At 37.7% G+C, this 72,089-nt stretch overlaps 2 protein-coding genes across 5 annotated transcripts in view; one reads left to right on the top strand and one right to left on the bottom strand.

Annotated features, from left to right (window-relative positions):
* LOC149800399 (uncharacterized) overlaps positions 1-6,425 on the top strand; it is a 191,989-nt gene extending 185,564 nt beyond the window's left edge. For all 4 annotated transcript variants that reach the window (XM_089960036.1, XM_089960034.1, XM_089960035.1 and 1 more), the window contains 4 exons: positions 1,414-1,496; positions 4,473-4,586; positions 4,944-5,087; positions 5,749-6,425. In XM_089960036.1, coding sequence (XP_089816162.1) covers positions 1,414-1,496; positions 4,473-4,586; positions 4,944-5,087; positions 5,749-5,889 — 482 coding nt within the window. In that variant the 3' untranslated portion in view covers positions 5,890-6,425. The remainder of the gene's footprint in view (positions 1-1,413; positions 1,497-4,472; positions 4,587-4,943; positions 5,088-5,748) is intronic.
* A 12,263-nt stretch (positions 6,426-18,688) lies between these two features.
* On the bottom strand, positions 18,689-33,460 carry LOC149800400 (uncharacterized). Its single transcript, XM_089957241.1, has 2 exons — positions 32,033-33,460; positions 18,689-20,157 (listed from the first exon to the last, which is right to left on the bottom strand). Exons 1-2 carry the CDS (start codon positions 33,076-33,078, stop codon positions 19,980-19,982), a joined length of 1,224 nt encoding a protein of 407 aa, XP_089813367.1. The 5' UTR covers positions 33,079-33,460; the 3' UTR covers positions 18,689-19,979.
* Between the last annotated feature and the right edge of the window lie 38,629 nt (positions 33,461-72,089).

Raw genomic sequence — 72,089 nt, forward strand, 5'->3', positions numbered from 1 at the left:
TTCTTCAGAAAGGAAAGTAATCTGATATTCTGTTCCGATATTGAGGGCCTCATGAATGCTTTAAAAATCACTCATGACCCACAAGAATGGAGACTATTTGTGGACTCTTCGAAACTGAGTCTCAAGGCTGTGCTTTTGCACAATGGAAACATTCTTCCATCTATTCCAGTAGCATATGCTGTCCACATGAAAGAGACATACGATAACTTAAGGCAGCTACTGAATTCCATTGAGTATAACAAGTACAGCTGGCACCTCTGTGGTGATTTGAAGGTAGTTGCCCTTTTAATGGGACTGCAGCAAGGATATACAAAATACATGTGTTTCTTATGCGAGTGGGATAGCCGAGCAAGGGAAATGCACTACATGAGGAAGGAATGGACTCACAGGCAGAATGTAGCCATTGGAGAGAAGAATATCCAACACCCAGCTCTGGTTGAGGCTCAGAAAATCTTGCTACCACCCCTTCACATCAAACTAGGTTTGATGAAGAACTTCGTGAAAGCCATTGACCGGACTTTGCCAGCATTCCGATACCTGCATGAAAAATTCCCTCGACTCAGCGAAGCAAAGATTAAAGAGGGAGTTTTTGTGGGTCCTCAGATTCGAGAGCTTTTCAAAGATGACCGGTTCAACAACTTGCTGGAAGGTGACGCGAAACAAGCATGGAATGCTTTTCGCCTAGTTTCTACAAACTTCCTCGGAAATGTTAGGGCAGAAAACTATAAGGAACTAGTAGAAGACATGTTGATGAAGTATAAGAAACTTGGCTGCAATATGTCTCTAAAGATTCACTTCCTTCATTCCCATTTGGATTTCTTTCCTAGCAACTGTGGTATTGTTAGTGATGAACACGGCGAACGTTTTCATCAAGATATCGCAACAATGGAACAAAGATACCAGGGAAAATGGTCCACTACAATGCTGGCTGACTACTGCTGGACACTCCTCAGAGATGCTCCCGAACAGCTGTACAAGAGACAGGCGAAGAAATCTAAGATGTAGTCAATGACTTGATTTTTTATAGGTAGGCTATTACAGTTGACCTTTTACTATTGGAATGCATTTCGTTATGTCAACATTAATTTCTTGCAGATTACAAAAAAACTAGAGCCAATTTTGCAATTTGACTGTCATATTCGTGTTCAGCACATAAAAATTGATAAGAATTGACTAATTTTATTTCAGTAACATGACTTTTGTAAAAATTTGTTGTCCAGTGTTAGCATCAAGGCTTGCGGCAGCAAAATTGGCAGATTATTTCAAGATGGGGCCATAATAACCTATTGATATTAGGGACATTTCGTCTAATCATATTTCTGTCTACAAAGAAGCCTGTTGGCGGTTGTGTTCTTGCTACAGCAATATTTTGGGGCTATGTCTTGCCATATTATTGTGTTTTATTTTCAACAGTACTATTCTCGGCAACTGAACACAAAAGGATTTTAGAAGAGGAATTTAAAAAGAGGCATATGGAGAAAATTGTATTGAAAAAGGTAAGCTGAATGATTAGTCTCTTGCGTGTATTTAGTCATTGTAAATATCAGGATAACGCATATTTTGCAAGGAAATACGACCATATCATTGACACTTTTACAAAGAGATGTAAAACAAATTATATCAAATAACAAAACGTGTGTTTCGTACCCTTGTAGACATAGATGACATCGTAGCGTTTTATAGGAGACATATACAAGCAGACCATCCAGCGAGAATCTTACACCCTAGCTTTTCTTTTGACTGGGAATGTTAATTGTTAGCTTAGTCTTGAAAATAATGTAATGCAAATTAGAGTGCATGAACACAGGTTGGAGTGCATGAACATAGGTTAGAGTGCATAAACACAAATTAGAGTGCATGAACACAAATTAGAGTACATGAATACAAATTAGAGTGCATGAACACAGGTTAGAGTACATTAACACAGGTTAGAGTGCATGAACACAAATTAGAGTGCATGAATACAAATTACAAATTAGAATGCATGAACACAAATTAGAATGCATGAACGCAAATTAGAGAGCATGAACACAGGTTAGAGTGCATGAACACAGGTTACAGTACATGAACACAAATTAGAGTGCATTAACACAGGTTAGAGTGCATGAACACAGGTAAGAGTACATTAACACAGGTTAGAGTGCATGAACACAAATTAGAGTGCATGAACACAAATTAGAGTGCATGAACACAAATTAGAGTGCATGAACACAGGTTAGAGTACATTAACACAGGTTAGAGTGCATGAACACAAATTAGAGTGCATGAATACAAATTACAAATTAGAATGCATGAACACAAATTAGAGAGCATGATCACAGGTTAGAGTGCATGAACACAGGTTACAGTACATGAACACAAATTAGAGTGCATTAACACAGGTTAGAGTGCATGAACACAGGTAAGAGTACATTAACACAGGTTAGAGTGCATGAACACAAATTAGAGTGCATGAAAACAAATTAGAGTGCATGAACACAGGTTAGAGTACATTAACACAGGTTAGAGTGCATGAACGCAAATTAGAGTGCATGAATACAAATTACAAATTAGAATGCATGAACACAAATTAGAGAGCATGATCACAGGTTAGAGTGCATGAACACAGGTTAGAGTACATGAACACAAATTAGAGTGCATTAACACAGGTTAGAGTGCATGAACACAGGTTATAGTACATTAACACAGGTTAAAGTGCATGAACACAAATTAGAGTGCATGAATACAAATTACAAATTAGAATGCATGAACACAAATTAGAGAGCATGATCACAGGTTAGAGTGCATGAACACAGGTTACAGTACATGAACACAAATTAGAGTGCATGAACACAGGTTAGAGTGCATGAACACAACCTAGAGTGCTTGACCACAAATTAGAGTGCATGAACACAGGTTATAGCGCACGAACACAGGGTAGAGTGCATGAACACAGGGTAGAGTGCATGAACACATGTTAGAGTGCAAAAACACAAATTAGAGTGCATGATAACAAATTAGAGTGCATGAACATAGGTTAAAGTGCACGAACACAAGTTAGAGTGCATATACACAAATTAGAGTGCATGAACACAAATTAGAGTGCATGAACACAGGTTATAGTGCATGAACACAAATTAGAGCGCTTGAGCACCAATTAAAGTGCATGAACACATGTTATATTGCATGAACATAAGTTAGAATGCAAGGACACAAATTAGAGTGCATGAACACAGGTTAGATTACAAGAACACAGGTAAAAGTACATGAACACAAGTTAGAGTACATGAACAAAGGTTGGAGTAAATGAACTCAGGGTAGAGTGCATGAAAGCTGGTTATAGTACAAGAACACAGGTAAGAGTACATGAACACAGGTTATAGTGCATGAACACAAACTAGAGTGCACGAACACAGGTTAGAGTGCATGAACTTAGGTTAGAGTGCAAGAACACAAATTAGAGTGCATGAACACAGGTTAGAGTGCATAAACACAAATTAGAGTAAATTAACATAGGTTAGAGTGCATTAACATAGGTTAGAGTGCATTAACATAGGTTAGAGTGCATGAACACACATTAGAGTGCATGAAAACTGCCGTCTAGTCTATACCATGCATGGCTCTAACTGCAATTCACGTCAAGTGCACGGAATGAAATTGATTCTTCTCCCTCAAGGATAAAACTCGGTGGTTGCACCGATTAAAGCCATCAATGGCAAGTAGGTTGTTGATGATTTTCAAGTGCCAGCTTTTCTTGAAGTGGATATCATGAGTTTAATTTGTTAATCTTTGCCTTGTTATGTGGTTTAGGTTTGTGTTAAATTTAATAGCATTTTTAATGTGTGTGTGTGTGTGTGTGTGTGTGTGTGTGTGTGTGTGTGTGTCTGTGTGTGTGCGTGTAGCACTTTCCGTTCTGTCTGGTGTATATTTATTTTTCTCTATAATTAATTCAATATACCTTGATTTCTTTCATAGGAATCCGGAATGACTGTGTATATACATGAAAATTAATTACCATTGGTCATGCGAGTGTGTCTGCTACACACGAGTGCATATAACACCGGTTGAGTAACATCATTTTGGGGTGATGTATGCTTAGTCGTGAGGGAATATGGGCTCGTGTGTGCATGTAAGGCGATGGGTGCCGTTTACCCGGGGACCTGGGTTTGAATCTTCGTAGAGTACGAATTAAAAAATTTCTAACCTGTATGATAGTATTATTTGTATTCAAATATTGATTCTGCCTACAGTTATCAAGCATTCATCTTTAGGAATTCAGGGACAGCACTTTCCGTTCTGTCTGGTGTGTGCACACACACACACACACACACACACACACACATATATATATATATATATATATATATATATATATATATATATATATATATATATATATATATATATATATATATATATATATATATACTGCCTTTAAAGTGGGCACCTTTATATTATTATCAATTACCAATTAACACATTTTGTAAATCAAGGTAACAATACGGGATCCGAATGACGAGAATCAGGAACAAACGAATATGCCAAAGAAGCGGAAGTTAGACAAGGTATTCGTACAGATACAGAAACTGGGTCCAAAGGATACTTTTGTAAGTAACATGTAGTACAAATGGATGTAATATTTGTACGATGTATGTCGTTCTAAATACGACAGGCTAACACATTTTTGTACACCTCTAAATTGAGTCAAACTTTACAATCATGATTCCTATCCTTAAAATAAAAGAAAGAAAATAATCAATAATTTGAACATATGTCAGGATCGAATTGATTGTAAACGTAAAATATGTACTCGTGCGTTGTTATCATGTAACGCCTTACATTTCTTTTCAGATTCCAATCAATACTAATACAACCATCTTATTGTTATTCCAACATTAATTGAAACTAAAAAGCACAAAAGAATAGCGATTGATGCTCACGTGTCTTTTCATCCATATGATCAGGGTTTGGAGCATGCTGCCTTCAGTGTGATGGGACGTACAACGGGATGCAGCCTAGTGTCGGACGGAGCAGAATGTGTCCTCATCAACAAATCTTTCTTCCTTCAGCACCTGACGGATGACATCGCCAAACGAATCAGACGAACGGTATTAGACAACATTTCTTCTAACTGTCTTGTCATAGTCATTTACACTATTGTTGCAACTAGTAGAATGTTTGTTTTTATCATATCATCTTTCAATATTTACACTACATTGAGTCGTTGTTTCGAGGTGTAAAAATTGTACTTCATTATTAGGGTCATATAGCACTAACCTGGGTGGAAACTCTAAATACTTGTGTAGCTAGAGAAAAGATATGACGTGGAATCCATCCACCGACCAACCAAAGAATGAACTTTTTCTCCTCATATAATATACTTGAAGTTCCCTAATACCGAACCATGGCATACTTTTACTTGCCTAATACAGGACCAAGGCATACTTCCACTTGCCTACTGCAGGACCAAGGCATACTTCTACCTGCCTACTACATCCATCTTGTCATCACAAATGCAAGTTGTGTTTTTCGTTCTGGAATTATTCCACGTCCAATCATTAGTGAAACATTAGGAAAAATATCTAGTTTAATATCCGCCCTTTTCTAAACCTTATCATAAATAAAATGCAGAAAAAAAATTCGTTTGACTGACCTTTTCCAGCACGTACATCAATTTCTAACGTCATCTAGACGCCCAGGTGGTACAGTGGGTCACATGCATTGAGACGAAACACGTTTCGTTCTAAACAGCTATTATTTTCGTTTCAGATACAACCGATTCCTACGGAGGAGAGTCTGCAACAAAAGCTTCAGGACAAGACAAACTGGGAAGCCTTTAAGTCAAAGACAGTTGCACAATACTTCATGTACAAGAGACAATTACAGGATTACGATTCGCTGTTTTATTGAATCGCAACAATATTCTCCCACGTTTTCATCTTGTATGATGTAATTATATATGCTTATCCTTCATATTACGGCATAAACATCACATACGTATCAATATAATCAGTGATGTATAGGCAGTAGAGCCTCGAAGTGATCTCATCAATTGACGTATTCAACTTGAACTCCACAACCCAGAAGCAAAAATAAAGTATCATTCTTAGGCGCGTTTGTGCGCTCTTGAATCATCCAAAGTTCTAAAACCTTTTTTGTTTAATCGCCAGGATTTGAATTAAAAATAAATCGTTATTGAATATTTCTTTTGAAATATAGTACTTCTTCGCAAATTTAAAAATATTCCTCCTTTTGATATGTGAACCAGTAACATCCGAACAGGATCAATGCAATAGGCTCAGAAATTTAAATGTGCCTTTGAAAAGTTAGGACACGGCATGTTGTCATGACGCAAGTCATATGAGAGAATGAATGCGTCGATATGTCACATACATAACGACATGTCAGATGCAATACGAAATAAACATATTCCATAAAAGAAAAAATGAACTGTTTAAGATTTATTTCACAATCATTTGCTATATCTACTGTATAGTGCTTGTTTCTAATTTTCTATTATTTGTAAGTAGCTTGTGCGTGCATTAAAAAAGACATATTTGTCGAAATTCTCTGCAAATAAGCAAGCTGCTGTCTGCCAATCGGTCGTATGGAAAATATTTACATCTTTGAGGAAAGCAAGCAGTACCGTGATATATGTGGCTTTAAAAGTTTCCAGTGTGTTATGATTGTTCTTAATTAATCTCTTATACTTCATGTTACGCATTATTATAATTGCTTTTGTCATGCAACGTTCATGCATGGAGTTTCACAATAGAACGTTTAAGCCCTGTAATTCGTTACAACCAAACAGTTGTCTTTGAAAATGGCTAAACTTCAATCTATTTGTTAAATTAGACTTTAAAAATTTGTGAATGTCGTATGTTATTCGAGAAACGAATATCGTCCATATGTACGAGAGAAGTAAACGAAAAAATCAGTTTTAATAAGAGAGAAAGACATATATAGACAGAATATTAAATTTAATGGTGGCTGGAAGAAACTTGGAAAGCTGGACCATTGTAGATAACACTGAAGAACTCCAAATCAAGACTTTTAGGAAGGAGAGAGAAATGTTTCACGGGTTTCGCATGAAAATAGAAATAAAGCAAGAGATAATGCTTATATGTTATAAGCTTTAAATTGGATACAAACTTAGTTAAAGCTAGCCATGTTGCAAAACCTATTAAAGAGAATAAAAATGTTGATTTATGAGATTAAAATATAAAATAAAAGCCTTTAGAAAGGATGCCGATTTACAAATTAAATTTAATAAGGATAACACTGACAAAAGCAGCATCAGCGATGACAGTAAGATGGTATAAGGATAGCATTGAAAAACAGCATCAGCGATGATAGTAAGATGGTAAAAGGATAACACTGAAAAAGCAGCATCAACGATGACAGTAAGATGGTATAAGGATAACAATGAAAAAGCAGCATCAGCGATGATAGTAAGATGGTAAATGGATAACACTGAAAAAGCAGCATCAACGATGACAGTAAGATGGTATAAGGATAACACTGAAAAAGCAGCATCAGCGATGATAGTAAGATGGTAAAAGGATAACAATGAAAAAGCAGCATCAGCGATGATAGTAAGATGGTAAAAGGATAACACTGAAAATGCAGCATCAGCGATGATATTATGATGGTAAAAGCAGTACAGCAACAAGACGGGACAAGTTACTTATGTAATGTGATTAAATATACACTTTGTATTCCGGAATATTTACAGTAGTTTTAAAAATCCTGTGAACACTGCATAGTAAAACTATTATGATCTGAGAAAGAAACTAAGAAAAATGGAGGTATAGAGAAAAAAGTTGATTTAAAACAACACAGGAGGAATCTGTACAGGAGTAGCATAAATCTAAAACCAGTCTCACAGCTGCTAAACACACGCTGAAGGTTTTTGCTAAAGCTAGCTGAATTTGATCGCTTGATGGTTTACGACAGTCTGAGTCCTTTCTCCGATCATGTGCTGATCTAAGGACATATTTGCTATGATAGGTTTAACTACAGTCAAAGCGCCAAGGCGTTGAGGCAGGATTTTTGCATAGTTCCCAGATCGGCGTTGATTGTATTGAAAGCCGAGATGTCATTGCGGTCATTGGCTTCTCAGGAGAAGCATGTCACGAGCTCTATCGCACTTCATTGAGAATTTCGCATTCGAGTACACCTCTCCGGTGCAATCCAAATAGATTTCAAACGTTGTTTAGGTGTCTTATGTCACGTGTTTAGGCTCGAATAAACATTAACACAAGAAAGAGTGAAAACTACAAGCTTTGAAAAATACAATAATTTTTTTCCCTGGAAAAGTTCTGTAAAAATGAAAAAATATGAACTTACGGTTTTATAGAATGAAATCCAAAAATAAGCCAAGAGTAAACCACGAATAAAATTTTAGTAGTCCTTATAACAAAATGTTATACTGATTTCAAGTACGAATCCCGACGAAGAATCCAAGATCGAGACGATCAAGTAATGTGAAATATGTAGCGTTGAATTCTACAGATCCTTGTAGAAACAATAATTATCACTCCGATTTCTGATAGCTGAATAAATATTTTATACAAAACTGTCATTGTTCCACAATATTACATGAGTACACATAGTTCCCAGAAAAATAACAGAATTAATCCTTTTGAATCCAAGTAATTGAAATAACCCCAAACAACACAACATACAACTTCTAGTGTAAGAAGAAGGCCCAACTGCATTTGAGAATATTTCTCAAAAACAGAGGTTTTATGGTCTTGTAAATCGTAAACAAGGGGTCACGTGATCATCTTCTGGAAGTTTAAAGAAGCTAAATACTTGTTAAAGATCACGTCTACCCAGCGTGACGCTGACGAAAACCAATCATTTTACTCTAAGAAATAAAAAAGAAATTGTTTACATCTTAAAGACGAAGTCCCATCATGACCTCGACAACAACCAATCATTTTAAAATAAAAAAGAGCTTGTTTAAGATGGTTGCTACAAAGTTTGAAACAAGGTCAGGATTTAGATCAACACCTGGGGTTTATAAACTAAGAGCCAACGTCAAAAATGTTTCTGAAAAAAGTCTTTATCATCTCTAGTGAATAAATTACATTACAATATCATGCAATGAAAAATAAAGACAATTTAAAACTGACAAACAATTAAATTGAAATAAATGTATATTGAATCAGATATAATTAAATCAAATATACATAGCAAGGTGTACCATCTGTTTCGAGTCTATGCTCTTAAACAAGGTAACAGAAAAGAGTGAAGACAACGAGCCTTGTAAAATTTAATAATTTATTTCCCTACAATAAAAAGTGAAAGAAAGAAACTTATGGTATTGCGAATTAAATCCCCAAAAGATCCATGAATTAAAACACAAGTCCTGTCAATGAAAAGTAACTAAGTGAATCACATTTCAAATCACGATAAAAATCCAAAATGGAAGGCGATGAGGTCTGTAATATTCAGCTTTGTACTGACGTGCCAACAGGCTCTTGTTGAATCAACATATTATTCAGCGTTGTACTGACGTGCCAACAGTCTCTTGTTGAATCAACATATTATTCCAGTTTTTTAATTCGGTATAATATCTAGGGAAAATCATTGTCAAGAAATATCAGAGCACTCTTGTATTTCCAGGGAAAATAATCACTTGAATTTCAATAATTTGAAGAAGAAAAACAAACCTCAGCCCACAATGGACACAACATAAAACAACTTGACTTCTCAACTATTAAGGACCGACTGAAAGAATTGTTACCATAACATCAGTTATAAGACTAACTAAAACGCGAAACGATTTCACGGATGGGCGTCAAAAGTCCATCCTTCTAGAAGGAATAGAAGTTTTTTTAATGAATTAACACATGTTTGATGTCACGTAGACCAACTAAGACCTTGACTCAACTTAATGATTCTTACTCTGAGAAAGTATAAAAACAAAATAAAAAAAAACTGTTTACCAAAATTGTCACTAATTTTGGATCAAAGTCAGCAATTAGATACAATGTATCATTTATTAGTTGTTTACGTCGAAAATAAACAAATAAAAAATAACAACAGTCAAGACAAACAGAACTGAACTCTATTCTGGTAAATATCAAATACAGTAAACGATATTACATTGCAATGGGAAGTAATGGAATAAAAAAATTAAAACTAACAGACAAATAATTAAAATAAATCTACATAACACATGTATATTTATTTATTTTTTACGAGAAGAAAATCTCTAAACGGAAGATTGGACAGCTAAAACCTGGTGCATCACAATAAAACCTGACCCCGACCCTTTTATCTGTGTAAACAAGCTTATTATGTGCTCTGTTATTATTTACACCGGCAACAGATACGCCTTGGAATGAGTGTCCTCTCCACAAAAACGGCACAGATTGTGTTGAACGCATGTCCTCTGAAACATTACGTAAAAGGTAATGTTTATTACAAAACAAATTATCCGGCAAATATGTTTTAATCGAGTTAAATATCTGACAACTCTCCCACCTTAAACGCTTGCAAGTGTTTCGTACTTGAGTTGTGCTGGATACACTGCATTACAGGGCACCAAAAACAGAACAAATGCATTAATTCATCTCTTTTCAAACATTTTTTGTTCTGGGTACTTTCTATAAAATCTCGAAGACATGTAGGTGTAGAAAACAGAGACATATTTGTTCGTCAGAGACACGTTTTGCTGGATATAGAAAGATATTGTTTGTGTTTATGTGCAACAGCTGCCACGACTTGAATTTGGGTATGGAAAACAATAGTTTGGTTGATCAAATTCTGAGGACATAAGCAGGTAAAGCAACGGTAACCCCATGTGGCTTGCGATACTCGAATTCCTCCAGTTTTGGCGGGATTTCTAATTATGTTTGTTTCCGCACCAAAAGAGCTTGTGGGTGCAAAGGAAACTTGCAGGATTTTTCCCTCCCCCCTTCCCAGCCACCATCTCCCCACCCCTCCCAGCCCACGGCACTCAACGAAAATGGAACCTTAGACCTCTTGAACAAACGGTATCACTGAGTGCAATTATCTCTCTAGGTTCCTGGCCAGATAGTCTGAGCCAAAACCTAAAGGATGTATTTAACATATATTTACTTGTACCAATCCTAGTATTCCACAATGTATTACGTTTTTCGGTAACTTTGATTTTTGATTTTTAATTGGAATAAACGATCATATAAGTGGTCTAGTAATTTTTATTTTAACGTCTTCGTATCCCTTTACCGGACATAAGATATGAGTAATCGATCGAGTATTCTGAGTGGATCAACTATGAGAGTTGTTTGATTGATTGATATAATGACTGATTAAAAGACAGACAAATTAATTGATTGATTGATTGATGTAATGACTGATTAAAAGACAGATAAATTAATTGATTGATTGATATAATGATTTAATAAAAGACAGACAAATTAATTGATTGATTGATAGATGTAATAACTGATTAAAGGACAGACGAATTAATTGATTGATATAATGACTGATAAAAATACACAAATTAATTGATTGATTGATATAATGACTGATAAAAAGACAAACAAATGAATTGATTGATTGATTGATATAATGACTGATTAAAAGACAGATTAAGTGGACAATTATTGACAACAGTGATCGTTTAATCAGATATTTTGTTTCGCGGATTAGATAGATAGATAGATAGATAGACAGACAGACAGACAGACATACAGACAGACAAACAAATTAGATAACATAAGATGCTTATATGATAGTCGTGTTGTTCTATATCTACCTACATGCTTATGTGCCCTAACAGCTACATACCGGCCAATATCGAAGACTTAGCTGTCTTTTGGATACAGTAGGAAATTGTGTTTCTAAGCCTTAGACCTCGCTCAATGAAAGGCCTTTATACAAATTTTTCTGGGCTCCATCGGAAGCGTGAACTTATTTCCTGATATAGTAAATGTCTGTTAACGACAATAGGCAATCGTAAAACTAGAAGTTTAGCCCCTAAAGTGAAGAAACGTATTTTGAAGAATTAGCTTTCTTCTACTGGGAATGTCATCAACCTTTTTCTGTCGTATTCGTCAGACATAAATCCTTAACATAAAAGAGCATCGTTCATAAGTCGTGCAAATTATACTGTCCCAAGTCAGTGGTAGATTTTGCGTTATTATACCTTAATTTACGTCATAACGATTAGGTGATGTGTCATCACTAAGGAAACGTAAATAAAAGCCAGAAATTTAAAGATATTAAAAAAGAAGCATTTCTTAATATTTTTTCTCAATACAAATCATACAGAAATAACATCGAAAATTAAACGTGCCGGTATTTCACTGAGGACTGAGACATTGCTAAGTGTTATTTTCAGCACATATTTGATTCATATCAGAAAAATCACGAACATATGTCGAATGAATATTCTTTACTCACGTCGATTGTCAGTATGACAGTATACATTCTACAGCTTTTATCAAGTACTCAGCAGCATCATGTGATCTCTTAGGTGTAGAGAAAAGAAAAACCAAAAGGAAACCTTGAACATAGTCTCGTTCAAACAGGTTCCCGCGTGGCTAGAAACGATTTACGTTGAGCAAGGTTCTGGCGTAGGTCTAATCTCAAAAAGGAAGCACTGCAATAAGCTCGTCAAGCCGCAATATGGTTCAATCAATTCTCTAATTCAAACGGAAACCATATTGAAAGAAATTACATTTAAACTGGCCTGAACTGCCACGAGCCTGTGCATGTAACACCTCCGGAACCGAAAGCGGGATTACGTTGGTGAGAAATGCGTGCGTAACTATCTGACTATTCAGTTTTCATATGAAGAAACGTTTTGACAAACTCATAAAGTGAAGTGTCCCTTTCAAAAAAGCCACCAAAACTGAACATCCCAATCATTGATGAAGTACTATTACCGGCACCACATAGCTGATATATCATTCATTCAATTTACACAAGGTTTACTTGAGATAGCATATGTCCTGAAGCGCTCAAGTCAAACAGGAAGAAGAGGTATTGATGAGCATGCATACACTCAGGAGATACAGGCAGCTCAAAATGATAGAGTACTGTAACGACATCGAAATTTTTCGTGTCCTTGCTCTCCAAAGAAAACCCTTTATAATGTTGAATACAATCTTTTACACTTAGAGATATGGACTTCAAACGTTAGAGAAAGAACACCATTTATGTGGCTTTGTCCGTAAAGAGACCGATATTTACAACCAAAATTAAATTTCAAGAATAAAAGCTGTTTTATATGCTTTTAAAAATTAGCTCTGAATAGTTTGAAACTCTTAAAAAGTGAATTACAGATATGCTTTCAACTTACAAAATAAATTAAAATGACATTATTATGACTTTGTGTTATATTTTCCCCATATTAAAGCAAGGTTTACACTTGTGCGCAAGAAGATAAATCCTAAATTCTGCTCAAAAGAATTTTGTCACAAAATAGTAGAATTTAAAAGATAAATAACGAACGTTTTGGACTGCGCTTGACTTGAAATGTGTACTGTTTGAATGTGTACCCTGTACACATATTTAAAAATGCTGCTTTAATACTTAGTCTAATATGGTCTACTGAAAATTTCACCATGTTGAATATCGTTGTTAGATTATTTCAGTTGGTTTAATTATTGACGAGTCCGACTGAAGTTTTGAGATCGAGAAAGAAGAGAAAGGTGCTGTTCCATTTTGATTGCATATTTTGTCAAAACCATGTTGAGTTCATTTACCATTTTCTAGACAAATAACAATCGGAATTTCGGTGCTATGCTTTTTAATACTCAAAAGATAATACAGAAAAGATTTTACATTTGTCTTTTTGCAACATTTTGTTTTGTCTGATAGAACACTATGTTTAGCTTTATAACTAGTGTGTGGGTATTGCTTATCGAGCTGAGCTAAAACATGACTGCATGTCATTCGAACAAGACATTTACAGAGGATGTCGTTCTGCAGAGAGTTATACAAAGGAGTTCGTTCTGCAAAGAGGTATACAGAGGAGTTTGTTCTAGCTAAGAGTTATACAGAGGAAATCGTAATAGCCGAGTTATACAGAGAATGTTTTTTCATCGATAGTATTTAGTCCGTTGAAATAGATTTAAAGATGTGCAAACGGTTATATGATATTGATTATATTGATCCTGTCTTTGGTATGGGATGGGGGAGGGGGACATGGGGTTTATTTCAAAATGCACACACTGCTGATTTCCTATAGATATTTAAGTTCAGTGTCCAAATTCAACATAGTTAACTAGTGATTCATTCGGCGGAACTAATTCCAGTCTCCAAAGCTTACAACGACATATAATCATTGTTATCCATGGCTGGGAAACAACTTCACTGAGGTCATCCCGCTAAATCCCCGACTGTTATATACCTGTACTAATTACATCTTGACTGACTAGAGATAACTAGTAAATTTTCATATCATTTATCGCGACACCAAATTATCCAATAAAACCTGTGGGGACAAATTTTGAACTCACTCCAACCATAGCTAGCCCTAACTCCAAACCAGTGTGGACAAAAGTTCTGGCTATCGATGTTTGACTAACCCAAACCTAACCAAATACCGGTGTACCCAATCAGTTCTGGCTATCGATTTTGGACAAACCCAAACCCTAACCCAAACTCCATGTGGACAAATGAGTTCGCACCTTTGATGGTTGACTAATCCCAACTCTAGTTAGACCTAACCATAATCCAGAGTGGACATATGAGTTCGGGCGATCGATGTTTGACTAACCCTAACCCTAACCTAAAATCCATGTCGACAAATGAGTTCTGGCTATCGATGTTTGATTAATCCTAACCCATAACTGACCCAAACCCATAACCCGTGTTGACAAATGAGTAGGGCTATCGATGTTTGACTCAGTTGTGAAAGCACATCAGTAAATATAAGGAACACAACAGGGGGTGGGGGAGATTGCAACCTGTGGAGGTGGTGGGTAAGTGGGTGGCGTGGACCCATCTTGAAAAATAATAAGAATTATTCAGCTCAGTGATCGAGACCCCTGGGTAGGTTTTGAAGCCCCCATCGCAGACGGAAGCTTTGATTTTTAATACACTTGTCAGCAAGATATGACCTAGGCAAACAAGAAAACCACGGAAAATTGATTTGTGAATTAAGGTTGTCATCATGTGTTCTTTTGATGGTAACTAGCCCAAATTGGCAAGCCAATATCACAGGCAGGTAACTAGTAAAATCGGTTTTCGCCCAGTTGGTAAGTTAGTGACGTAATTTGCACTAAGTTAACTTCATTCTTTTTACGATTAGTTTGGAAACCTCGGCTGAAATGCAATGTTTAGCTGCTAGCTTCACATCGAGGTTGCTATCATGGGAAAAAAGAACGGAGATAGCGCACGTTATCTATCCACTAATCGTGGATGTCGGGTATTGTGTTTTCTGCGTTCTCATGAGCACCGGAAATGTCTGGCTCTTGCCAGCAAACAATTATCTTATCTCCGTGTATTTTGTCTACTTCATATCTGACTTTGTAAATTTGTATCCCGTATCAGACACAAAGAAAGGACCGCAATACAGAATTATTGTTGTAAAATATAATACCGCTTGACAAAGAACTTGAACTTTTAACCTTGCACGTGTATGTGTATGTGTGTGTGTTTGTGATTTGGATTTTTAACATAGATTTAACAATTTTGCAGTAATATCGCTACGATGTCTGTATTGTAGCAATTTTCAGTGATGTCTAGCAAGCTTCATATACCGAAATCCATATTCCTAAACGTTTTATATCCATAAATCCCTAATCTACGTTTTATAGGCAGAAATCTATATTCATCGACGCATTCTATACGTAAATCCATATTACTCTACGCTTTTATAGGTAAATCCATAATCATCTGCACTCTATTTACAGAAATTAATTTTCCTCTGCGTTTTATATACAAAAAACCATATTCCTAAACGTTTTAAGTACAGAAATCCATAGTCCTCTAAGTTTCATTTACAGTTATCCACTTTACGCTCTATATACAGAAATCCATGTTTCTCTAAATTTTATATACAGAAATCCATATTCCTAAACGTTTTAAATACAGAAATCCATATTCCTAAACGTTTTAAATACAGAAATCCATATTCCTCTAAGTTTCATATACAGGAATCCACTTTACTTTACGCTCTATATACAGAAATCCATGTTCCTCTAAATTTTATATACAGAAATCAATGTTCCTCTAAGCTTTATATACAGAAATCCATATTCCTCTACGCTTTTTATACATAAATCCATAGTCATCTACGCTGTACATTCATAATGTTTTATTCTTCTACGCTTTATATACAGAAATCCATATTCTTCTACGCTTTATAAATAGAAATCCATATTCCTTAAAGTTTTATATACAGCAATCCATGTTCCTCTATGCTTTATATACAGAAATCCATATTCCTCTACATTTTATATACAGAAATCCATATTCATAAACGTTTTATATACAGAAATTCATATCCCTCTACACTTTTTATACATAAATATATTTTCCTCCACGCGTTTTATACAGAAATCCATTTTCCTCTACGCTCTATATACAGAATTCCATATTCATCTATGCTCTAGATACAGAAATCCATATTCCTAAACGTTTTATGTACAGAAATCCACATTCCTCTACTCTTTACATAGTTAAGTCCATATTCCTCTACGCTTTATATACAGAAATCCCTAATCATCTACGCTCTATATACAGAAATCTTAAGTTCTCTACGCTTTAATACCAAATCAGCATTTTCAAAGTTTTAATATTATCTTACACTCAGTGAGCCTTTGTTAGTCCACACTATTTTCTGTTCTTTCGAAACGTCTGTCGAAGAAGAACCTTATGCTCTGGATCAAAGTAAAAGGGTTAATTTATATCCTTGACTTTACATACGGTATAATTAGACATTTATGTTTCGAACGTTTTGCAAAGTTTAGTAGATTTTCGATCGAAGTATAATATCAAATTCAGTGGATCATCACTGAAGTAAAATATTTCATTCAATGGATTTTCATACGAAGTATAATATCTCATTTAGTGGATTTTCACTCGAAGTATATCTCATTCATTGGATTTTCACTCGAAGTAAAGTATCTCTTTCAGTGGACTGTCATTCTAAATAAAACCTCTTTCAGTGGATTTTCACTCGAAGTAAAGTATCTCATTCAGTGGATTTTTCATTCAAAATAAAACATCTCTTTCAGTGGGTTTTCACTCGAGGTATTATACCTCATTCAGTCGATTTTCACTCGAAGTAAAGTATCTTTTTCAGTGGATCTTCAATCAAAATAAAACACCTCTTTCAGTGGATTTTCGCTCGAAGTAAAATATCTAATTCAGTGGATTTTTACTCAAAGTAAAATATCACTTTCAGTGGATTTTCACTTGAAGTATAATATCTCATTCAGTGGATCTTTACTCGAAGTAAAATATCTCTCAGTGGATTTTCACTCGAAGTAATGTTATGTATATTTTATTTAATTTATATCATACCTAATTGCTTGTAAGTTTTAAAATCTTTCTATTTTTTAATTTCATTATATGTCGAAATAATGTAGTTCTGTTTACTAGGAACTCATGCTATTTTCCAGAAAATAGTTTGACCTTGACTGTTATCTCAGTAAACATAAGGCTGATCTGGTTCCTGACCTTAATTCAAATTTAGTAACAGTCACGTCAACAAGTTCGTTATTTTATTTATTTTATTAATAAGAGTAAGATCGAAGCTGAATTTGATACGTGACCCCAGGCATGTAAATAGTTTTTAGTGAAGTAAACAAGTATTTTTTATTCTTAGAGTAAAATGATTGTTTTTTTAATCAAGGTCATGCTGGGGCTAGGTGACTTTTTTAAATGTAAATATGATCATGTGATCCTCTTTTCGTAATTCAGGCATTTCTGAAATTGCGCATTAATTAGTGTTAGTAAGTGATGCTTACAGAGAATTTAGTGAGTATGGGCTTAGAAACGCTTGATGTCAAGTCGTTTCCTTCTGCTGAAGCCAGTTTTCGAGTAATATGTTAATTTTTCTCCAGATTATTTGGATTCAAAAGGATTAATTCTTTTTTCCTGTAAATATACGTGTTTTCATATAGAATTCTTGAACAAAGACATTTCTCACAATTTTTATTTGGATTTCGCAAACCGGAGGATTATTTATTGTGTTTTACAAGGAACTGTAGACAACCACACTATACAGGATACAGCATACGTCATCGCCTTCCATCTTGGATTCTTCGTCCGGACTCGAACTTGAATTCATTAGAACATTTCAATATTAGGCCTTCTAACAAATTTATTTGTGGATTATTCTCCGATTATTTTTGGAAATGATTCTTAAAACCGTAAGTTCTTATCTTTTTCATTTTTGCATTATTTTTCCAGGGAAATAAATATTTTTTAAAATGTTTATAAGCTTGTTTTTTCACTCTTTCTTGTGTTGCTGTTTATTCAAGCCGTAACATAAGAACATAAGAGACTAATATCTCATTCGGGGGATTGAACTGAAAAGAAAATATCCCATTCAGTGGATTTTCACTTGAAGCAAAATATCTCTTTCAGCGGATTTTCACACGAACTAAAATATCCACTTCAGAAGTTTGGAGCTTAAGTAAAATTCTTTCCTTAAAATTTGTCGAGAACGCGGGGTTCTAATTACTATTTTTAGAGTAATTAAAATACAAACGACTAAAAGGATACTTTTTATTGACATTACATTCTGGGGAATAGTCTTTCTAATGTGAATTTAAATCAACATTTCAAGTCACTTTTGCTTTAAACTGCAACTATCCAGTTGATATAAAAAAAAACTTGATTTTCATGACAAAACTCATATTTTCCTCTCAAAAAGATGCCGTCTGTGGAAACGGGTCATTTCATTTTGAACATAATGGGTAAAATCTATATCTAAAACGTATCGGACAGATTGTGTGAAATTTACAAACGCCAATACACACACACACACACACACACATATATATATATATATATATATATATATATATATATATATATATATATATATATATATATATATGTCACATAATTCTGGCCATCAAACTGCATTTGTGAATAAACTATGCAAAGTTTACTTTACTCTACCCAGCTAAGTATAATAAGCACATTCCCGTCGATCCTGTATAGAAATAGAGAATCGTTCCAAAGGTATTCAAATAGTTTGTGCGTATAACATTAAGACGTTATGCAATTGAAAATGCATTGTTCATTTCATAAACTCTGTAATAGTTATAAAATAATTATCAAACCATCTACATAGCATGATCTTGTGTGTACAAGGGTCAAGACCATTTATGTATCAATCAATGCAGGTTGTTTGTATTATGAACATTGCACCAGTTTTTAACTGGTCCCTTAATTTGTCTTAATATAGAGTTCTTATTTTCTATTCCAGTTAGGTTTTCGAAAGAGTTATTACGAATTATCTTGGTCGAACTTTCACACAAGTATAAAATCAACATAGTAATATTACCAACTCTCATGCCAGAACAATTCTTATACAGAATTTGGAATCTCTGTTGTTTGTGTGTGTGTTTCTTTTTTTCACCAGTAAGAAGGTAGCTATTGCCGTACTTATCTCAATATGTATTCTTGGAAGGCATTAGTCGAACTTTCACGAATGTAACATTCAATCTAACGTCAGTGGAAGTGGTGAACAAAACTATGTCTCCCTCTCTTTGTTTCCCTGAAGGGAAAAGTTTATGGACACAACAAGAATTCAATTAGTGGCGTAAACAAAATGTAGCTGACAATGTTCTTCCCTCTGTGGGCTCTTTATTTTTTACATACTCTCTTTCTATAAGACTCTGTCTCGGATAACATATGCACATATAATCTAAACGCACATACACACGTGCTAGTACCCGTCGACCGTCCCAAACACATTCGGATGTTTACACATCCAACTGTGACGTATTCTTGTTGTATGCCAGATCTAACATCGGCCACGATCATAAAAATTTCTTTTGTTACTCAGTGCAGAAACAATTAAATACCCTCTATTCCATAGCGCTTTCAATCCCTGATGATGAAGCCTGAGTCTCGAATCCAGCTGAATTAAAGTCCGCCTCCACCACAGTGACCGACTCCACCTCTGACGTCCTCGTTCTGGATGAGGAATTGGGTGTTGATGTCCGTGAACCCATTGTGTATACAGAGATCTTTGAGCGTTGTATTCTGTCGTATCAAATAAAAATATACCTCAATAACGGGTGTAAAATAATTACATATATCTAAAAATATCGATGGTGGTTGATTATTATTTTAAATTATAGTGAATGAAGCTTTAGTCTGACCGATGACCTCGCCTGCGTAGCGAGTTTCTCCATAACGCATACATATGTGTATATATATATATATATACACAAAAACACACATATGGTATGCAAAATAATAGTCTACCAGCTTTAAAACATAAAAAATATTTGTGCATGGATCATTATGGAAAAGAACGAAGAAAGACTAGTAATGTTGGCAAACGTTCGTCAATGATTATTTTCTTGGACATGAGACTTGTTCATCATGGGACATGTTCATTGTGAGACTTGTTCATCATTAAAGCTCTCTAAGATTTGTACTCTAATACAGCCTAATTATCAACATAAGTTTCTTCGAACTTCTGAATATTAGTTTGCACGGGCAAAGAATGCACACGAGACAAAATGAATCAAATCAGCATGGCGTCATACTTGGTTCACGTATTTTATATCAGGAACTGGCGCTTTACAGGGGATCACGCTCTTTGGATAACTCGTATGTGTAAAACAAGGTATGGAAAGACTATATCACAAACCGTTTATAAAACGGTGATATTGGACGTGCCGATATTATTCATCAGTATCTTACGACACTTTACGCATGCGTCATTACGTATAGAGCATCTCAAGGAATTAAAATGTACATGTTGTATGCTAATTTAGACTTTCCCTGCCTAGTCCCTCTTTGATTTTCTCCAATCTATACTTAGATTGAAAACAATGGACAAATGCACACTAGTCATGGATACTTAAACACACACAAAGATAGAGAGATAGGAAGACAGATAAAATTGTATAAATTGCTAGCAGGTCCCTTTTAATACAACCTCATGTTTTATGACCTCTCTGGATATAATATATTTAAATAAAGAAACTAAAACATATTTTCCAGTGAATTATTTTGGTATATCTCCAAAATAACGAGACCAATGAACTACATATTTTTTGCGAATAAAGATTTTGTATGAAACTGTTTTCTATGGTCATCTAATATGTGTCCGGTTAGAAAATTTCGACTGTTATATTTCAACTGACCGACAAAAATTTGAAATATTTCAGAAATAAAGATGTACTGAATTTATTCTGTATTTAAAATCATACAATTTAAATCTAAGTTAAAAAGGCTTTATTCTTTTCTCAACAGAGGCATGTTTACTTATTGAATCTTTGAGGCGAGGCAAGTATCACTGTCGATTGGGTATAACATTAATGGCGGACATGTATACTCTAGAAGCCCGTCTCATACGTCCAGAACTGCATATATGAATTCATAAATTGTTAAGAATAGACATCTTTTATTTCAAGCGGACAGTACAAATAAATGAAAAGTTGTAATTTTAGAACGAAACGTATAACTGCAAACTGGGATGATCCAAAGGAAAGATGCGAAGCCGCGCCCTATCTATGAAGAGTCCGGCAATTCAACAACCACAACTGCTTTGACAGAAGAAAAAATAAGCAATGATGATGATGATGATGACGATGATGGTTATGAACGTCATATGTGTTTTCATCAGAAAAAGTAAGGGAGAAGGAAGGAACGGGTTAAACGGAAGAGAGATGTGAGGAGAGTAGATGTGGTGGAGTAGAACTAATTATATTGTTCATCATCATTTCGCCTTTTCTTCTTCTTCTTCTTCTTCTTCTTCTTCTTCTTATTATTATTATGATTATTATTATTATCATTTTCACCTAAAATTTTCGATTTTGCATAAAGTGTTGTGGCCCAATATTCTTCAAAGAAATTTCAGCTAGTACTTGCTGAGTCACAAGGTAAAACATTTTACACCGGTTCCATGTTTTACAATTTTAGTATTAGTGATACGGTGGGTAAAAGAGTTAACGTCTGCGTAATACGGTACGAAAATACTTAAATACAACAAATTTATAAAATCTGTATTATTTATAATCCAAACATTTCATTGTTGCCCTCAGAAGAAGGTGATAAAATGATTAGAGGTGATTTGTATTTCTTCGCGTTGGTGTTAATCAATACAGTCCTATTTGTCTTCCTGTTAGATGTCTGTTGTAAAATTAGCAAGGTGAAAATATTAGCCGCGTGAGCTGATTGGTTCGTCTCTGTGTTCTTTTCTTTTCCCATGTCCGCACCATTATACTGTGCGGCATGTGAGTTTAGTGCATAAAATAAATAAAATCCGGACAAATTTTGTAATAAGTCTACCTATAAAGGGCGCAACCTGCTTGTGGAATGTTAATTTTGTAGACAATTTCAATTTGTTTGTTATTTTAAATGCTATGAAAATCTAAGAAATATCGGTGAAATATTCATAGCTTTAAGTATTCATTAATCAGGGTATGTGCCTAATACTTTATGCAATTCGAACTTTATATCTTATTTGTAGTCTAACATTTACATTGAAGAAGTCTGGGTCTATTTAAAACAAGGATAACATATCTGAACCTTTATTCGATAGTCACACCATGTCCAGCCCTTTTCGAAGAAAGAATCATTTACCCCCACCTGTCGTACTCTCACTGCGTCATCACGAAATGTAAATCCTTCAAATTTTTAAATGTGGAATGGTCAGTATGAAAATGGCTGGGATGGTTATAGAACGGTTTCGGTGTGGATGAATACATTTATGGGATGGCTATGAACAATTTACTTTTCAGATTAGCGAGTCTCTTTACTGATTATTTAGATACATTCTTTTCTGACTTTTAAGGCAGATTTTGGAATCTTACTAATGGTGACGATAAATTCTTTGGCAACAACTAGCGTCTGGTTTACATTTCAAACAAGCGAATAATAAATATTTTGCTTATAATAACAATTAATGTAAGACTATAATGCTTAAAAACCCATCAAGTCTCATTAAAATGCACCTTTATTTATTAGATAAACATGTAATACGTTGCTTTATAATAGTACCTGATGCAGAAACTGACATCAACGGACTAGATACTTGTTTTAAAAGTTACCAAAAAAGAAGTAAACAACCTATACGATATTGTAGTCACTTTAAAAGAATCCACTACCGCGTCTTGTGCAAGCAATTAATAACACCATCATGTCCCGCGATTTTATGACACTGATATTGTCTAAGAAGTTTGTGCTATTTGATACTTTCAAGAGTGTGCAATCAATAAGAGTGCACGAGTACCTTATTTTCAAGTCTAATGTTGTTTACAGTAAAATGAACAAGAATCTCTCTTTCTCCAGGCCAATATGCATTAGTATTAATGGGTGTTTGTGGCTAAAGTAATCATAGTCGTTTTCTTGATTGCTATTATGGTTATTTTCAGAGTGGTGACTGACGTTGGACACAAACTTACCGTTGTTCCCGTTTGATGAGTATTTCAGGAAAGGATTGGGGAGAAGGTAACCGATGCAATAGGTCAGTAAAATGGTCCACAATTGTTTTTCTCCTTGTTTCAGAATAAAAATTGGCAATGGCAGCACCAATTACACAATACACAGCAAAGATTTGGCAGAAAAAGACGATTTGTGTTGTGGACACACCTTCTCCACACCAAACCCACAAGAGTTGCTTTTTTTAATTTTGCAGAGAAGAACTCGGTGAAGATGCGGTCGCTTCTGTGATAGCGGTTGAGGCTGTGTTGACGGGCTTGATGGTCTCTTCTTTTTATTGTCGCTGACTTGCAGAGCGTCGATTCAAGAATCAAAACTTGGAGTATATCCTTTCCAACGTACTTTTGAACTTATTAACACGGCGTTTTCCCATTTTACGGGTTCTACGTTCGAGGATGCATTCGATGTCATACACTTCGTCTTCTTATTTGATCACGCAGTGTAAGTCGGGCAGGAAAAACGTTCCTTTCACCACTTCACCGTTCAAGTCTTCCCATTTATAGATTGCAGGATGACCGCCATTCATCCGTCCAGTGACACGAAACAATTCGGTGGTCAAGTAGGGTAAGTAACCTTTGTCGAAAGTGCGTTTTGTTTTGCCTATGCGCACTCAATCTCCTACTGCCAACACTCCACCTTTCTCGGGGACATACTAACCAGGCGCTCAGAATCAGTTATTTTGATGTCGGGAATCACTTCTTGGGGTGTGGGGGGCACATTCGATGATTGGATGTTAAGTATGGTTGTACGCTAGGACAAGGTACAGTAAGATGCCGATTGACTTGAGAGTGTGTTGATGAGTAAAATATTTCCACATAAGTTCTTTCAAGGTTCGTGGAACCAAGTTCTTTCAAGGTGCGCTGAAAAGGTTCCACGATAATTGCTTTGGTTTTGCGATTATCGGTAGTGAGCAAATTAATGTATTGTTTCTTTAATTCCTTTTAGAAGGCTTGGTCCAGAAATTCAGTGCCTTTGTCAGTTTGCCATCGAAGAGAGAGGATGACTAACACTTTGCTTCCGCACCAGTACGAGGGCTTGCACTAACTCACCGCTCGATTTGGAAGTCAGCAATGATACGATCCAGGTAAGTTTGGAAAAGACGTCGATGACATAAAACAAATATTTGTAGCCACGATTGAAGGTGACCAAATGAAAGACATTGGCAAACTCGGCTTGCCGTTGATGATCGATGCCCTGCACTCGATTGCAACTCCTGGAAAATATTCGTCGAATGGGTTTGTGTAAAGTGTACATGGCTTGTTCTTTTAACCTCCGTTGCACTTGAGGTAAACATAGACTTTTCAGACGAGTTTTGTCAGTTTGGTCAGCAAGATACAATTTCTGAACTCTTCCGTAACATGTAGGATCGGATGGATCGTAGTAAATGCTGACTAACACCTTCTCCATTTTTAATAAGTCACCCAATCATAGCTGATTCTCTTCTGGATGGGACGAACGCGTGGTTTGGAAACTGCCTTACGTCTCCGATGTGCTATGGGATTAGAAGTCGAGAATATATGTTGCTCTGGTGGTGGTGACAATAGGATAGCTTTGGTCTTATTTTCTTGTTTGACTTTTGGTTTCCCTTCCTTATTTTTGACTTCTAGCGAAGTAGGAGTGGACATCATCTTTTTACCCCAATTTAAGTTCTAAAAATCTTGCTATGAATGGGAGCTGCTGACGGTATTTCAAAGACTTCTTGTACCTCTTATTTCTCCGGCATTTGTGGCATTGCGCCTGTCTTGACCGCTGGGGTGGTGGTGGCGATGAACGTTTCATCAGGGTCTTAACATCTGCCAGAATTGGCAGTCGTTGCAACAGTTGACCGTACCTTTGCGAATTTTATGGTTCAGTCAAATCGTTGCGATCCATCAAGGAGTTTAATTCGTGTTTTAACTGGAACATCTCGGTCAAATTAGGACTGAGAGGCAAATGCGGGTTCGTTGTTCTTGTAAGGCACGAGAGACAGTTTTCGTCCTTCCATCGGATATCAATGGTCACGTCTTAGATCTTTTGACTCCAGAAATCCCTTTTATGTTCTCCGTCCTTTATTTTGCTCCGATGAGTCTCCGCAGCATTGAGCCCAATGCCCCTTTCACCAAGGGTCTTAACAACATGGCGAAAAATCCTCCGCATTGTACCAACATGTGGTTCGTTTGACGGATGGGTATTTTCTTTTGGATCATTTGCCGAAGAACTTGTCGATGCTTTGCTACGCATTCTGTCTGATGTGGAGACAAAGGTATAGTGCCTTTTAAGACATTCATGCAACATTCACACACGGTATCAACAACGTCTTTGGAGGCTGTTTGAGTTGTTTTTGCATGGGTGAATGAGCTTTGGAAGGACAGACAACATGTTCCAATGTTTGGCTAAACGAGGAGGAAGTCCTTTCCTTTTTTATCCAGAGAGTGGTGTGTACTTCTCTTAGGGGAGATCTTCAAGCGTTCAGGATCACAACTAGATTACATTCATCTCACGTAGTAAAGGGGTTTGCATGGACAAAATCGGGACAGTTCTTGCTTGGACAAATCCAATAAACCCTGTAACAAGCTCGATCTCTCTTTGACTTTGATTTTGGGGCCAGTTAATTTGTAAGCAGCTGCCACTGGAGACGCGGGTTTCCATTGATTCGTCAAATGAGAATAACGGGTGTCAAGTTGGGCTTGGCTGGCATCACTAGCAATGGAGAATGGGAAGAATCTGAGGATACTGGAGACATGTTTACTGTCGCTGTGGGTTGTGGTCTCTTTCGGGAAGAAGCTGTTTCTAGGGTCTTTTCTGGGGGCTTTTCTATTTTTGTTTCTGTAGGCTTTTCTTTGTCTGTTGCTGTGACCTGGTCTTGACACCACCGCTCCTTTTCTTCATCTGGGTCTGTTTGGCTTTCTTGGGAGTGGCTTTTTTCTTGGGGAGGGCTTTTGGGACATTAGAGGGAAAGAATGATGACTCTTCCTAGAGAACGACTAACTCTAGGTTTAAAAATGATTTGCTTTTGGTTTCAGTGTCGATGCGAGGATCGGCCAGTTGCGTCAAGGCTACTTTGATTTTCTCAAAAACGCGTTTGGTTTGATGAGGAATGTGAATGATGCCTTGCAGTAATTGACGTGCTGTCGCCGTAAACCATCGTAAAACTTCTTTGAGACTGGCTTCTGAGACGCGAACACGTGTTTGTGAATTTGTTTCGTGACTGATGCCCTGCAAGGCACGAATCAATTTGACGGTAATACGAGACTGAAGGGACGTTGTGTTGACGCTGTGTGAGACAAACCTAGAGTGTCCGACCTTTTTTAGATTTTTTTGGTGTTGCTGTTGTTAAGTCGACGAAGGGCACGTGTACATGACAGCTTCTCCGTCTTGGCACCAGTGGTGAAACAAATGGGTACGAGATTGCAAATAATCTGGGACAGTAGGTTTTAAATCCACGAGTAAATCGGCGTGTGTGGCTTGAGTGGCATCGGCATACGCATGAGTCAGCCAAGGCGTTTCTAACTGTTTGGCTAAGACTTTCACTTGCGATTTACCTCCAGGACTTTTAAGCAAGACCATGTAATGAGCATTGAGACTGATGGTGCAATGGGTATTACTCTGTTGAAACAATTTTGTGTTATGTAATTGACAATGGCATTACGATGAAGTCATTTGCGTATAAACCAGTTTAATTTCTTCTTTGTTTTCTCCTAACGTGTCGTCGAAGACAACCAGCTGGTTTTGACTGGAGTCAGACACGATCCCGTCGTCTTCGCCAGGAATGGCTTCTACAATCACGATGTAATCGCCTTGACTTTTACTCAAGAGAATGTACACCGATTGCCACATTTTGTAACACCAAACGATCTCTTGAGGTGGACGATCGATCAAATGATGTTTATGTTCGATCAAACGTTTGACAAATTCGGTTTTGCCTGAACCGCTAGGTCCGGCAATTAACATGTTAATATGATGGCGACGATACAAAGCAACCAAATCTGCACAATCTAAATATTCGTCGATGACTTTGAATGTGGAGGAAGAGGAAGTAGAGACATCGGAGGTAGCCATAGTACAGGGAATGTCATTTTTGACACGAAGACAAATACGAAAATAGTTTTTATACTTTTATAAGTGTGTGTGTTTGTTTGTAAGAATTAGCGTACGTTTGTGTTGATAGTATATTGTATTTTTTCCCTTTCCTTCTGTGTGAATAGTAGAGTGTATGTTTGGATGCGTTCGCGTACGTTTGTGTGGATAGTAGATATTGTGGCTATTTTTTACCCTTTCCTTCTATGTCGACATTATATTGTGTGTTTGTATGCGTTCGCGTACGTTGGGTCTTCCCTCTGTGATGTGTGTGTGCAGGTGTGTGTGTATATTTGTGCGCGTGTGTGTTTATTTGTGTGATCGTATGGGTTGGCGTACGTTTGTGTGGATAGTAGATTTAGGGGTTTGTATGCGTGCGCGTACGTTTGTGTAGATAGTTGAATGTGTATTTGTAATCGGGCGCGTACGTGTGTGTGGATAGTAGATATTGGGGTTTGTGATTGTAAATATTGGGTATTTTTTATAGTAGATATTTGATTTTTTACTCTTCCCTTATGTTTGGACAGTAGAGTGTGTGTTTGTATGCGTTGGCATACCTTTGTGTGGATAGTAGATTTTGGGGTTTGTATGTGTGCGTATACGTTTGTGTGGATAGCCGAGTGTATTTTTGTATGCGTGAGCGTACATTTGTGTTGATAGTAGATACTGGGTTTTCAATGGTATGTAATGGGATATTTTTGATAGTAGATATTGGGTTTCATACCCTTCCTTTCTGTGTGGATATTAGAGTGTTTGTTTGTATGCGTTGCGTTCGCAAACGTTTGTGTAGATAGTTGAATATTTAAGACAATTTGTGCAAGAGCACGTTCAATACAATTGAAATTCAATCGGTACATTCATTACTTTGAACTTGTAACAGCCATTTGGGATTATTTGTGATTTAAATCACAATACTGTAAGTTTCTCTTAAATTTTCAATTTGTAACAGACTACTTGTTGATTTTACTAACTATAAACTTGTTTCTATTACATTGTTTATGACCTAGATTCTCATATATATATATATATATATATATATATATATATATATATATATATATATATATATATATATATATATATATATATATATATATATATATATGTATATATATATATATTGCTGTATAAATCATAGCCGTACCAATTAATGTGCTGTTTAAAAACTTAACTTGAAATACCCTTAGTCTTAAAGAATGTCTTGGAACATCACTTCTGAATATGAAATACCTCTTATGCCTAATTACTATACAGACTGATCCACAGTCTCTTAAATTTTGTGCATTTGTAGTTTCCGATTGTTTTCTTTCCTCGATAATATTTTCTTTCATTTATAGTTATTTTACTTTTCCGTATTAATCTCTACCCTCCACCATCTCTCCTTCTAAATTATTCGCTAGAAAATTAATTTACTTACGGTCAGTAACATGGGCTCCAAAAATATATGTTCTCTACAGCCATTTAAAAGCTATAAGCATGACCCCATTTTAAGAAAAAGTCCGAACATCGGGAGAAAAATACTACCATGTTAATTATCGAGGAGGAATTTCTGGGACTAAACAATTATTTTATCCTTCAGCATGTATTATTCAAGAAGAACAAACTATTCCCTGCTGTTTTGTCTCTCCGATCGATAGAAAGGTCAATATTTTTCAAAGGGATGAATTTAAGCAACCGATTATGTTATCTGTCTTTATCTGTAGTAAAATCGATCACCCATTACTTTCTCATTGTTAGGTATTATATAGTTGATAATTGGGCATAACACTATAATATACATTGCATACATACATGTTACATCTTAAGGTTTCTGTACACAACCCAGACACTGTTATGTATCCCCAAATGTCAATAATATACACAAAAGTATTCGTTACCCGGATTATTTTTCCATGATTGTCATATGAATCTTTAGAAAAGATGAGAATTTTCAGTCACATGATCCTGAATATGGCAACACAGAGACTGTATAACAACTACCTGAATATGGTAACACAAAGGCTGTATATAACAACTACCTGAATATGGTAACACAAAGGCTGTATAACAACTACCTGAATATGGTAACAAAAAGGCTGTATATAACAACTACCTGAATATGGTAACACAAAGGCTGTATATAACAACTACCTGAATATGGTAACACAAAGGCTGTATAACAACAACCTGAGTTTGGAGATACAGATACGGTATAACGAAAACCTGAGTATGGTGACACATAAACTGTATAACAACCTGAGTATGTTGACACAGATACTGAATAACAACAACTTGAGTATGGGGACACAGAGACTGTATATTAACAACTTGGGTATGGTGACACAGAGACTGTATAACAACTTGAGTATGGTCACATAGAGATTGTATACCAACAAGCTGAGTATTGTGACACAGAGACTGTATAACAACATCCTGAGTATGGTGACACAGATACTGTATAACAACAAGCTGTGTATGATGACACAGATACTGTATAACAACAACCTGAGTATGCTGACTCAGAGATTGTATAACAACAACCTGAGTATGCTGACACAGAGACTGTATACCAACAACCTGAATATGGTGACTCAGAGACTGTATAACCACAACCTGAGTATGGTGACTCAGAGACGGTATAACAATATCCTGAGTATGTTGACACAGATATTGTATAACAACAACCTGAGTATGGTGTCTCAGAGACTGTATAACAGTAGCCTGAGTATGGTGACACAGAGTCGGTATAACAACAACCGGAATATGGTGACTCAGAGACTGTATAACAATATCCTGAGTATGGTGACACATAGACTGTATAACAACAACCTGAGTATGGTAATACAGAGACTGTATAACAACAACATGGGCATGGTGACACAGAGAGTGTCTAACGTCAGTCTGAGTATGGTGACACAGAGTCGGTATAGCAACAACCTGAGTATGGTAATACAGAGACTGTATAACAACATGTGTATGGTGACACAGAAAGTTTTTAACAACATCCTAATTATGGTGACATATAGATTGTATAACAGCAACCTGAGTAAAGTGACAGACTGTATACAACAAACTGAGTCTTGTGACACAGAGACTGTATAACAGGAACCTGAGTCTAGTTACTCGGAGATTGTATACAATTAAACCATTTATGTCATTGATCATATTATATCAAAATTAACTAGTTCATATATGTTTGTAATTGCTAAATGAACGTATATGTGCCCTTGTGGGGATAAAAAAGGGACCGTGTCCCAATTGGAATATTTTGAAAAATATGTAGAATTTTCCACTTACATATCACATTCGAAATATTTAATTCTAATTGGTAAGTTTTTCTTCAAATTGATTGCACTACGCCCCATGCTTTAATAACCCTCGGAAAGCACCATCTCGCCTTTTGATATATTACTAGATTTATTGTGATCGTCATGTCAAAGATAAATCTCTCCACCGCCCAGGGAATGAATTTGCATTACTAGTGAGATTCACTTAAACAAGTGATCTGATAGGGGTAGGTGGTAGATAGGGTTAGATAGGGTTCTTTGGAAAATTTTATTAAGATATATGATATGTTAACGGGAAAGATTTTTGGAGAATAGATGAGAATTAGCTTTTTTGGATAAACAATATCCTTTATTTCCACGGGTCTCCTTTTCAAATAATAATAATAATAATAATAATAATAATTATTATTATTATTATTATTATTATTATTATTATTATTAGTAGTAGTAGTAGTAGTAGTAGTATTAAAAATGACAACAATATATAAAATGACGACAAAGAAAACAATGGTAAACATTATGCAATGCGTTATACTACCAAGACTTATCCAGCAGTAATGGTTTGTCCCATTATCATGCGTGGGTTTCGTTATTGTTGCTGCTATGGTTCTTTATTTTCCTTAAGGTTTTCTTGCGTTCAATACACATTTTTATTTTGTCTTTGTTTTGTTGTTGTTTCCTGCCTATATTTTGTGTTATTTTATTTGTTTTGATTACTATTATTTAATTAGTATTTTTAATTAGTATTATTTATTTAATATTATTTGCATCTTATCAACTAAAGCGTTGCGACTAAACGCAGATCTTATAAAATTCCACCTTCAACTTCCACCAGCACCACTACTAATATAAATGCCTATATCACTACTACTACTACTACTACTACTACTATTATTATTATTATTATTATTATTATTAAATTATTATTATTATTATTATTATTATTATTACGACTACTACTGCTACTACCAATACTACTACTACTACTAATTTTATTTTAACTTTAATTTATGAAATCCTTGAAAAGGTAATTGTCCACAAAATAAATGTGTGATGGACTGACTTACGGGACGGGACGTACGGACATGAGTAGAATAAGTGATATTTTATAAATATGGCTGAGGCATACACAAACTTACGCTTTTTGACATCCGCATATAATCTTCAGCTTCTTCCAGAAGTTTTCATTCACCATGGAGTACAGATAGAAATTGATGGCGTGGTTGGAAAATTGCATCAAGTAGGTTATTGTCTTCACTAAATCAAGTATGGCTATGCCATGTTTATCGCCAACTGCTCCGTATTGCTGCCCTTTATATGAGTCCATGATGAAACACACAGACACAGGGACAGTGGCAACGAGAAAATAAAATGTGCTTATCAATAGCATTTTAGTTAGTTTGACGCTGACGCGTTGCGTACGACGGAACATGACGTTATGCATCATACTTACACGGCCCCTTTGAATACGTCTCAAGGCTCGAACCAGAAAAACGTTACATATAAACATTATGACAAATGGTGCGGCTGATAAAAATGCAAAATCTATATACACGAACACAAAATCGTCAAAATATTCATATTGGAGTGTAAGGGAGTCACAACTTTCATTAGTGTAGTTATTTATACCATTTGTCCAAAAGAAATGGAGATCCACGCCCGACAGGACAAAAAATAAAATAATAAGAGACACATACACACGCGGATATGTTACGATACGTATGAACTGAAGTGGAAGATAGGTCTTGATAACACGTTCAATGCAAACACACACCAGTATCCATGATGAATACTGCATCGAGAGATAAAGAACAAATAAATTAATTTTGCATCCAAAGTCAGAAAGATTTCTTACATCCAGGTCAAATGTGTTTAGAATCCAGTACCTTGATAATCCTGTAACCAAGACCACACTGTCTGTAATTGCGAGAGCCAAAAGAAAACAGAGAGTAGGCCTTTTGGAAACTCCAATTTTCCTGAAAACCAGAATTGTAAGGAAATTCCCAGTCAGTCCGAAAACGAGAAAAACGACTGAAAATATCTTCCATAGCCATTTTCCAGCTTTATCCAAATCTTCATCTGATGAATCTATCTGGGAGTTATTTCTCACCTCCTTTGTAGAGAGTAACGTAGATAGAGTGGAGTCGTCAGAAGTTGAAGTTTTCCATAATGTGGTGTGATTCATATTCACACAATCTGTCTTGTAGGTTGCACTTTCGGCAACGTTTTCTTCCTTTACTAAAGAGAGCTGCTAGATCATGGTCCTAACTTTCTTTTAAGCATCGTAGGAGACTGTCACTGAATTCCAACTGTTCCCGCAACATCATATTGGTTATAAGTCCTTCAAAAGAGAGTCAAAATGTAATATCAGAGCCTCGTTTACTCACACTAGTTACGTACAGCTAATCAGATAATAGGAACAGTTGAAACGATTACAATTAGCTGATTCTTGTGTCCACTACACTTTATGTAAACTATGTGTTATTTAGGCATCGATCATTTAGAGCGTATGACAAACAACAGCAGACAGGGTAGTTTAACCCTATCGCACTTCCTCGAAGCCTCGTCAGTTGTTATCATCTTATGCACCTCGATACGATATCGTTATTTGCACGGCCGATAGATTATTGGGGACAAGTCACGAGTCCTGAATCACTATCGCGAATAAAACGAGCTGAAGTATAGGCATGAGAAAGTCATGTTTGTATTCGTGTACACTATTGCAATAGATCTTGTACTGGAAATGAAACTTCATTCCGTATCAAATCAAGTACAAACACGAACGCGCGCACACAAACAAAGAGAAATCACTTCACATGAATTAGAATGTTGTTAATAAAATACCATATCACTATATTTTCTTTATGTATTTGAAGATAGATATAGGGTGTAGGTGTGGGTGGGTGTGCGGGTGAGCATCATTATATAATTTTATATAAAAGTGTACTGCCTATGGTCTTCACTTTCAAAGATACTAAATCAAAGTTCAACGGTACTAATTAAAATTCATATACTTATTTAAGTATATATAATGCAATACCTATAAACAGCAGCTCTCACCTGACTAAATGGACTGCTTCTGTATCATATATGAAAATCACATAAACAAATATGTCAAGACAGAATTACATTTTTTCCAATCTAGCCCAATGGGTTTAATTTGATCACAAATCAGAGATGATAACCTATTCGTCGAATATAATGACCGAACTGAATAAAATTACACCTGCATTTATTGTACTTCAAGCTTTGCACACACACACACACACACACATACATACATACATACATACATATATATATATATATATATATATATATATATATATATATATATATATATATATATATATATACTGTTACATCCCCGTCATCTCCGAGTTGATAGGAAACAAAACTGTTAACAATCCATATGAAAGATTTTTTTCACCACACACACACACAGACACACCTACCCATACATGAATACATACATACATACATACATACATGCATACATACATACATACATACATTCATAGCGACTGAAAAACAGACAGACGAAGACATTAAAAATTTCAATCACATTCTTATTTGATACATTTAAAATCCTCGACTTAATCACTGCCAGACAGAGAGACGAACACACGGATAGATAGGTAGGCTGAACGAACAAGGTACCTGAAATACCATTAGATCATTACGTAATGGTGTGATAGATAGATAGATAGATAGATAGATAGATAGATAGATATACAAATATATATATATATATATATATATATATATATATATATATATATATATATATATATATATATATATATATATATATATATATATATAGATAGATAGATAGATAGATGGATGGATGGATGGATGGATGAATGGATGGATGGAGGGATGGATGGATGGATGGGTGGATGGATGGATGGATGGGTGGATGGATGGATGGATGGATGGATGGATGGATGGATGGATGGATAGATAACCACCTTCAATTTCCTCTCTTATCACATTCAGTATTTTTGCAACAGATCGTTAGATGGAACGCTCCATACCTAGATAAAACAGAATTCTTCGCTACAGTAATATTTACTCTTCAACCAAAGTATGATAATAGTGTGCTAGTATTACAATAAATTTAAAGGGGTTTTTCGTGTGCGGGGTGGGTGGGTTTGCATGTATGTGTGTATAATTTTAGCTCCCAAGTGCTAAAATGGACATACGTTTTCGACAAATAAGAATACGTTGAAACCGACAATGCTGACGATTATTTTGTACCTGAGAAGAAGCCAATCAATCGTCCGTAATTCAAAGGCTGTAAAACCAATCATTAGGAATTTAATTTACTCAGCTGAAATGACGAGAAAGTTGTTAATACTAGGTTTATGGACGTATTTTCTGGTATTGCTAATTCATGTTTAATGTCATCTTTACTTGTTAATTTTTAGAGGTAATATATATATTTACAAAGTATGGGTTGTCTGCTGATTTATTTCAAGATCACATTAACCTGCTGCTTTGATTAATGATTTTTAGACAAATAGTATTCACCTTCCTTTATCAAGTATCAAATAGTATTCACCGTCCTTTATCATGTATCAAATAGTATTCACCGTCCTTTATCAAGTATCAAAGGAGACAATATATTGCTCGAAAAAAGGAAATGAGATGGAATAATTAATATTAACAATTGTTATTTTCTGCTTTTTAATCATCTACTTTCTGAGAGCTGTAATATAGCCTTCCAGATTATGAAAGTGAAAATTCTAATCAATTATCCATTTTAAAGGAATAGAGAAGCAAAGAAGCAATCAATTAAAATATGAAAAAATAAAGCAGGAACCAGAATAATAAATAAACAGACAAACAAGTTTCGAGATGAAGTGAGCGTACATGTAAACACTCACCGTTTGACATATTCATTGCATTTTTAATATCTTTCATTTCAAGTTTGCGTTTCTCTTCTTGAATAATTTCCCAGTCATATCACTTTTTAAAGTTTTTTTTCTTTCTGTTATCTATTTTATTGTCAGCCATAGCATGGTGTAAAACATATTTCTTGCTTCGTTCCTAGCAAAGTTCTGCTGCTTACTAATTAGACTTCGTTAACTTTTACTATCATTCAAATTTTTTAAATGCAGAATTGCTTACTGTTTCGTTTATTCTATTCGGCATCTTTTAAAACACATTCAAAAAGAGACTTTTATTTAAAAAATATAATGCAAAATAAAGGAATAAAACAAAGCAAATGTAAAGTAAGAAGAATAGAACATGGCCAAAACTGAAGTAAAGTAATACAATTCTTTCATTTTCTTATGCTATTAATGACTCTGTTTATGCCCTATTGTTGGACTCTTCCATTTGCTTGACCAGGTCCGTAGAGAGTGATTACATGCGCTGGAGTAAGAAACACACGGGCTCTCTTAATACTTGTTCAAACAAAATATTTATTTTATAAAATTAAAAAGTGTTGTTCGGTCCGGGCTCCCTACTGATATATCCCTGCCCCCCCCCCCTTTTGTCGGCCCTGTGCTTGACTACTTTATTTCAATGTGCTGCAACTAACTTTTCTTATTATTATATTTTTATTGCTGAAATTACTCTCCCAAACTAGAAAATATTACTCCTAGCTATATATTTTCAGTCTGGTTATGTCTTTACAGATCAGAAACACTTGAGTAAATGCATCCCTAAGACCACATTGTAGGCTAACCATTTAAAGTGATTTTCATTTCTAAGGCCGCATTGTAGACTGACCATTCAAAGTGATTTAATCTCTAAGACCGCATTGTAGACTAACCATTGAAAGTGATTGTCATCTATAAGACCGCATTGTAGACTAACCATTCAAAGTGATTTTCATCTATAGGACCGCATTGTAGACTGACCATTCAAAGTGATTTAATCTCTAAGACCGCATTGTAGACTAACCATTCAAAGTGATTTTCATCTATAGGACCGCATTGTAGACTAACCATTCAAAGTGATTTTCATCTATAGGACCGCATTGTAGACTAACCATTCAAAGTGATTTTCATCTATAGGACCGCATTGTAGACTAACCATTCAAAGTGATTTTCATCTATAGGACCGCATTGTAGACTAACCATTCAAAGTGATTTTCATCTATAGGACCGCATTGTAGACTAACCATTCAAAGCGATTTTCATCTATAATACCGCATTGTAGACTAACCATTCAAAGCGATTTTCATCTATAATACCGCATTGTAGACTAACCATTCAAAGCGATTTTCATCTATAATACCGCATTGTAGACTAACCATTCAAAGCGATTTTCATCTCAAAGACCGCACTATAGACTAACCATTCAAAGTGATTTTCGTCTATAAGACCACATTGTAGACTAACCATTCAAAGTGATTTTCATCTCTAAGACTGCATTGTAGACTGAACAGTTAAAGTGATTTTCTTCTCTAAGACTGCATTGTAGACTAACCATTTAAAGTGATTTTCATCTTTAAGACTGCATTTTAGACTAACCATTCAAATTGGATAAACAAGATGACCGCTATCGCTTAACCGGCTTGAAGCAGCTGTTCCGTTTTTTATTGTCGTTTTCATGATATTTGTGCTTGTTGCCTGTTTCATCAACGTTATTGTGTTCATTATGTATTGGCTATTAAATTCGTATGTGTTTCTTCATCTCCTTATTTTGGAAATGAAAACAATTAGACTTTTTCTCAGCGGTCATGCTCCACTGTTTTTGAATAAACCGCCATCACGTGATACTCGCCACTTAACCCGTTTATGGTATGATGGATCCTCATGAATTGCTTTAAATGACCACTCCTTGGCTCTCCACACTACATTGTGTTCTAGACTAAATGAACTGGGACTACATTCATCATTACCTAAATGTAAACAGAAGCGAAAAAAGAAACGTTGTTTCAAAGCTGGCCGGCGTAGAACAGGAAGAAGAATTCCAGTTATCTCATTTATTTCGGCTCAACAATTTAAAAAAAAATCGACCGTTAATTTAGATAACCTAATTTAAATCCCTATTAATTCGTCAACCTTTGTGTCAACTATCCAGGAGATACCTCTGCGTATTGCATTATTCAATGCCCAGTCAGTAGGACCACCGGAAAAGCGCACAGAAAAAGTTAATTTTATCAACGACCAGAATATTGTCCTCTTTTTCCTGACATAAACATGGCTACAAACATCAGGCGATGAGCCCGAGTGTGCGGATCTAACATCCACTGGCTACTCCATCAAGTCGTTCCCCCGTAATTCTCGCGGAGGTGGAATTGCTGTCATGACAAAGAACTCCATGATAAAACGTCTTAACTACACCACAACATTCAATTTCGACCACACATCGTTTGAACTAGTCCAAACCACACTCACACTGGAGCAAAGGTCAGTCCATTTTTTCTGCCTATACCGTCCTCCTCCTAGTAGAAAAAACAAGCTGGCTGACTCTCTCTTTTTGGAGCAGTTTCCGAATCTCCTGGACTTTGGAAATTCGATAGGTGGTAACCTGGTTATTCTTGGAGATTTCAACTTTCACTTTGACCGTCCCGGAAACCCAAATCCATAAAAACTCATAGATTCCTTTAATGTTTACAACCTGAAAGAGTCAGTTAACCAACCCACCCATAAACGAGGTCACATTTTAGACTGGATTCTTCATAGACCTGATGATAACATTATACGGTCCTCCCTGGTATCCCATGACCTTGCATCAGATCACCTCTGCATTATATGCCATACTGACGTATCAGTCCCTAACCTTCCACCTTTATCTGCTACTAAGAGAAACCTCCGTATGATAAATAGAACCAAACTAATGCACGACATCCAAGCTAGCTTAGCAATTTGCTTACCTCCTACCGCAGAACAACTCGATAACTGCCTGCGTTCATTGCTTGTCAAACATACACCAGCTACCAAGTGCAGAATATCAATTCAAAAGTGTTCTCCATGGTATATCAGTGTTAGGGACCAGCTTCGCACTACTAAAAGAGACCGCCATAAAGCTGAGAGGCTTTGACTTTCCACCAGGCTCACTAATCATAAGCAAATCTATGAAGCCCCTAAGAAGAATGTCACAAATATAGTCCATGCAGCGAAATCAGCCCACTACACTACTAAGATCATGGAAAGTTCCAGCTGCAAAGAGCTCTTCGAGATTACTAACAAGATAATGTCAAGGAACAAATCTACACCACGTCCAACTACCTTCTCTCCAGTCGACCTTCCGGACATGTTTGCAAATTTTTTTCCGTGACAAAGCACAAATCATTAGAGATAAGCTTGACACCACAATTTCAACTGACTCGTCGTCACCATACAGTTGGGATACAGAATTTGAGCGGCAACCATTAGCAGCATTTGAACCTGTCTCTATGGATTTCGTACGTACAATCCTGATGAAGAGTGCACCACAGTCATGTGAACTTGATCCAATTCCAACATCACTGCTGCTTGAGTGCTTAGATCCAGTATTGCCTTCACTAACTGATGTTAGTAATACCTCTCTCTCATCCGGGGAATTCCCATCATTTTAAAAAATGCCATTGTAAAGCCTCTGCTGAAGAAACCATCACTAGACCATAATGATTTAAACAACTACCGCCCAGTTTCCAATATCCCACTCATATAAAAAATCTTAGAAAAGGTTGTTCTATCCCAGCTTGTATCTCATCTTAATTCAAACAGTCTTTTTAGCAATGTACAATCTGCATATCACCCTTGCCACAGTACTGAAACTACTCTTCTAAAAGTAGGTAATGACATTCTCTCTGTGTTAGATAGCGGAAAGATTACAGTCCTCACCCTCCGTGATTTGTCTGCAACATTTGACACAATTGACTATGATATATTACTTCACCGTCTCCAGTATGTATTTGGCATTCATGATACAGCCTTACTGTGGTTCAAGTCCTACTTGGTCAACGGGACACATATTTTATCTGCAAATGGAATACACTCCAGCCCAATTGATCTATGTTGTGGTGTTCCACAGGGGTCTGTTCCTGGACCTATTCTCTTCATTCTGTACACTCAATCGCTCTCAAGTGTCATATATCATCATCCAGTGTCTCACCAATCGTACGCTGATGACACCCAAATAAACAAATATAGCCATCCAACTGAAGCTGATGCTACAATCCAAGGTGTAGAGAGGTGCATTTCTGATGTGAACTCATGGATGAATTGTAACAAGCTGCAGATGAATGGTGATAAAACTGAGGCCATTCTTATCACAACATAAAGACTTTCTCATTCACATCCTTTACCTCAAACAAAACATATCAGCAGCACCAAAATTAAATTTACACAATCAGTACGAAACATAGGTGTTACTCTGGACAGTACTCTCACATTGCACCTACATGTCATGAACATATGTAAGTCTGCATATCTTGAGCTTAGACGCATCAGCTCAGTTCGCAAATATCTTTCAGTTGATGCCACTAAAACACTTGTGTATTCATTAGTACTTTCAAGACTGGACTATTGTAACTAAATTCTGTCTGGTTCATCTCAATATCTGCTCCATAATTTTCAAAACGTTCAAAACACAGCTGCTCGGATCATACTTAGAGTACCACGATCAGAACACACCTCCCCGCTGCTATGTACCCTACAATGGATATCCATTCGATCCAGAATCAAACACAACATTTGTTCTCTGTGCTACGTTTCACTGTCGGACTCTAGTCCAACATACCTATCCGACCTCACCCATGTGTACACACCAGCAAGATACTTACGCTCCTCTTCTGACAATCGTATACTCATTATTCCCACTATGAAAACAAAGTCATATGGACAGCGTTCTTTTGCATACCAGGGCCCAGCAACGTGGAATGAATTGCCCACTGAACTTAGACACAAAGACACAGTGATTCCATTCAAGAGTGCTCTCAAAACTCACTTATTTCGACTGCAAGAACAAACTTAAAGACCTAATAATGTTTCCTACCTTAAATACTCTCAGCATGTTTTTTAATGTTTTCTAATTGTATGGTGTTTGTTTTTGTAATCATATCATTATATATTTTTTATCTTATAGGTGTTGTCAAAGTCCTAATTATTATTATTATTATTATTATTATTATTTTCATCTCTAAGACTGCACTGTAGTCTATCCATTCAAAATGATTCTGCATTAGAAATCTTACGTACTGGATGTATCTTAAGATGGTATTAAAGGAAATCACTGATGTGACAAAACGATTATTTTAAAATGTACTCCAAGGTTTCCGCAACAAGGCGGTGATAATAACAGACATATCAAGTTTGGTCGACTAAACATAAAACAACAACAACTTATAACGAGTGAGATATTAACTGTACAATATGTACGTATAATAAAGTAACGGTCATACCTACTATCCAATGTTTCAGTGTCATTAGCGGCGATAAGATACAGATCGCAGAGATGGTTTATAGACGTTTCCAAGTCACTTCAGTTAAAGCCGACCTAAAAACAAATTGTATATCACACGTTGTTCAGTGTCATTAACCGATATAAATGCTAATACTAGATAGAAATAGTATTTTTAAAATATAGTCTCTTAGAGAGTCATTTAGTTACTGACATAATGAAGGTCGATGTACCAAGTTCAAGTACATATAATCACTTGGTTCAAATAGACCATGAGAGATGCAATTGAAGGTCCAATTAACACAAATGATCAAAATAGGACATTTCGATAAGATAAGATCAGATAAGAATATTTATTTCAGACTACATAATCCATACATCCAAATTAAAATATAGACATAAAGTAAAAACATTGTAAACATAAAAGAACATATATATCATTCGAACAATTATACAGATACACCTACCACAATTATCTACGCCCTGCGTTGTTATGAATGGAATTAAGTGGCACATTTAAAGAGTTATTTGTTCCATCTACTAATAATATGAGAATTTAAATGAATGTCATAGTTCCAAAGAGATTTCAATATACAGTTCTTACTATTAGATATTCTTGTCATCACTGAGAATGCATACTTTCTCATTACGTCATAAAAACGGAATACATTCTAATTTACAACACTTGTTGGCATGTTGGAGGCACTGTTCCATTTAGAAAGATATAACAGAAAACGAAGACTATTATTAAAACCAATAACTAGTTTTCTTTTCATACATTCACTAAAGTTTGTCAACAGGAAACACACTACATTGTGCTGCTAGCAATAATATTTGAATAATAATCTAAGTTTCAATAAACAATTCTTAAATTTACGTAGAAGCATGTTTGTTCGAGTACACAAATATCGGCAATGTCTCATCATATCTTCATTATCCGACAGATTGGCTTTTAAAAATATTACACAAATACGTATAAATGTTGTCATACGTAAGAGCATTACACAGGGAGGAGATGGTAATTTGAAATTAGCTGGCTGAAAGACCATTCAAACTGATATTTTTTTTTATAATAATTATAGATTATATTATTGGCTAATGCGTATTGTTTGCATATCTTTAATAATTTCCTTAAACCTGTGATAGAAGGACTTATCAATGACATATCATCAGCGAAACTAACATTACTATAAAACAATACATTTGGTGGCAGACGTAAATCCACGTAATACTGACCCAGCTTATGATTTAACTCGTCTATGTATATATTAAATAACAAAAGGGAAAGAATACCCGCCCCACCCCCCACCCCCCGCCTCAACCCATTGGTTACACGGAAAGCGATGGATTTTACACTTCCCCATCGCACATAATACAACTGTCTGCCATACCAGTTAACTAAAGTATGAACTATACGGACAGGTATTTTAATAGTAATCAACATTCTAAAGAGTTTCTAATGCTTGACGCTATCAAATGCCTTACTAGTGTCTAAAAAGCATGCAAACATTGGGCTGCCATGTCCAAAAAAATATGTGACAGTTTCCTTAAAGGCATATAGGCATAAATATGTTGATTGCTGCTTTTTAAAACTAAACTGACTTCACATCATAGCATTATGATGTATTCAAATATTGCTTGAAATAACAGTGGCAAGAGCTATAGGTCTATAGTTATTTTTGTCCGCCAGGTTACCAATTTTGCTCTTTAGTAGAAGTATAATTGTAACTTTTGTGAAATCGTATGGTATAAAGTTATGCACAAACATACAATTAAATAAAAACATCAATAGCACCTGAAGTCGAGTATATGAAAATTTACAATGTTCCACAAATAAAAATTATAATCCTGGACATTTACCACCCTTTTGTCTTGTTATTGCATTTTGGATCTCAGATAATATGATTACATCAGTATAAGTAGAATGGGTTAGGGTTTAGGGTTAGGGTTAGGGTTTAGGGTTAGGGTTTAGGGTTCAAAGCTGAAAGAATACGCGTCTTATTCGATTTGTTTGCAGCACCATTCAGTAAGTCTTCAAAATGATTTTTCCACATGTTGCATATATTCTTTTGACCATGGTTCCCATCAATGCAGATTGGTAGTTTATTGGAGGTTGTCGTAGTATTTTGTTTAATTTGCTTCTAGAACTCACTTTTTTCGACATTTTCAAATTATTGTTCTAGCGAGCCTGCTCTATGTTTTACTTCCTTCTTCTTACATAATCTAAGAGCATACTTAAATTGTGCTCTTGTTTGGCACATTTGGTTACTGAGATGGCCGTGACGAGGTTTACCGTTATCACGCCACATAAGGTAAACATTTCGTGCAAAGTCGTGTAGTTCTTTGACACTGTCATTCCAGCCTGGTATAACCCGGTGACCGCGTTTGGATTTACTAGTCAAGCTATTACCAGAATTCGACAAAGCTTTTGCTATATCAGTGTAAAATCCATTTATCTGTTTCACATGCATCTGATTAGATCAGCCGTGGTCATTACATATCGCAACACAATGTGGGATCTCAATATTGTTGAACAATAATGCAGATGTCTGAGTATAATTCAGTTTTTCGTCAGAAGTAAGGTCTGACTAATTGATGGATGTATTTCAAGTTATAGAGTTCGTTGGGGCAAGAATCAAATCTAGGAAGTAGATCAGTCTTGATAGTCATTAAAATAAGACCATGGTCGGACCCTGCTAGGGTGTGTAGTACTCTCATCTTACATATAGCAGAATGAGCAGATGGTATAGACACAATTATCCTACCGAGACACTGTATTGTGTGAATCACTGATGTAAGTAAAATTTGTTGTGTGGTCAACTATCAATTTTAAGTCTGGTATGATATAACCATATTCATCACGAAATAGGCGAAGATCATCTCCAAATGGATTGGATTCGAGCGTATTCGCATTTCAATCTCGTATTACATAAGCATTAAGTAGTGAAGAGTGGTCAAACGGCCCTACTTTGTCATTGGCTGAAATAAGAACAACAGTTGTTGATTTGTTCACTGTAAAAGTATTTCACACAATTAAATGATTCATTGAAAGAAACTATGGAGTTAGATACTTGGTCGTTAAATTGATCTACTTGTTTATATATAAGGAATATAATGTGTCATTCTTAAGAGTTGATATAAGTCTTGTGAGAAGTACTTTGAGAATATTGATTTGTTTATTGAAATTTATTACCGACGTTGGAATTAATGAGTTTGGAACAATTATTTTAAATAGACAATACTGTATACTAGATCATTTTGAAATTACGCGAAGACATGGATGTATTAATATCTTTCTATTTATCGTCAACATTCAATACAATTTTTGGGGGATTTAATATTCTTTGATTTACCTTGAATTACAGTAAAACCTTTTTGGATCATTAAATAGTGTTTATTTTGTGGTGCTAGCACATACGCACATTGGAATTCTCATTCAAAATACCTTCGAAGCATATCCATAAGCACATTGGAATTTTCATTCGGAATACCTCCGAAGCCTATCCATAATAAATGTAACTGGTAGAACATTTTAGAAGTTTTAGGATTTCATACCATACATAAGTTTTTTGTAATTCTTTTACTTTGTAATTTAGGGAAATAAATTTTTATTTTAAGTTATAGAATACTTGTTGGTTTTGCTCTTTCTTGATGTGTAGTCTATACCACTAGAGATCGTAACAACTCGCACATTATTAAATATTTTTTTTTATATGTGAAAATGTCGCTTGTCTATACAGGTGGCCCTTTGCAGTTTTGTAATGTGCATACATTTCAATATTTTAAAAGAAAATGAATTTCTTAGTTTTTTCTCACTGGTTGTCCTGGATATTTAAAACATACATTAAATAGGATACATATTCTTTTAAGGAACTTGTAATTTCTATTATTTTTGGTGCATGATTAATAAATGTATTTTGGGTTATAGAGTATACTGCTTGACCTCACTTCTGGTGTTCACCTATAAAACAACTGTGGCTCTACTTCGTCATTTTCTCTTCGTGTACTTAAAGGTAAATTGTAAAAACGAAACCCCAACATTTTTACTTGTTATAGATTTGTAACTCATTGATTGCACTTTAGGACGCTGACATTACCTACTATTGCCTTTTCCTATATTCCTACCTGGCATTACCTACTCTTGCCTTTTCCTATATTCCTACCTGGCACTACACACTCTTGCCTTTTCCTATATTCCTACCTGGCATTACATACTCTCGCCTTTTCCTGTATTCCTACCTGGCATTACATACTCTTGCCTTTGCCTATACTCCTACCTGGCATTACCTACCCTTGCCTTTTCCTATATTCCTACTTGGCATTACATACTCCTGCCTTTTCCTATATTCCTACCTGGCATTACATACTCTTGCCTTTTCCTATATTCCTACCTGGCATTACATACTCTTGCCTTTTCCTATATTCCTACCTATTAAAGCTAGAGTACTTTCGACTAGTTTAGACTGATGTTCGAGGAAAGGAGGCAGTCATTTGTTCCTATGTGTGCTTAGGTCATACATTATTTCCATAGCTACATCATTAATAGACATTTCAGCCACAGTACATGAAAGTCGTACAGAAGTATGCCATATTGATAAAGGCAAGGCTTGAGACCACTCGTCTACCTGGGACCCGGTCGCATGTAGAAAAAGCTCAGCAATCAGACAGTGGCAAATTAATTCCTTTACTGTTCTTTTTGTTAGTGACACAATAAAAACATTACTAATACCACTTGTTTGATCTAAGGCAGTCGTTATATCTAGTTCAATTTGAAGCATAGGTCATAATAATTTTACAAATATTTTTACTAGCAGGCGAAGCTGAGGAAAAGAAGTAAACACCAAACCATGTTGCTAATAAATTAGACTGGAGAAGGCATATTTAAGATAACACAGTGGAAAATATACAATAAAAACGAAATATCGTTGTGGTCATTCCTTCCGAATTGCTGGATAAGCTTGATCACAAGGTAACGACTGCTATACATAAAGTATTATTAAACTTTTGTATTATGTCACTAACAAACAGGAAAAAAAATGAATTTGTCACCGTTTGTTACCGAGATTTATTCATATCTGGCCATTATGTTATGATTATATGACTATATGGAGTGGATACAATGGAGTGGATTCAGAGAGCATCATATGAAGCGGGGAACCACAACATCCCTGAAACGCGATATAGTCAACAAGTGTGTGGAGACGGTCGTCTGGGGTTGTAATGTTCCCGTTTTGATATGCACAGATTATAACTGTCCCCTTTTAACATGTGCATATCATGCTAATCAAAATCCGAAAAGAGAAAATCGCGCTTTTCTTTAAGTGGTATTGCTGGAATGAGATACACTCTGTATTTAAAATATAACGCTAATTTAGGCTGACCGCACATGCTGACTTTCAAAAACTGTTTGTAACTTCGTTTGTGATCTTGTCATCAGATCATGCATACACACACTCCTTAGCAAAGAAGTGTCAAATTCGTGTTTTTTCAAAATAATTATTAATGGAACAAAAACGGCACAACGTTGATAAAGTTGTGCGTTTATTATCGTAGCTACGTTCCTTCAAATATAAGACATAAAGTAAATGAATATCAATTCGACGAAATATTGCTAGAGAAAACAAGGCTCTCTGATGAGCAAAGAGCTGAATTAGAACAGCTACTAGTGAATTTGTGTAAGGGTACAGACTTTGAAACGTTACATAAATGCTGATACAAAAGCACTCACAGATATGATGAGAAATTTTGTGTGTGTGTGTGTGTGTGTGTGTGTATGTGTGTGTGTGTTTATGTGTGATTGGCCTTTGTAATGTAGCTTTAACACATTTCCAGTCATTTCGATACGATATCTGCTGTGTGGCAGTTTATAGTGATGTCAAACATTGGAGCATCATGTAGCATCATGTCTCACACAGTTACATTATCCTGACACCAGACCTTCCAGTCCTAATACTAAGCTCTCAATGCTGAGCGCCTAGCAGGGCAGCCACTAGAGCCATTTTTATAAGTTTTTGGTATGACTCGACCGGGGTTAGAACCTGTTACTTCCCGCATCAGAGGCTGACACACTAACCAATCAGACCACAGGAGAGGTGTGTGATGGGATATAAACAAGTTTTCTTAAGCAAGACCATGAAACACTGCATTTTAGTAGATCCGTTTGCCATTTATACATCCAAAATATGCGTCACAAACATCAACATTTTGACTGAGGCAATTCTAGTGTGTTTCTTTTCAAGGACAAACTATATATCTGCGAGTGCAGACCGTGCTGTTAAATGTAGTTCTTGCGGCTCTGGTTTATATGAGATCAAATGTCCCCGAGTCGTACCAGATATTATCACTAGATAATATATCATAGTTTCAGCTGGATAACATATCACTGGATAACGAAAATATATTCAGCTGGATACCAGATCACTGCATAACGTACCCTACATTCAGCTTTATAACAGATCACTGGATAATGTACCATACATTTAGCTTGATTTCAATGCGCATCATAGTGTAAACCATTCTCACCCATATTTGTATCGTGTGCAAGGCCAAAAGTGTGTAATGAAAGGAGAGTATTGTGACTTGTTTGTTTTCATCATTCACGGTAATCTTACCATTCCGATACAATTTGAAAAACAATTTCGGTTCTTGCTAGGCTTGACATGTTTCGGAAGAAATTCATTGTGCAAGAACTCATGACCCAGTCAGTAGCATATGAAGAAAGCAACACACAAGTAGAATCCATACAAAGTCAGAAAGGAACATCAAGGGACAGCCGACTTTAGGCGGTAAATTTAAATAAGCCAGTACCAAAATCTTCTAAATTAACTCTATCCAAAACATTTTGTAAGACAGGGCTGGACGCGCAAGGAAACATATTAATGTATATGGAGTCTGCACAGAAGAATCTGTAGATGGACAATCAGACGTCTAAGAGGACACGTACGCAATCTGGGTAAATTTGAGATGTGCCAGAATAAATGCAGATAACCTGCCTACAGAGAATGACGAGTGGATTTGTATAAAATGCCAGTATACAAGGAGTAGTTAACGTTTGATATTACATTTCAAAATGGAAACATACCACTTCATCGTGTATCATGTATAATTCATTTTGTTAAATCATATCAAGAAAGCCTATTTCAGGATAAACTTTTGAAAAAAAATTAACGTAACTTGGCATCTGAAATAAAATCGAGTTTTTGACTTGAAAAGGCATTAGCATAATTTTTTCACTCGATATCTCAAACAGAATTATTACGTTCACGAAGCGTAAATATGTTGCACAAGTGTAAATATGTTTCACTGTAAAATACGAATGAAATAGTTTATCACCTGTTTATATGTTACTTGCACATTCAACTTAATACAACTACTACTACTAATATTACTACTACTAGTAGTATAGTGGGACGGTATAGCGTCAAGGGGACTTTAATGTTAAAATAGGGTATATCAAATATAGCGTCTATGTAAATTTAACATGGGAGCACAGGATATCAAATATAGCGTCAAGGGAAATTTAACATTGGAATATCGAGGGCTTGCATCGCGTCAAGGGAAATTTAGCATTGTAATATATTTTGGGCCTGTATAGCGTCAAGGGAAATTTAACATGGGAGATGGATATAACACAGACAACCGACAACAGACTAAACTCTGATACAACAAATTTAAAAAAAAAACTGTTGTTGAAGGGGTTAGGCATGAAAGTCAATTTCTTTTCGAGGCATATGCATGACCCTGAAAAGGGCCTTTGGGTTTATGTTAACCTTATTCCATGTTAACACAGAGGGCATCGCCTAGGTCTTCTTCTTTTCCTCAAACTGTGTCTCACTTCTGGACCGTAAATCAAAACCCTCTTTAAACAACCTTGTCCTTCTACGTAGATTCTTCTTTTCCAACAACTTGTATCCGTATCTTGACAATGTTCCATGATGATCGGGCATGCATGGGTAAGTCCGTACGAAACAGCACTGAAGAGACTAGAGTAGAAGATTCCACGTTGGTCCACATCTTGGTGACGAGAACAGGTGAAGGAATGCAGCGAACTGCGGTTATTTATAAGGGAAGGGATGATCGAAACGGATTGAGTTTATTGACCAATCCAAACACGCGTTACAAAATTCAGTCACCCCATCTCCAATCCGAAGAGAGCAGTCTGTGACGTCACATTTCCTATATAAAGGCGATAGCGTCTGTGCGCAGTCAGTCCATACGACAGTTTTCAATCATGACGGAAACTCAGAAGACAATGAATTGGGGTGCACCGGCGGTGGCAACGAAAAAGAATGGAATAGCATCGACTACCCAAGTGAACCCGGACTTACTTCCAGAAGAGGTGAATTTAAATTGGGATTTTGTGGATTTTCTTACCTCGCAAGAATTTGTTCCGGAACCAGTACATTCGCCACTTTCTCCTTCTTTACCACACGTAGAGAATTTTAAACAGAGACAGAAAGAAGAACTGGAGAAATTTATACAGCAGCAAAAGAAAGCAGAACAAGCTTTTCTCCTACAGCAACAGCAGCAAGAAGATAAGGTAAGAAAGAAACAAGAAGAAGAAGCAGCAAAGAAACAACAGGGTGAAAGTCAAACGGTCACGTTACTGTTGGAGATTTTAGCGGAGTTAAGAAGTCTGAAACAAATTTATCAGACTTCTTTATTACGACCGAAGCACCAAAAAGAGCCTCGTCCGAATTAACAACCCTCAAGACCAGATGTATTTAGCCCGTGCCATCGTGGTGGGACGAACGTATGCCAACAACAAAGACACGGTAGAATGTAAAAGAACCTGGAAAACTATTCAACAATCGGACGAGCCAAACAACGAAATGAAGCAGAACTCCTGTTACAACAAGCCGGCCTGTCCAAAGACACACCCTGTGGCATTCCTGAAATGCAAAAATTGCAAGATGCCCTAGCTCCGCGCTACACCTTGAAAGTACACCTTCAAGAAGTGCGCGGACCTCTGTTGTTTCGAGGCCAAGATTTTAAGGATAGAAAATAATTCACGTCTATCATCACGATAAACATTTCGATGCCATTACCACTATCATCGGATTCCTTGGATACAGATATTATTGTGAGAAATGTGACTATGGCTATAACAATCGAGAGCGACACAAGCATTGTCGATCGAAATGCTCAGGATGTTTGACCTCTCAACCCTGTCTGGACGAAGGACAAGAACAAGTGCATTGCATTACGTGTCAGCGCACTTTTGTCAGCCCCGCCTGTTACCAACAACATCTGAGGACGCAAGGTTCACAGCAGAAATGTGCATGTCAACTCCTGCGATTGTGTCCTACCTGTGGACAAGAAATACGTACCAATAATGCCAAGGCACACGTATGTCGAGGAAAGAAACAATGTCACATTTGTTACCAAATCGTGGACATGGAACACGAATAATACAGGCAAAAATACCAACCCCAAAAAGAGGAAAATGAGGACAACAAGAAGAAAGGCAATTTCATCTTTTTCGATTTCAAATGCATGCAAGAGACCGGCATTCACATTCCTAATTTCTGTGTGGCTCATCGAGCGTGTGAATAGTGCATTCAAGAACCTATCTTTAGTCATTATCCTCACTGCAGCGAGATTCCTGGAGGACGTGAAAAAATCTTTTGGGGACCGAACACGTTAGCCGATTTGGCTCAATGGATCTTAGACCCCATCGACAAGATGTAGAGCCAAGAGGACATCGAACGTTACGGCAATTGTTATCGCCATACCACGGTGATGGCTCACAATTTCTCCGGATACGATGGACAGTTTCTTTTGAGATACTATACAGAACAAGGCACTGTACGTCCTTAAGTGACTTTGAACGGAGCCAAAATCATTTCCATGCAAGTGGGACAAGTACAGTTTAAAGATTCGATGAGTTACTTGGCCATGCCTTTGAGTCGAATGCCTAAAACGTTTGGAATGATAGAAATGGCTAAAGGTTATTTTCCTCACTTTTTCAATACCGAAGCCAATCCACATGCTGTTATACCCCATTTACCTGAGGCTAAAGACTACAACCCCGACAACATGCGTACCAAACAGCGAGAAGCTTTCTACACTTGGTACCAGACCCATGCATCGGACCCTTTCGACTTTCAGGAAGAAATGTTAAAGTATTGTCGTTCCGACGTGGATATTTTACGGCGTTGCAGTGGAAAAGGTCAAGAACTGTTCATGGAACACGGAGGGGTCGATCCTTTGAAAGAAGCTTGCACCATTGCCAAAGCGTGTTCCTTAGTGTACAGACAAAGATTCATGCCCCAAAACACCCTGGCTGTCATCAGCCCTCAAACGGCCAACTATGTCAAACGTCAATACTCGGTCAAAGCCCTACGTTGGTTACATTACTTGTGCGACAAGGAAGACAAATGGATTCAGCATGCTCGCAACGGAGGGGGTGAAAAGACCATCGGAACGTATTCGGCAGATGGCTGCGACTTAGAAAACCCCAAGATCGTGTAAGAGTTTAACGGTTGCTTATTTCATGGATGTCCCGTCTGCTACCCTGATCGTGACACTAAAAATCAGTTTTTACAACGAACCATGGAAGACTTGTACCAGACAACTTGTCAGCGACGTTTGAAGTGAGAACAGCAAAGATATCAAGTGGTGGAAATGTGGGAACACGAATACGATCACCGTTTGAAAATCGATCCAGAGTTTAAACGTATTGTAGAAAGTTACCGGTGGGTGGACCCCCTGAACCCGAGGGACAGTTTGTACGGAGTACTGACCAATGCCACCTGTTTGCTGTACCGAGCCGACGAAGAAAAGGAGAAGAAATCAAATACTTGGACGTGTGCACACTGTATCCCTACGTGTGTAAATATTGTCGCTTTCCTGCAGGGCACCCACAATTGTTAACGGAACACATCGACCTGAAAAACATTCAACAATACGAAGGTTTGATCAAGTGCAAAATTTTGCCTCCCACGGAATTATACCATCCCGTGTTACCTCACCATTGCCAAGGCAAACTGATGTTTCCCTTGTGGCGTACTTGTGCTGAAACGTGCAACCAAGATCAACATTGTCAGCACAGCCAGGAAGAACGCGTCTTGACAGGGGCGTGGGTCAGCGTGGAATTGTTCAAAGCTCTGGACATGGAATACCAATTGTTAGAAGTGTACGACATTTGTCACTTTCCCAAGACACAACAATACCACAAGCGTGACCCCACTCAGAAAGGCATTGTCGCAGACTACGTGGATGCCTTTTTGAAACTGAAACAAGAAGCCAGTATCTATCCATCCTGGTGTCACACTCCCGAAGACCAAAAGACTTTCAAAGAGAAATACTGGGAACAAGAAGATATCCCTTTAGACCACATCGAGAAAAACGAAGGCAGGCGATCGTTTGCCAAAGTGATGTTAAATTGCTTGTGGGGCAAAATGGCACAACGACCGTGTTTACCCAAGACGGAATATTTGACAGAACCTTCTCGCTGCTTCCAGATGATTCACGACAAAACCAAATACATGAAACACGTGGACGTCATTCTGGAGGATTTGATCTTAGTCGATTACGAAAAAGATCTGGACTTTGTAAAAGTCGACGAATTTGGAAATGTCACCATTGCGGCTTACGTGACGGCTCGTGCTCGCTTAAAATTGTACGAAGTTTTAGAACTATTAGGGGAACGCGTCCTTTACTTTGACACGGACAGTTGTATTTACATAGAGTGCCCAGGTCAACATCACCCTAACATCGAAGGAGACCATTTAGGGGTCTGGACAGACGAGCACCCCGACGAAAACATTCTAAGTTTCGCTAGTGGCGGTCCAAAACATTACGGCTACAAATACCGGGACAAACAAGGCGAAGTGTACACCGAGTGGAAAGTGAAATGATTGACTCTGAATTATCGTACCAGTCGAGTGGTGAACTTTGGCGTATTGAAAGAAGCCTTGCAGTCTGGAGAAGATGAAAACTTTAAAGTGACCACACGTGAACCGAACATGATTGTACGTTTACCCACTCACCAAATCGTCAGTCGACCCTTGGAAAAAGTCTATCAAATTGTGTACCAGAAGCGAGTGCGACTTCCCAATCACTTCACTTTGCCGTATGGACATGTCGGTATTGGTCTGTATATAAAAAGGGACAATGTCCAATATCGATAGTTCATTGTGACTACCAAGACCAAGCGAACAAGATGAATACTTTCAGAGAAACACAAAACAAGTTCAGACAGGCACAATTCAAGTTTGGGTTCTATGAAGTGGAGTGCGATGCTGAGCCTTGCAATGTGAGCGATGCTGTACGCTGTGACCTCAGTGATGCAGTAAAGCATCATGGGAACCTTGTTCTCACTACTACTACTACTCCCCCTATCATGGAAAGTGATGCTGGACGTGTCAAACCTAATGGATGCTAAAGCGATGCTGCTCCTTATCGTGGACACTTTACTGGGTTTCATGGTGTATGTGGATGTCAACCTTCACGTCTACCACCCTACGGATGTCATTCAGCCCTGAGCAAACTGCTATCGATGTCATCCTACCCTCATCGAGAACCTGTGAAAGACGAATATTCGTTCCCTGTAAGTTTGCCTAAATACTACGACTTTGAAAATCTTCTTCAATCGTTCAAAGGAAAATGGGAGAACCAACCCCTGAAGAATTAGCCAGAGCCGGATTTTTCTACTTGGGCGAAGGAGATAAAGTCAAGTGCTTCAGTTGCGGTGTGTCACTTCACCACTGGGAACCACAAGATTCGGCCTACCTGGAACATGCTCGATGGTCACAGAATTGTCATTACTTGCCCTTAATATGACCGAGTTATTGAAGTAACCTACAATGTCGTTGAAGAAACCAGATTGGCTAGGAGTCAAACGTTGGACATCACCGAGACCAGTATTTAAACCCTATTTAAAAAAATGATATTGAAGCATTACGAAACAAACTGCAAGAGAAGATCTGCAAGGAAGTTTGGCAGGGACCTGCCAGAGTAAAATCTTAATGGGTGACTGTAGAACTTTTGTGTCGAGAAATTCACAAGAGGAAAGTGAAAAAAGTTAACAAATGTGTTAGATTTCTCTGGATCAAGGGTGCGTTCATCCTATTATACCGTTTTTAGGCCGTTTACATCAAAAGATTTCAGTGACATTCTTGGACGTTACACTGAATGGCAGTGGCCAGAAATTACTCACTATGTTGATTACTTTTGCAATAGGACAAGATTGTAAATTCAATAAAACTGACTGACCTATTAATGGATACTTTACAAGAGAAAGTTCGGGGATAGCCTGTGGAGTTGAGAGAACGCATTTACCGAGAACTGGTCAAAATACAAGTCAAACGTAAAGAACAACTGCATCCGTTATGTCACCGGTGTTTGAAGCACTGGTACATGAATGCTATAAGAGGACTGATTCATGAGAAAGTGTTTCATTGGACAGACCTTCATCAACTATCTTTTGGTTCAAAGGATTGATTTGTTATTGATGATTATATTTGCTACCAGGTAGACTTACGGCAACAAATTTCAGAGGAAGAAGAGTTAAAGGAATACCAACATCTTTTACAGAATGTCACCTCAGTGGAAGAGGAAACTTCTGAACGAACTGTAAAGTGTAAGTTGGTGACTAAACTATTTAGATTTGCTACTGGAGTAAAACTATCTCTGACCAGGCTGTACACTTATTGTCTCCGACAAAAAAAAAGTTTTAGTATGACCTATTCCTGGATACTTTACAAGAGAACATTCGGGGCTTACCTGCGGAATTGAGAGAACGCACTTACTGAGAACTGGTTAAAATACAAGTCAAACGTAAAGAACAATTACATTAGTTACGTCACCGATGTTTAAACCACTGGCAGCTGAATGCTATAAGAGGACTCATTCATGAGAAAGTGTTCCAGTGGTCTGACCTTGTTGAACACTTTGAGCTCGCAAATGACCAACATGTTCATGATTTTTGTTACTTCGGGATTCACCTACTGCAACGAATTGAGGAAGACGAGTTGAAGGATTACAAACATCTTTTATGCAATATCTGCCTAGTGGAAGAGGAAACTTCTGAACGAACTCTGGACTGTAGGTTACAGTTTGCAAGATTTAGATTTCCTACCGGAGAACGAATATCTCTGGGCAGAAAGTACATTTATTGCATCCGAAAAAAGAGGGTATAAAAACAAGTTGTCATGCTAAGGCTTTTATCACAAGTGATTCAACAGATTCCGTGGAAGGAACTCAATGATCATATTCAAACCGTGGATGATTACCATCACTTATTACAATAACTGTTTCGGTTGAATTTGGGTCGACGTGTGGTGTGTGTCTTAGTGACTTGTTTTCTGGGATTTCGTTTGTGGATTCTTTATGAACAGTACTTACCACCAGAATGGCTTTAAATTTCCACGAGAGACTCATTTTGCTCAAAGACTTGCGTTTTCATCTGGATACTTCTCGACCTCAACGGAAAAATAGATTCGTCAACTTTTATCTACCGAAGACGTGTATGACGATGTGTGTGTGCAGCTTGCGAATTACACCCCCATTGGACAGATGTACGTGACTGGAAAAAATGGGGTTTTTGAGACTTGGACCCAAGAAGTGGCCCAGTATGCTTGAGAGTTGTGATCCTTCCTTTCAATGTCCAAAGAAAAAGTCACTTTTCAACCTGTGTTGGTGACAGTACCAGAAGAACCCGTCACCCAGGACAGGACTGTCATGGACATTCCTGAAAGACCCTTTCGGGAGGACACTTGTGTGACATTACCCCGTGTAGAACTTGTCAGAACATTACCCAAAGCATGTTGTACAGAGACTTGTTTCTGTTCCACTTGATCGTTTTCATGTACATTTTATCGTTGTACTAACCCTAGCCTTTGGCTTTTATGTATTTTTGTCTTTCGTGTTCATTTTTAAAACCTGAATAAACGTGTCTTGAAAAATATATAAAAACTCTTGTCTTGTCTGTTTTCGTGTCACAAGTGACATTCCTGACACTATGGCTACCTCTGCTGACTCTGCTCCCTCTTCCTCCACTTTCAAAGTCATCGACGAACACTTAGATCGTGCCAGTTGGGAGGCTTTGTATCTTCGCCATCCCTTTAACATGCTCATTGCTGGACCTAGCGGTTCAGGCAAAACCAAATTAGTCAAACGTTTGATCGAACATAAACATCATGTGATCGATCGTTCACCTCAACGAATCCTGTGGAGTTGCAGAGTGTGGCAATTGGCCTATAGCCTCTTGCGAGAAAGTCAAGGCGATTCCATAGTGTTTGTGGAAGGCATTCCTAACGAAGACGACGGAATCGTGTGTGACTCCCGTCAAACCAATTTGGTCATTTTTGACATGTTAGGAGAAGACGAAGAAGAAATTAAACTTTGGTTCACGCGCAAAGGGCATCATCGTAATGCTAGCGTCATTTACATCACCCAAGATTTGTTTCAACAAAGTAAAGCCCATCGCACCATCAGTCTCAATGCTCATTACGTGGTCTTGTTTAAAAGCCCTCGAGATAAATCACAAGTGCAAGTCTTAGCCAAACAGTTAGGAACGCCTTGGCTCACTTAGGCGTAAGACGATGCCACTCAAGCTCCACACGCCTATTTACTCGTAGATTTGAAACCCACTACCCCTGATTATTTGCGATTTCGTACCCATTTGTTTCACCACTGGTGTCAAGACGGAGGGCTTGTCCTGTACAATCTCCGTCCTCGACTTAACTCAAAAAATATTTATGAAAACCTCGGTCACTTTTCGTCTGCCTCACACCGTCAACATGATGTCTCTTCAGTCTCATCTTCCCGTCAAATTGATTCGTGCCTTGTATGGCATCAGTAGCGAAAAAAATCCTCAAATACGTGCTCGTGTCTTAGAAGCCAGTCTTAGAGAAGTTTCACGATGGTTTACGGTGACAGCACGTCAATTACTGCAAGGTATCATTCAGATCCCTCATCAAACCAAACGCTTTTTTGAGCGAAACAAAGTCGCTTTGACCCAACTGTCCGATCCCCGCGTTGACACTCGAACCAAAAAGCAAATCATTTTGAAATCTGGAGGGAGTGGTACTGTAGGAGGTGTCATCATTCATTCCCTCTTAAGATGGGATCCTAATGCTCCCAAAGTTCTCCCCAAGAAAAAAGACCAGGTCTGGCCTGTCCAAAGCTTCTCCACCCATTCGAAAAAACTCATTCAAAGGGACTCCAAATATGTCATCGATACCGTGTACGAATGTTGTTTGAACGTTTTGAAAGCCCCTATCCCTTTGTCCAAACACCAGAAACAATGTTAAGGCAAACATCGTGACGTTCTTCGCAAATGGTTCAAAAGAAAATCCCTATTCGTCAAAAGAAGAAGATGTTGGTCCAACGTGAAGGAATTTTACCCCTCTTGTTAGGACCGTTGCTGAAAGGAGTCATGGGAACCATATTGGGAGGACTCGTGGGAGCAAGATTAAAAAGACCTCCGATGTCCCAAGATCTCAGACGTAACCCTTGACATCAAATGGAAGGACGAAAACTAGCTTTAGTGCCTTACAAACGATGGATGGAATACCATCGTTGGCAAGAACAACGAACCCCGCATTTGCGTCCCAATCCCAATCTGACCTAGATGTCCCAGTTACAACACGAATTGCAGTCCTTGATGGATGGCCAAGATTTGTCCGAAACAGAAAAAATCGCAAAAGTACGGGCAACTCTTGCAACAACTCCAACTATTTCAACAGAAAGCTGCAGACGAAACAGCTCTACCCACTCTGAAAGATTTTAAGACCTTGATGAAAATTCCAGCACCACCACCACCACTACCACTATCACCAGTGACCAAGACAGAAAAAGGAGAAGAAGAAGAAGGGTTTCAAACTACGCCAGAAAAAGTACGCAAGTTTACAAAACCATTTACCTCCAGAATTTAATGGATTAAAAAGATGATGGCCACCCCTTCTTCATCAGAAGAGAAAAAGAAGGTGAAGACAGAAGTGAAACAAGAACCGATATGCCCTGTTCAAACATCCTCCTCCTCGACACCTATCACTGGTCGGACACGCAAAGCATTACAAACCAAGAAAATACCCCACGAGAGAAAGAGTATCATCCTCAAAGAGTGGGTTACTTATTAACAAAAAAAAAAATGGAAAAGGTGTTAGCCAGCATTTACTACCATCCATCCCATCCTGCAGGTTACGGAGGAGTTCAAAAATTGTATCGTGCTGCCAAAACTCGACTGAAAAGTCTCCGTTTACCTCAAATGCAACAATGGTTACAAGAACAACTACCTAAACTGTACACAAGCCCATTCGACGCAAGTTTTCCAGAAATCGCACCCAAGTGGAAGTCATCAATCATCGATTTCAAGCCGATTTAGCCGATGTCTCTCATTTGGCCAGCTACAAACACGGCTACAAATACTTGTTATGTGTCATCGAAGTCTTTTCCAAAGTTGCCTGGTTGGTGCCATTAACTTCCAAATCGAGGAACGAGTTAGTGCGAGCCCTGCAACAGGTGTTGAAACAAAGTGGTCGTCACCCTCTTCGATCGCAAACGGACAAAGGTACCGAATTTCTGAACCAAGCTTTCCAGAAAGAATTAAAGAACGTGACATTCATTTGTTTACCATCCTGAAACCAAGGCCAGTATCGTGGAACGTTTTCAACGTACATTGAAAGAACGCATGTGGAAATATTTTACGCATCACCACGCTCTGAAGTACATCGACATCTTATCGCACTTGGTGCAAGCGTACAACCAATCTTATCATCGAAGCATTGTACGTGTCACGCAAGAGGTGACTTCCGACAACGAAGTGCTGGTTTCTGATCGTCTGTTTGGTACGTCCCCGACGGGGGCTGTCCCCAAGAATGGTGAAGTGTTAGCCGTAGAAGTTTGGGTGCCCATTGGCAAAACCAAACGCACTTTCGACAAAGGTTACTACCTAACTGGACCACCGAATTGTTTTGTGTCACTGGACGAGTGCATGGTCGTCATCCTGCCGTCTATAAATTGGAAGACAAGAACGGGAGAAGTGTTAAAAGGAACATTTTACTTACCCTAGTTACAACGTGTCACCAATAAAGAAGACGACGTGTACGACATCAAAAGCATTCTCGAACGCAGAACCCGTAAAGTAGGCAAACGACGTGTCAAAGAAGCCAAGGTACGTTGGAAAGGATATCCACCAAGTTTTGATTCTTGGATCGACGCTTCGCAAGTCATCGACTATAAAAAGAAGTGACCATCATGCCCTTTCACACAGATTCAGCTACTGCTACCACTTTAGCGACCACTCCCTCACCCAGTTCTTCTCTGCAAGATTTACAGAAACAACCCTTGTGTGTGTGGTGTGGAGAACGTGTGCCTAAAGCGCAAATCGTCTTTTTCTGCCAGATCTTTGTGGTGTATTGTGTCATCGGTGCAGCCATCGCCAATATGAGTTTGCAACAAGGAGACAAACAATTGTGGACCATTTTATTTAGCAGTTGCATCGGTTAGCTTCTTCCCAATCCCTCCCTGAAATTCACCTCGAACGGGAACAACGGGAACCTTGTATCCAGTGCCAGTGACAGTCACCACTCCAACAACAACCCAATTTTGGGCGGAGACACTCCTCTGACTTCCAGTAACCCATCGGACAGCCACAGAACTCTGGAATTATGAGCCACCATAACCAATTTTACGTAACCTTACCCAGTGTCAGTTCTGCGGAGGTGTTTCCCAAAAACACTTTGTGCTGTTACACGGCCAAATTACCTCAGGCCATCCAATTAGATCACGAAGCCCATTTGGAAGTGGTTTAGTGCAAATGATTTACCCGACGCAAGTCCTTAATATCCTTCCCAATCAATTTTTTTTTTACGGTGCAAGTTCATGACGAGCAAATGCAACAGTACTTGGATACCCATGTAAAATATGATAAGAAAACCCCTAGCACAAAAATCAAAAGTCGACAACCTATCACTTGTTCATTCCTCCAGGCTATTATTTCAGTGGTCAACAATTGGTGAGCACCATTGCATCCAGGTTGAATGCCGTGTTTCCTAAAGCTCTGGAGAGTGTCAGAAAAAGTGTCACCCTGGAGTGCCATAAAGAAGCTTGTCGCTTCCTGATGAAATTTCCTGAGGGGGCAATGTGTTGTCCATTTTGATTTGTCCTGAATTGTTTGACATGTTGGGCGGGGACGTGGAGATGAGGATGACAATGATCAGGAAAAACGAATTTCCGACAACGATTCTTTTGCAAAGCTTTTTCGTTCCCCAGTAGAACTGAACCAAGGACTGAATTTGATTTTTGTGTACTCCGATGTGGTGGAGTAAAACGTGGTGGGACACACTTCCATACCGCTACTGCGTGTCATTCCTTTCAAAGTGGATTCTGCCACGAACGCTGATGAGGAAGGTGCAAACACTTATCGCGTTCACCGAGAATTTGTACATCCTCACTATTTGCCCGTCAGCAAGTCTTATTTGGACACTGTCAACATTGCTATAAAAGGAGATCGGGACAAAATATTTAATTAACCAAAGTGAAAGTCACCGTGAAACTCCATTTTCGAAAACGGTTCTTTAACGATTCGTAAGTCTTGTATCCAGTGGACTTGTATTTTAATAACAAACTGGTCAGCAGCAGCATGGATACTTACCCTTACCGAGCGTACCTGGAAAATCTCTTGACGTACGGAAAAAAGGTCAAGGACACCCATCTAGATGCTTGCGTGGAACGAAAGCCTGACGCATTAGGTGCAAAGTTCGACAGCATTACGATTGATGGGGATACTCAAAATGTATCTGGATTTATAGAACGAAGAAAGAAAATTGCACTAAGCCTTAGTTTAGAACTGATGGATCGCTTGCATTTGGACATGTGGTTGCAACAGAAGTATTTGCTGAATGGAGTGGATGTCCGCCTGATACTGAATCGTAGCAGTGTCACTTTCCATCTGTTGTCTAATCTTAACGATTACAAAACTGTCATCCAAGAAGCCAGACTTTACGTGCGGCGCGTATAAGTGTTACCTAAAGTGGGAAACGACATCAGTCACACTTTGAGCAGAACGACCGTCAAGTATCCAATACGACGCGTGGAAGTGAAAACCTTCACCATTCCCAGAGGGCAACGATCAATGATCAAAGATCATCTGTTCCAAGGACAGTTACCCAAACGTTTAATCCTTGGTATCGTCGAGAATACAGCCTTCAACGGAGCTAACGTTAAAAATCCTTTCGGCTTTCGACACTTTGGCGTCTCCAAGATCGAAGTCAGTCGCGATGGCAAGACCTTGTGCACCCGGCCCTTTGAGCCAGAAGAATTATTTGAGATCGTACTTGTCCCTGTACGAAGCAACCGGACAGTTAGGAACCAACACCAGTCACGGTATTTCGTACACTGATTATGCAGGAGGTTATGCTTTATGGGCTTTTGATTTCACTCCAGACCAAGGCAGCGACGAGAGACATTTCCACCATATAAAATCAGGTCAGATTCGTGTGGAACTTCAGTTTGCAAACAGAGACCCTGATGTAACGGTGACGTCATCCTGTATGCCGAATTTGACAAACCATAGAAATCAACAGTTTGAGAGAAGTCATTCTAGACTATTAGAAGCTATGGAAGACTGTCATCGCTCTTTACTTTGAACATGGAATGTAAGGAAGCAAACCCCCAAGACAAAGACGAAGAAGTCATCGTGATGATGTCCCGATGGCCAGAAAAAGAAGCACATTTAGTCGGATGTTTTGCTACAGTCCTGGGAAATAAAATTAAGGAATTGATCAAGAAATATTGCTATGGATGTCACAACGATCATCCCAGTCAAATTCAACACGATAAATGTCTGGTGTTGAGTCACGAAGAAAAATTGGACGAGTATCTGGACAAAGCTTCGGGTCTCATCTCGGAAGAATTCGTGTTGGATGAGTGGTATAAATGCTGGCATAAATATTCTTGTCCTCGATTAACGCCTCTGGAGATCCATCACATCGAAACTCTCTTGAACAAGGGTACGAAGTCGAAGCTAATACCGTTTTACTTGTCAGACATTTTCAAGCAAAAATTCAGGATTGAATTGATCACTTATTATCACCTGTGATGAACAAACATCACAAACATGGATACCTGGGAACTTTATTATCTTTTGAAAAACAGTTCGTTCACTGCTTCTTGGAATCCTGTCGTCTGTGCTAAAGATGAACTCCCTCATTGCAAACCTCAAGACCATCAAGCTTATGTGATCAACACGGACGACAGTCATCTCCCAGCAATCCACTGGGTAGCCGTCTACTTTCCTCAAGAAGGATGTGTGGAATATTTCGATTCGTACGGATTGCCCCCTTTGGAAGACGATATCATCGACTTTATGAGAAGAAATGCTCAAACCACCCGATTCAATAATGTGAAATTACAAGGCACAGATTCCTTGGTGTGTGGACAGTACTGTGTGTATTTTCTGCATCATCGCAGCCTGGGCTATTCCTTAGAAAATTTAGTGACTCATTTTGATCCTCGTTCTTCTTCTAGAAACGATGTGAAAGTAGATCGATGGTTTTGTGACCATTATGCTTATCTTTCGTCTCAAGCTAGGAAACGTAGTGTCCATCAATGGCCTAATGATTTCCAACAGTGGAAATCACAATTTCATTCACAACGTTGTCAGCCCTGTTTAAAGTAGATTGTCAATTGAGAAAAAATGTTTGTGATTAGAAAAAAAATTGTTTGATGTTATATTGTTGGATTATTGTTAAAAATGTTAGAGTTGTTGTTTAGTGTTAAGTGATTTTTGAATAAAAAATGTTGTGTTTTAAAAAAAAAATGACGGATTGCCCCCTTTGGAAGACGATATCATCGACTTTATGAGAAAAAATCATCAGACCACACGATTCAATAATGTGAAATTACAAGGCACATAATCCTTGGTGTGTGGACAATATTGTGTGTATTTTCTGCATCATCGCAGTCTGGGATATTCTTTAGAACATTTAGTGACTTATTTTGATCGACATTCTTCTAGAAACGACGAGAAAGTAGATCGATGGTTATGTGTCCATTATGCTTATATTTTGTCTTTATCTAGGAAACGAAGTGTACGTCAATGGCCCAATGACTTTCAACAGTGGAAATCACAATTTCATTCACAACGTTGTCAGCCATGTCCAAAATAGATATTTAGTTGAAAAAATGTTTGTTAATTAAATTGAATTGTTAATGTTGAAAAAATTTGTTACTTGTTAGTGATGAGTTATTTTAATAAAAAATGTAGTTTTGAAAAGAAATGACTTTGTCATTTGTTTTGCTATGGGTATCATGATTCATGCTCTTTGACTTCTCTCTATCCCTCACATGACACTAGTTTAGCGTTCCAACTCGAAACCGTGTAGGGATGTTTTCCTTCGCGTCCGCGCTTTGACCATAAAAACGGGACAGTCACCAGTCTGACCATCCATTGTCGACTCATCCTCCTACGAATATGTGCTCAAGACTAGCTAAGATGAACAAAGCCTACGTGAATTTGCATAAGGTTAGACAAAGTCTGATATAGAAGCCTGAAGAGATAGAGAATGTCAGAATGTTAAAAGTCACTGAAGACCTGCTAGAAGAGCTCTTTAGAGAAGAAATTAAAGGGAGAAAGAAGGATGGACGAAGAAGTACAGACTTCAGAAACAACAGAGAGAGCAAGGAGAGCAGCAGCAGCAGCAGGAACCTGACAGAGGCTTTGTCGACTGTCGTATCGACACCAAAGAGTTATCCTTCTCTTTCCAAAGAAGCAGACCTTATCCTGTGAGAAAGCCTGTCGCCAGAGGAGGTGACAATCTTAGAGCCTAAAAGATTGCCATAGCTCCTCGTTCACACAAAAAGCAGCCCTTTTCAAACAGCCCTTTTCAGGGCTACCCCATACTTTCGAAAAGAAATAACATTCCATTGACTATGATATTTAAGTCAGTTAGAAAAAAAACAGAAGCACGTCTATAAGCACATGATTTCCTTATCTTGGCTAAAACGTGCGTGCATAAGCATTTTTTAAAGTGGCTTGTCAAAGAATTTTAAAAATAGTGATGGGTAGTAAATACATGAGTGAGTGTTTCTTTTGGGTCCGCGCGTTTTGGGTGATGATCTAGGTAATATAAGTTTTGTGTCTATGGGGATGTTTTCCTTCACGTCCGTACTTTTCATATAAATACGGAAACGCTCGGCAGTCTGGCTACCTTTGTTGATTGATGAAGAAGGAAAAAATGAACAGTAGACTCAAAAAGCTGATCGAACTTCAGATGTATCTGGAATATACCAGGCAGGTCCTAAAAGAGCTGACCCAAGAAGCCTTAGAATAAAGAGAAAGAATAGAAAACAAAGAAGAGGAAAAGAAAAAGAAAGTGGAAGAGGAACAGAAAAGGCCAATCCTCTCTCACCGGATCATGAGTCAGACCAAAGAAGTCAATCCTATGGCGAGGACACCGCCCCAGCAGCAAACACCACAGTTATTACCAGCACCAAGACCCATGGAATTGGAGAGGCAAAGACAAGAATGGGAGCCTCAGCGCTTACAACATTCACGGATGAATAATAGACAAAGGAGACAACAACTTTTCACTATCCCTCAAACGGAGAACTGGGATAATGAAGCTACTCAAGCTCCATCTCCACTTCCAACCACAAGAATAAATTGGGAAAATGACTGGAGCCGTCGATGTGTCTGTGGTGCTCGCCCTGGGAGATGTCATCATTAGCCAGGTGAATCTGAAGTTAGAAAAAACAGCCCTTTTCAGGTCTAGCCAAAACTCTAGAAAAGACAAACTAATCAATTTGCCAATGTGAGAATGTGGAGTAGTGTGAAAATAAACACTAACTCCTTTCTTGGTGTGAGTGTATGTGTGTGATTGTTTTTGTAAGCGCTCACGTACGTTTGTGTGGATAGTAGATTATTGTGGTTTGTAAGCTATTAAGTAAGTTTGTGTGAACAGTAGATTATGGTTGTGTTTTTTGCTGCTTGCCTTGTGTAGATAGTAAATTATGGTTATGTTTATGCTGCTTCCCGTGTGTGAATAGTATAATTTGGGTTTGGTTTTTTGCTGCTTCCCGTGTGTGGATAGTATATCATGGTTATGTTTTGGCTGCTTCGTGTGTGGATAGTAGATAATATGAGAAGATAAAATTATGGAATGTTTTCCTTCACGTCCGTGCTCTACATATAAGAACTCATAGCGTTCGTCGTTCGCGCCATTCTACGGAATAACGAAAATTAAGATGGTGGCTACAACAGAGGTGTTGAATCATTTCATAGGTATATATCACTGGATATTGGATGTTACCTATGTAATTGAAAAGATAGAGAAAGAATGGAAGTTAGAAGAGTGCCTGGACTATGCTAATAGTCTAAAGGAAGCAAAAGAGATGATACAAGGGATGATAGAAGATGAGGAAAAGAGGTTGAGAGGCTTGATTCACCCTCCCTATGTGAGAGTGGGATCATTGAAAGAAGCCATAGATCATCTCACAAGAGTCAGGGGCTTCCTGGAAAATATTTTGGAATGGAGTGAGTGGTCTTTCATGAAGTGGGGAGTAAGTCAGATGAAGAAAATAGAAAAAGAAATAACGAAAGTGATGAGAGAATAAATTAAGAAGATCAAAGACAACTGGAATAAAGACAGAAAAGAAAGAGAAAACAACAAGGAAAAGGAAGAGTTCGAGAGGCTCAATCAGAATTGGATCAAAGTCCAGGAGAAGTTCCGAGCCTTGGGCCATCCTGACTGGTTACCAGAAAATGAAAGGAGGAAGAAAAAAGGTCTTTTGGGAAAGGTATGGGGATGGATGAAGAAATGGAGGAAATAGAAGAAGAAGAAGAAGAAGAAGAAGAAGAAGAAGAAGAAGAAGAAGAAACTCAAAGGCCCTTTTCAGGGACATTCATATGCCTCGAAAAGAAATTGGCTTTCATGCCTAACCCCTTCAACAAATTTTTTAAATTTGTTGTATCAGAGTTTAGTCTGTTGTCTGTTGCCTGTGTTATATGCATCTCTCATGTTAAATTTCCCTTGACGCTATACAGGCCCAAAATATATTCCAGTGTTAAATTTCCCTTGACGCTATACAAGCCCAAAATGTATTCCAATGTTAATTTTCCCTTGACGCCATATTTGATATACTGTGCTCCCATGATAAATTTACATAGACGCTATATTTGATATACCCTATTTTAACATGAAAGTCCCCTTGACGTTATACCGTCCCACTATGCTACTACTACTACTACTACTACTACTACTACTAATAATAATAATAATAATAATAAAATAATGTTATCAGCAATTAGTGAATGGGGATACCCTAGACACAATGGAGACAGTGTTAAATTAGATCTTTTGTATCCTAGGGAGAACTGGGAATTTATCATTGTGGGATAGTCTAGGGACAATGGGAATTTAACATAGGGAATATATAGCGACAATATATTGGGACTGTCTAATGACAATATGTTTGAAGAGGGGTGATGTTACGTTACTGGACTCTGGGGAAACAATGGTAACAATGTTGCAAGTGGCTGACCTCATTCGGGTGGAATAGTGTTACAAGGTGCTGACGTGAATACGCGTTACTCTAGGGACATATAGAGACATAGACATTGAGACATAGTTAGAGACATAGACATAAACACAGACATATATATATTCATCTACAAAAATCTATCAAACAAACAACAGTAAAAGCGACTAAAAATATTGTTAGACAAGAAAGAATAGACGTCTTGTCCAGACGTATGAGTGGCCTTGAAAATGGCCTTCTTTAACACTACTGATTTAACACAGGAAACCTCGCACAGGTCTTCTTCTCTTCCTCAAACTGACATATGTTACTTATAGCGGAAGAGTGGAACGAAACGGATGGACATCTTTCACCAATCCCAATACGCATTACAAATGTCCAAACATTTTCGCGGACTACTTGGATATCTTTTTGAAATTCAAACAAGAAGCCAACGTTTATCCTTTCTGATGTCAAAGCCCCCAAGACCAAACAAAATTCAAAGAGAAATATATTGTTTGTGGGTCAAATGCCACAAGAACCGTGTTTACCCAAGACTGAATGTTTGACAGTACCTTTCCGCTACTTCCAAATACATGAAACACGTGGACGTCATTCGTGAAGACTTGATTTTATCAATTACGAAGAAGAACTTGAGTTTATACAAGCCAACTAATTTAGAAATGTCATCATTGCGGTTTACCTGACAACCCTTGCTCTCTTAAAATTGCACGATGCTTTAAAACTGTTAGGAGATAGTGTGCTGTATTTTGACACGGGCAGTTCCATCTACATCGATCGTTGTGGTCAATGTCACCCTGCAATCAAAGGAGACCGTGTAGGAGCCTGGACGGACGAGCACCATGACAAGTTTTGGTAGCGGTGGTCCAAACAATTACGCTTATGAACACCGTGACCAACAAGAAGAAGTGCACACCGAATGTAAAATGAAAGGATTGACTCTCAATTATCGCACTTGTCGAGTGGTGAATTTGGGGTACTGAAAAAAGCCTTGCAATCTGGAGAGGATGCACATTTTAAAGTGAACACCTACAAACCTCATTAGACTGTATGTTTACCAATGCACCAAATTATTATTCGACCGTAGAAAAAACTGTATCAATTCGTGTACCAGAGGCGAGTGCGGATTCCTAAACATTTCATTTTACCGTACGGGCATGCCAATATCTACCAAAATATAGAAACGGAAAACGTCCAAGACCGATTGTTCATTGTGACTACATTTGCCAAGAGAAAAAGATGAATCCTTTCATACAGACAAAATTCAAGTTCAATCATTCTCAAGTAGAGTGCGATGAAATGCCTTGCAATTGCAGTGGTGCCGTGTACGCTGTGACCTCAGCGATTCGGCAGGACATCATGTGAACTTTGATATGACTACTACTACTACTACTACTACACCTACCATGGAAGGTGATGATGTGCGTGTCAAACATGACGGATGCGAAAGCGATGCACAGGTCATAGTACACTTTACCACTTTACTGGTTTTTATCCTCAAAGTCATACTACTGTACAGCTACCACCCTACGGATGTCATCAATGCCTGAGCAAACTACTTCGGGTTTCACAGTACTTTCATCGAAATGAACTTGTGAAAGAAGAATATTGGTTCCCTGTGCGTTTGTCAGGTTACTACGACTTTGAAAGTCGATTCCAAACATTCCAACAGTATGGCTCAAATATATGGGAGGACCTACCCCCGAAGAATTAGCCAGAGCCGGATTTATCTTCTTGGGCGAAGGTGATCAAGTCAAGTGTTCCAGTTGCGTTGTGTCACTACAAGAGTGGGGGCTGAAAGATTCAGCCTACCTGGTTTCCGCACTGTCACTACCTACCTTTAGTGGGAGCCCAGTAATTTATTGGTGAATATTTTATAAGAGAACATTAGTGCCTGTGGAGTTGAGAGAACGCATTTATCGAGAATTGGTCAAAATACAAGTCAAACGCAAAGAAAAACTGCATCCTTTACGTCGCCAATGTTAGAACCAGTGGTACCTGAATGCTGTAAGTGGACTGGTTCTGATTAAAGCGTTCCAGTGGTCAGACAACTATCCAAGGACCAGAAGGATTGGTTTACTACTGATTCTATTTACTACAAGGTAAAATTACTGCAATGAATTTTAGAGAAAGTTTTAGAGGGTTACCAAAATATTTTGCACAATCTAATCTTGGTTGGAGAGGAAACCTCTGTACGGTATGTAGTGTGCAAGTTAATGACTAAATAATTTAGCTTCGCCACTGGAGTATGATCAGCTCTGTGCAGAAAATATACATACAGCCTCCAAGACAGAGGGTATAATAACTTGCTATCACGCCAAAACATTTATCAGTCATGAGTAGTGAAAGGGGATACCCTAGCGACAATGGAAATTAGCATTACAGACCCCCCTGGGACAATCTGGCGACAATGGAAAATTAACATGGAGAAAAATCGTGGGACAATCTGGCGACAAGGGAAATTAACATGGAGAAAATTTGTGGGACTGTTGAGCGACAAGGGAAATTAACATGGAGAAAAATCGTGGGACTGTTTAGCGACAAGGGAAATTAACATGGGATTTTTTTTAAAAAATGGGGTAGGCACTTGAAAGGCTATCTCTTTTCGAGAAATATGGCTGGCCCTGAAAAGGGCCTTTGGGTTTATGTTAATGTGTTCATTAACATAAAGGGCACCGCATTGGTCTTCTTCTTGTCCTTAGGCTGCGTCTTACTGTTGGTCCGTAAATCAGCACTCTTTTCAGGCATCCTTGTCTTTCAACTTAGATCCTACGTATCCACAGGCTGGTGTTTGTCCACTTGGATCGGACATACATGAGCATGTCCGTCCTAAACATCATGGAAGACACAAGGGTGGATGACTCAACTGTGGTCCACATCTTGAAGCGACGAGAACAGGTGAATCAATGCAGTGAACTGCGCTTATTTATAGGCAGAGGTAGGATTGAAACGGATTGAGTTCATTCACCAATCCGAACACGCGTTACAAAATTCAGTCAGCCCGCATCCAATTAGAAGAGAGCAGTCTGTGACGTCACGTAGTCTATATAGATTCGCTAGCGCTTGTGTGCAGTCAATCTATGCGACAGTGATTCAACATGACGGAAACTCAGAAAACGATCCATTGGGGTGCACCAACAGGGGAGACCGCCCAAGGGAACCCAGACTTACTTTCAGAAGAGGTGAACTGGGATTTTGTGGATTTTCTCTCCTCGCAAGAATTTGTTCCGGAACCTTCGTTACCTTCTTCATTACCGCAAGTGGAGAATTTTAGACAGAGACAGAAAGAAGAATTGGAGAAATTTATACAACGACAAAAGGAAGCGGAACAGGCTTTTCTCCTACAGCAACAGCAGCAAGAAGAAGAGGTAAGAAAAAAAACAACAGCAACAACAGCAAGAAGAAGTATCAGCAAAGAAACAGGAGGGTGAAAATCAAACGGTCACGGTACTGTTGGACATTTTAGCGGAGTTAAGAAGTCTGAAACAAATGTATCAGACTTCTTTATTACGACCGAAGAGAATACGACCTTCCCGAGCTAAACACGTCAACCCTGTGACTAAGCCTACCGTACCACCCTTAGTGATTTCAACCCAATCATCATCATCAACATTACGCAGTCCAGAAGTAGGCCTTGGCCGTGGCAAAGGCATAAGGCAGTTAAAGTTGATTGCTTAAACTCACCCCTACACCTAAATAAAAAGGCCCTTTTCAGGGCCACCCACATTTCTCGAAAAGAGATAGCCCTTCAATTTTGCCAATAACTCAAAAAAATAACCCACCCATTTTACCCTTATAGTACGTGTCTTTTTGTGTGAGTGCGTGAGTGTAGCTTCTTATTTTAAAATCAAAACTCAAAGACACTTACCTTATATCATTAATTATTTCTTTTATCCATTTTTACAATCCAATTCACAATTCACAACAGAACACTTTAATTAAAAGTTCATTGACTTCTTCTTTCTCCTTATTTAGTCTCTCTGTTTTTTTAATTTCTTCACCGTTTTTTCCTCATTTTCTTCCCTTCTTCTTTTCTTCTCCTGTTTCTTTGCCTCTTTTAAATAGAATTGTCTTCTTTCTTCCTCTTCTTCCTCTGAAGAATCCCTCTCTTCTTCCGAAGAATCCCTCTCTTCCGAAGAATCCCTCTCTTCTTCTGAAGAATTCCTCTTTTCTTCTGATTCCTCTTGTTTCTTTTTTAGGCAATCTGGAGACCAATGTCCTTTTTCTTTACAATAATAACAGGCATCTTGACTTTTGTCTTTTTTAGCCCCTGTTTTTGTTCTTTTCTGACGGTCTGGACACTCTGAAGACCAATGCCCTTTCTTCTGACAGATATAGCAAGTATCTTCACTTTTATCTCGAAAGGAAGGAGAGTAGTCCGTGTGCTGGTCTGAAGAGAATTTTCTAATGACCCCTCGCAAAGCTCTGACGAAACGTTTGATTTGGTGAGTCTCTTCCATCGTTGTGCTCGGCTTGAGAGTGAAATGAATAGTGAAAGGACAAGACACATACCCTTTTTATATACGCTGGTCTGCCATAACTATAAATTAGTCTATGGTGTTTGAACTTGAGTCATTTGACGTTTTTCACTAAAGATGAAACGATCCTATTCATTCGAGAAGAAAGAAGAAGAAAGTAAGAGGCAGAAACGTTATCTATCGCCTCGTACCAGGGCTGAAATCTTGGCACAAATTCATGCCAGTGATTTTGAAGAGGACATGAGTGAACCAGAATTTGAAACCTCTAAACCAAGTTCACCACCCTTAGTCAACCCTGAAAAATACTATTCCATTCGAGAGACGGAAAAGCGCTCCTCTAGAAAATTTAGAACCACGGCTTACAAATACACGGTGAAGTTTAAAGATTTTAAGGCTGAAGTGCCGTTAGAGAAAGCAGAAGTGTTCATCACTGGGATGGGGGATTCTTTGCTCACTGCACTCAAGCGACAATGTCAACCCAAAGAAGACGATCGCTTGAGACTTTCCATACAACACGACGGTTTGAAATCCCCTGTTTGGATCGAGTTTAGCACCCCTGCAGAATTGACCGCTTCCAAAGTCATGGACAAAATTCAACACGTGCAACAATCTAATGACCAGTTTGACATCACCGATGGAAAAGCCACACTGGACATGACCCACGTCTCTCCTCCTCAAGGGACTGGACGCAAAAAGATGTTATTGGTGGACGAGCTTCGCAGCACCAAAACAAGTCTCGTCCGAATTCACAACCCTCAAGACCAGATGTGTTTAGCCCGTGCCATCGTGGTGGGACGAACCTATGCCAACAAGAACGACACGGTAGAATGGAAAAGAACCTGGAAAACTATTCAACGATGCGATCGAGCCAAACAACGAAACG

The sequence above is a fragment of the Sinohyriopsis cumingii genome, chromosome 5, assembly GCF_028554795.1.
Source record: "Sinohyriopsis cumingii isolate HCF-2022 chromosome 5, ASM2855479v2, whole genome shotgun sequence".
In the NCBI taxonomy this organism is placed as follows: domain Eukaryota; kingdom Metazoa; phylum Mollusca; class Bivalvia; order Unionida; family Unionidae; genus Sinohyriopsis; species Sinohyriopsis cumingii.

Coding starts and splice junctions, on each gene's coding strand:
- LOC149800400 (XM_089957241.1), bottom strand. CDS start 33,078: ATGAATCACACCACATTATGGAAAACTTCAACTTCTGACGACTCCACT. Junction 20,158..32,032: donor ATATGCGGATGTCAAAAAGC/GTAAGTTTGTGT, acceptor TTGATACGACAG/AATACAACGCTCAAAGATCT.